The following is a 71,340-nucleotide window of genomic DNA, read 5'->3' as shown; positions in this document are numbered from 1 at the left end:
GCCCCACTACTACCAGTTTACGGTCCTCCCATTCGGCCTGGTGACAGCACTGAGGGTGTTTAGCAAGTGTATGTCGGTGGTAGCGGCTTACCTTAGGCGCCAGGATATCCAAATCTACCCGTAGCTCGATGACTGACTCGTCAAGGGCGGCTCCAGGTCTCAAGTCTGAAGGGATGTCGCGGTGCTTCAGGCCACGTGCCGCTCTCTGGGCCTACTGGTGAACAACAAAAAGTCGACGTTAGTGCCAGTGCAGAGGATAGAGTTCATGGGAGTGGTCCTCGACTTGACCTGCGCCAGTGCATTCCTGATGCTGGAAAGGTTCCACACGATGGCGAACCTCATCGCAGAAGTCTCTGTGTTCCCTCTGACTACAGCCAGGGTCTGTCTGCGCCTGCTGGCCCACATGGCAGCATGCACTTACATGGTCCGCCATGCAACAATGGCTGGCAATGGTCTATTCCCAGTCCCGAGACCCCCTGGAAAAGATCATTACCATTCCCCAGGCGAGACTTACCTTGCTGAGATGGTGGACCGACCGCAGGACTGTCCTGGAAGGGGTTCCATTCGACAACCCTCCTCACTCCATTGAGTTGGTGTCAGACACCTCGGACATCGGCTGGGGGGCACATCTCGGCAACCTCCAGACAGGGGATGTGGTGCGCAGAGGAGGTGCGGTTATACAAACGTCAAAGAGCTCCGAGCAGTCCGGCTGACGTGCAGAGTCTTCTCGCCCCACCTGTCGGACAAAGTGGTGCGAATTCTGACAGACAACACAGGCTTGTTGTTCTACATCAACAGGCAAAGGGGTGCACACTCGTCGGCTCTCTGTCAGGAGGCGCTCTGTCTATGGGACTTCTGCATCAGCCACAAAATCCACCTGGAAGCTTGTCACCTTCCCGGTGTCAGGAATACGCTGGCAGACCAACTTAGCAGGGACTTCTCCTCTCACCATGGGTGATCGCTCCATCCAGAGGTAGCTGGCATGATCTTCCAAAGGTGGGGAACTCCTCAAGTGGACCTGTTCGCTTCCAGACAGAACAGGAAATGCCACCGACATTCTCGCCAGGGTCTGAGCAAGGACTCCCTCTCCGATGCCTTCCTCCTGTCATGGTCAGGGAGCCTGATGTACGCATTCCCTCCAATTCCACTCATCAGCAGGGCCCTGGCAAAAATCAAGAGAGACCAGGTGCAGGTTATCATGATCGCCCCAGTGTGGCCTCGTCAGCACTGGTTCGGCACGCTCATGAGCCTGTCAGCAGCCCCTCCTTGGCCTGTGCCCAAGAAACCAGAGTCAGCTCTTACACCCCAACCTCGGGTCCCCCTCCACCTCTTGGCATGGATGCTGTGTGGCTGAACCCGGAGGAACAGACCTGTTTGAAAGGAGTCCTGACTTACCTGGCCAAGTGGATGAGGTTTCCCACTGGGCATCTGAACGAGGCATCTCTCCCTTGCGTTCCTCCATACAGGCTGTCCTGGACTACCTGCTCCATTTGAGGAACCAGGGCCTGGCACACTCTTCCATCAGAGTGCATCTTGCGGCCATCTCCGCTTTTCACCCACTGATCCAAGGACAGGCAGTGTTTGACCGTCATGTCATGGGAAGATTCTTGAGAGGGCTGGAGAGACTCTTCCCGCAGGTGCGGGCTCCTGTCCTGCAGTGGGATCTTAACTTGGTCCTCTCTAGGCTCACTGGCCGGCCCTTTGAACTGCTGGGGTCCTGCTCCCTTTCCCATCTGTAATGGAAGGTCGCGTTCCTGGTGGCGGTGATGTCGGTGAGAGGGGTCTCGGAAATTAAAGCCTTGACCTCAGAACCACCATACATGGTCTTTTACAAAGATAAGTTTCAGTTGCAGCCCCACCCGGCCTTCCTGCCAAAGGTGGTCTCCGCCTTCCATATGAACCAGGACATCTTCCTTCCAGTGTTCTGTCCCAGACCGCACAAGGCCAGTGAAGAGAGGCGTCTTCATGCCCTGGACATCCAGAGGGCCTTGGCTTTTTACTTAGAACGTACCAAGCCTTTCCGTAGATCAACTCAGCTCTTCATCGCTATAGCGGATAGGATGAAGGGTCATCCGGTGTCCTTGCAGAGGATTTCCAATTGGATTACCTCATGCATAAGGACCGGTTACATCCTGGCGGGGGTTCCGCCGCTGCCGATTGTCAGAGCCCACTCGACGAGAGCTCAGTCATTTTCAGCGGCCTTCCTGGCGCACATCCCTAGTCAGGATGTCTGTAAAGCTTCAACATGGTCCTCTGTTCACACATTTACCACTCGTTATGCCATCATTCAGCAGGCCAGCGATGACGCTGGGTTTGGCAGAGCTGTGTTGCAATCTACACATCTGTGAACTCCTACCCACCTCCAGGATTACTGCTTTGGAGTCACCTAATATGGAATGGGCATGAGCAAGCACTTGAAGAAAAGACAGTTACCTTTTCCATAAACGGTGTTCTTCGAGATGTGTTGCTCATGTCCATTCTATGACTTGCCCTCCTTCCCCGCCTTCGGGGCAGAGGAGGGGTCAAGCACCCAGGGGAAAGAGGGTAAGTCGGCGCCTGTGTGTGCAAGCACAGCTATGGACTAGCTATAGAAACATAAACATCTACCAGCAGATTGCATGGGGAATGCAGGAGAAGGGGTACGACAGGGATCAGCAGCAGTGCTGCCTGAAAGCAAAGGAATTGTAGCAGGAATACCAGAAGGCCAGGGAGCCCAACAGTTGATCTGGTGCCAAACTGCAGACCTGCCCCTTTTATAAAGAGCTTTGCATGCCATACTTGGTGAAGACACCACCACCAGCCCACACACCACCGTGGATACCTCAGAGAAGTCTGAGTCCCAGGCCCCTGGCAGGAAGAGTGAAGATGAGGGGGAGGGGGAGGATGAGGGACATGCAACCAGGGAGTCTGGCTATGCTGTGTGAGCCTGGCCTTATTTGAGGCTCCACCACAATCCAGTCAGTCCCAGCAATCAAGCAAGATGAGCCTGACACAGGGGAAGAAACCACGGATCAGTGTGTAAATTTATTTCCCATTAGTGTGATGGCACCAGGGCCGGCTCTAGGCACCAGCAAAACAAGCTGGTGCTTGGGGCGGCACATTTTTAGGGGCGGCATGGCCGGCGCCAGAATGCCACCCCTAAAAATGTGCCCCGGCCGCCCTAGCTCACCTCCGCTGCTGCTGCTGCTGCTCGCGCGCCGCTACTCGCCCTCCCTCCCAGGCTCTCAAACAGTTGTTTCGCGCGCCGCTGCTCCCCCTCCCTCCCAGGCTTGAGAGCCTGGAAGGGAGGGGGGAAGCGGCGCCCGCGCCGCGGCCACTCGGAGTCTCCCCCCCCCCAGGCTCTCAAACCTGGGAGGGAGGGGGAGACTCCAAGTGGCCGCGGCGCTTCTCCCCCTCCCTCCTAGGCTTGAGAGCCTGGGGGTAGGAGGCAGGGAAGGGGCGGAGTTGAGGCGGGGCCGGGGGTGGGGTAATTAAAAAACGGGGCGGGGGGGTGGCCAAAATTGGTTTTGCCTTGGGTGGCAAAAATCCTAGAGCCGGCCCTGGATGGCACCCCCGACTTAGCAGGACACAGCTATCAACTTTTCACTCATACTAGAAGAGGTAACAGTACAACAAAAGAGAGGCAAAGTTATCATCTGCTTTTCATTCTCCTTTAGGTGGGGCAGAGTGTGTGGATCAGTTTGTGTACACAGGGACGTCCCTTCAATCCTCCTGAGAGATCTCAATGAAACTTTCATGGAGGTACTGTGCAATCCTCTCCCCAAGTTTTCTGGGAATGGCAGCCTTATTTCTTCCTCTGTGGTAGGACACTTCCCTGCACCAATTAGCAATAAGTCACAGTCCTGTGTAGCAGGAGATGATTAACAGCCCTGCGCACTTGCATGACAGTAGCCCCCAAGGTGGATTTTCCAACTCCAAAATGAATTTCCACTGACTGGTAGCAAGCCACTGTTGAAAGTTTCCACAGTTTGATCATTGCTTGCTGCTCCACTGTCAGTGCAGTTCTCATTTTGGTGTCCCTTGGAGGAGGGCTGGGGATGAGCTTGGCACACAGATCCAGGAATGTGGCCTTGTGCATCCAAAAGTTCTGCAGCTACTGCTCGTTATCCCAAACCTGCGTTACAATGCCATCCCTCCAAACAGTGCTCGTTTCTCAGGCCCAGAAGCGGCACTCCACCATTTGTAGCTGCTCCGTGACCACCACCAGCAATCTTCAATTGGTTCTCATTATGTCCCACAGCAATCTGAGTCCTGGAAATTGTCATATTCCCCACAGCTCTTCTTGACTCTGTAAAAACCGGAGGATCATGTGTCTTGCGCTTGCAGTGCTCATGATAACAATGCTGTGCGGTCTCCATGCTTCAGAATCATGCTGCCTATGAATGAAGACAAAAGGCTGTTTCAGTGTAACATAGGGTGGAGAAAGGCACTCTGTATCCATTCACAGAGCAGACATCTTGGGGAGCGGGGATGTTCTCATGAAAAATTGGATCCTGGTTCTTGTGAAGGCAGCCAGCTCTGCAAGAGACTGAACTTTGGTGGGGGGAACCTACTTTATTAGTTAGGAAAGGTAACTGTTAATAAGTGTAGACCCAGGTTTGTGTTTGATTATTTTGTTGTGTATTGTAACCATTTGTTTCCATCACTCTCTCCTGTTTCAAGCTGAATCTTTATTCTTTCTTCAATAAACCTCTGGTTTTACTATAAGCGCTCACAAGTTCTGTGTGATTTTCACATGAATAGTTTAAGGTAAAACTAGTAATCTACATTGCTCCTCTGTGGGGTGAGGATCTGGGATTTCTGTGAGTAGCCAATGTCAGGGGCTGGATATCAGAGGGGAACAATTCAAAGGGATTCGGGGACTGCGCTGCACCTATTGTTAACCTGCAAGGTGAAGACAGGGCTATCATAGTTCCCTGTCAGAGGAGAGTGCTTGAGTGGCTAACAGGCTAGTAGCATTAGGGAGCTGACACCCCGCTAGGCACAAGCAAGACTGTCATGCTGGACGCAGGGGGTAACAAGGCGACTCTCAGTTCTGGGTGCCCCGAGAATCGTCATGCTGAGAAAGGGACATTTTTGCCATTATAACTGTGTCTACAATAGGACTCTAGTATAGATTCATAGATTCTAGGACTGGAAGGGACCTTGAGAGGTCATCGAGTCCAGTCCCCAGGGCCAGCTCCAGGCACCAGCTTGCCAAGCAGGTGCTTGGGGCGGCCACTCTGGAGAGGGGCGGCACGTCCAGCTATTCGGCGGCAATTCGGCGGACGGTCCCTCACTCCAACTTGGAGTGAAGGACCTCCCGCCGAATTGGCACCGCCGGGCGGGGGGGGGGGTGTTTTTTTTTTTTTTTTTTTGCCGCTTGGGGTGGCAAAAACCCTGGAGCCGGCCCTGCCAGTCCCCTGCCCTCATGGCAGGACCAAATACTGTCTAGACCATCCCTGATAGACATTTATCTAACCTACTCTTAAATATTTCCAGAGATGGAGATTCCACAATCTCCCTAGGCAATTTATTCCAGTGTTTAACCATCCTGACAGTTAGGAACTTTTTCCTACTGTCCAACCTAAACCTCCCTTGCTGCAGTTTAAGTCCATTGCTTCTTGTTCTATCCTTACAGGCTAAGATGAACAAGTTTTCTCCCTCCTCCTTATGACACCATTTTGGATACCTGAAAACTGCTATCATGTCCCCTCTCAGTCTTCTCTTTTCCAAACTAAACAAACCCAATTCTTTCAGCCTTCCTTCATAGGTCATGTTCTCTAGACCTTTAATCATTCTTGCTGCTCTTCTCTGGACCCTTTTCAATTTCTCCACATCTTTCTTGAAATGCGGTGCCCAGAACTGGACACAGTACTCCAGTAGAGGCCTAACCAGTGCAGACTAGAGCGGAAGAATGACTTCTCATGTCTTGCTCATAGCACACCTGTTAATGCATCCCAGAATCATGTTTGTTTTTTTTGCAACAGCATCACACTGTTGACTCATATTTAGCTTGTGGTCCACTATAACCCCTAGATCCCTTTCTGCCGTACTCCTTCTTAGACAGTCTCTTCCCATTCTGTATGTGTGAAACTGATTGTTCCTTCCTAAGTGGAGCACTTTGCATTTGTCTTTATTAAACTTCATCCTGTTTACCTCAGACCATTTCTCTAATTTGTCCAGATCATTTTGAATTATGACCCTATCTTCCAAAGCAGTTGCAATCCCTCCCAGTTTGGTATCATCTGCAAACTTAATAAGCATACTTTCTATGCCAATATCTAAGTCATTGATGAAGATATTGAACAGAGCCGGTCCCAAAACAGACCCCTGCGGAACTCTACTTGTTATACCTTTCCAGCAGGATTGGGAACCATTAATAACTACTCTCTGAGTACGGTTATCCAGCCAGTTATGCACCCACCTTATAGTAGCCCCATCTAAGTTGTATTTGCCTAGTTTATTGATAAGAATATCATGCGAGACCGTATCAAATGCCTTACTAAAGTCTAGGTATACCACATCCACCACTTCTCCCTTATCCAAAAGACTCGTCATCCTATCAAAGAAAGCTATCAGATTGGTTTGACATGATTTGTTCTTTACAAATCCATGATGGCTATTCCCTATCACCTTACCACCTTCCAAGTGTTTGCAGATGATTTCCTTAATTACTTGCTCTATTATCTTCCCTGGCACAGAATTAAACTAACTGGTCTGTAGTTTCCTAGGTTGTTTTTATTTCCCTTTTTATAGATGGGCACTATATTTGCCCTTTTCCAGTCTTCTGGAATCTCTCCCATCTCCCATGATTTTCCAAAGATAATAGCTAGAGGCTCAGATACCTCCTCTATTAACTCCTTGTGTATTCTAGGATGCATTTCATCAGGCCCTGGTGACTTGCAGGCATCTAACTTTTCTAAGTGATTTTTAACTTATTCTTTTTTTATTTTATCTGCTAAACCGACCCCCTTCCCATTAGCATTCACTATGTTAGGCATTCCTTCAGACTTCTCGGGGAAGACCGAAAAAAAGAAGTCATTAAGCATCTCTGCCATTTCCAAGTTTCCTGTTACTGTTTCTCCCTCCTCACTGAGCAGTGGGCCTACCCTGTCCTTGGACTTCCTCTTGCTTCTAATGTATTGATAAAAAGTCATCTTGTTTCCCTTTATTCCTATAGCTCGTTTGAGCTCATTTTGTGCCTTTGCCTTTCTAATCTTGCCCCTGCATTCCTGTGTTGTTTGCCTATATTCATCCTTTGTAATTTGTCCTAGTTTCCATTTTTTATATGACTCCTTTTGATTTTTTAGATCATGCAAGATCTCGTGGTTAAGCCAAGGTGGTCTTTTGCCACATTTTCTATCTTTCCTACCCAGCAGAATAGCTTGCTTTTGGGCCCTTAATAGTGTCCCTTTGAAAAACTGCCAACTCTCCTCAGTTGTTTTTTCCCTCAGTCTTGATTCCCATGGGACCTTACCTATCAGCTCTCTGAGCTTACCAAAATCCACCTTCCTGAAATCCATTGACTCTATTTTGCTGTACTCCCTTCTATCCTTCCTTAGAATTGTGAACTCTATGATTTCACGATCACTTTCACCCAACCTGCCTTCCACTTTCAAATTCTCGAGTTCCTCCCTATTTGTTAAAATCAAATCTAGAACAGCTTCCCCCCAGTAGCTTTTTCAACCTTCTGAAATAAAAAGTTGTCTGCAATGCAGTCCAAAAACTTATTGGATAGTCTGTGCCCCGCTGTGTTATTTTCCCAACATATATCTGGATAGTTGAAGTCCCCCATCACCACCAAATCTTGGGCTTTGGATGATTTTAAAAATGTCATAAAGAATCACACCCCTAGTATGCTGGCAAAAGTTTATATTGTAGACCTAGCCTTATCTTTGCATTTTCCTGACTTGTAATACAAGGGTTCATAAATCATTTCATGTACCTGTCCCAGCATTTTAATATTATTTAGCATTTTAATATTTTGAGTATATTGTGTTTATTTTGTTTGCAAATGTTCTTCACACACAGGAGGAAATAGTCTATATTTACCTTATCATTTACAAATTTTTAGTAATGTATTCTGAGAACTCATTAGGGTACATAGCTGGAAAATTCTCATTTTAAGTAGAGTAGTTGTTAAGCAACTTTAAATTTTAATTAGAACTCTTTGCTGCATTTCATTATGAGGTTATTCAGTAATTACTCAGCAGGTCCTGGGTATTTACTAATGCAGAAGTGACAGTACATACTACTGCTAAATTAGAACTGCACAGCTGGAGAAGATACTTAGAAAAATGTAGACCAGATAAATGCATTGTTTAAAAAGCAGCAGGGGAAAACTTAGCATTGAGCATAATCCTTTCTCTTTTTTTCCTAACTACTATTCCCATGCTTAAATAATGCTACAATATTCACCATACAGGGCTCTCTTCTAATGGCTTAAGTAGCCTACATAATGGAACTGGTGGTGTCTGATTCTTTTCATATGAAAACATATTTCTTACAGGGTGAGTATGGCAGTGAGCATGAGGGAACGTGTTCTAATTACTAATGAAGGCAATGGCAGAATTGAGTCCTTCTAATTACTAATGAAGGCAATGGCAGAACTGAGTCCTTACTCACACTAAGTTGAACTCAGTAGGTCTATTGGCAGAGTAATGTACTACTCAACGTATAGGTAGCAGAACTGGGCCCTAAATTACGCTGAGGCATACCCTCTGGTTGGGGGAAGAAACAGACTTACTAAATATTTTCAGGGATTTTAGACTTAGGGATTTTAGACTTAAGTATTCTATTCAACTTTCATTTCTTATAGAACAAATATTTTGTCACTGTACCTACCTTTGTTTAAAAAAGAAATATGAAAATCCAAGCAGATAATACCTTGGGGATGGTAAATCCTATTAATTTAAGTAACCTTTTCCCAGCATATCATATCCTTACTCATATAAAAGTGTATTTTGATTATTTTCTTTTCTTCGTTGTGTGGTTTTTTTTGTTTTGTTTTCCCATTTCTACTGTCTCCTGCACTCAAGTCTGACTCTCTACAGCTATTGACTTTTTTTAGTGTTTCAGTCTAGTTATCACTTGTTTTATATCTTTGATTTTTTTCCCCTTGTTTGTTTCCTTTTCTGCTCTTAACTGGGCTGACAGAAACAGACAAAAAGAGACAAAAAGAAAGGGTTCGACCAGCTGTTTCTCTAGCTATACTCAAACAATTGAATCCATCTCAGCTTTCCTATCTTGCCTTTTTTCTTGACCTTTAACTATATCTTTTTCCTCCTTTCCTCCTGCCAATTCAAAAAGACAACCATTCTGTCATCATCCCAATTCATTAGAAACTGCATTGTGTTCAAAATGATCTACTCCTTGTTCTTTTTCCACTTCTGTCTCAGGCCTCTTTTTACTGACATAGCTATAGTTGGGCTACGATTATGTCACGGAGGTCACGGAACTCACGGCCAGCCACAGGGGTTGGCAGGAGGAGGGCAGGGGGGGACCCCACAGCAGTCCAGCTGCGGCAGGCGGCAGGAACCCCCCCCCCCCCAGCAGCCCCACCCCGGGGGCAGCGGGAGCTCCCTACATCTGCCAAGCCGCCACAGCTGGGATTGGCACCTGCAGCAGCCCAGCTGCTGTGGGTGCTGGACCCTCCTCCCTCCCCATTTTGTCAGGGATATTTTTAGTAAAAATCACCAACAAGTCACGGGCTTCCGTGAATTTCTGTTTATTGCAAAAATCTCTTAATAGGATGAGGCCACAAGTTCGCCAAGAACTTTGACCTTTTTACAGGTCTTTTCCCTGAAGTAGCCATCAAAGCTATTGGTCCCTGTGATATGCTGGACGTGGCACTATTGTCAAGCTCAGCAGTCTACAGTTTTCCTATTGAAAATCTGTAGGCAGTGCAGAAATATTGGAAGGCATTCACTGTGGGTGAAATGCTGACCACATTGAAGTCAACTGAAGTTTTGCCATTGATTTCAGCACGGCTAGGCTTTCACACTGTAAAGGCTAGCAACACAACATAAATACCTAGGGCCAGGGTATGTAAGGGCCATTGTTTCCTTACCTAGTACAGACACCTTAGTTTAAATATATATTTCCACAAAGACAAAACTTTGTTAAAAATTAGTTAAGGAGAATGCTCTCCCACATAATCCCTTAAAAGCAAGGGAATATCCAATTGAAATATCCTTCTTTATAATACCTTAACCTCCATTACACCTTCATTTCACTGACAGACTACACACCTCTATAAATAAAACCTTTATACACCTCTACCCCGATATAATGCGACCCGATATAACATGAATTCGGATATAACGCGGTAAAGCAGTGCTCCGGGGGGGCGGGGCTGCGCACTCCGGTGGATCAAAGCAAGTTCGATATAACGTGGTATAACGCGGTAAGATTTTTTTGGCTCCCGAGGACAGCATTATATCGAGGTAGAGGTTTACCTCTAACACACATAATGACAAAAAAGTATGTCACATACCTCATAATCACAGTAATACAAAACCTTAACTGAGCAACATCAACATGCATGTCTGTTAGACACCTGTTCCTTTAATAGAACATATCTTTCTCTTGGATCCTGAAAGATCAGAAAGAACCCTGATGTCCGTCAGAGATAAATGATAAATACTATACTAGTCCATATTGTTCAGCATTACCTACAGCAGGGGTGGGCAAACTAGGGCTAGCGGGCCAGATCCGGCCCGCGGGATTGCCACCCCCATGGCGCCGTGGGCCCCATGCCACTAACAGAAGCAGCTGGCACCACATCCCTGCAGCCCCTGGGGAAGGATGGGGGGGGGCAAGAGGGCTCCGTGCACTGCCCCTGCCTGCAGGCCCCCCCCCCCGCAGCTCCCATTGGCCGGGGACCGGGAACCGCAACCAATGGGGGCTCCGGGGACGTACCCCCCGGCGGGGGGTTTGCGGGGGGCCCCCTCCCCCCCCCCCCCCCTCCCCATGACCCAGGGGATGCAGGGATGTTGTGCCGGATGCTTCCAGGAACGGCGGGGCGCAGGGCCAGGACAGGCAGGGAGCCTGACTTAGCCCCACTGTGTGCCACTGCCACCCCAGAACCAGAATCGCTTCAGGTAAGCAGCGCCAGGCCGGAGCCTGCACCCTGAACCGCTCCTGCACCCCAACCTCCTTCCCTGAGCCCCCTGCCACACTCCACACCCTCCCACACCCCAACCCCCTGCCCTAAGCCCCCTCATACACCTTGCACCCCTCCTGTACCCCAACCCCTTGCCCTGAACCCCTTCCGCCACCCCGCACTCCCTCCTGCACCCCGCAATCCTTCCCGCACCCCACCCCCCTGCCCTACATTCATGGCCCTGCATGCAGTTTCCCCATCCAGATGTGGCCCTCGGGCCAAAAAGTTTGCCCACCCCGATCTACAGTAAGGACAACAAGGTTATTGAGGACACAGAAGCAGTGTTCTTGTTTTTTCAATTTATTTTATTCATTTAAAGCAGTAGTCGGCAACCTGCGGCCCATAGGATAATCCGCTGGTGGGCCATGAGACAGTTTGTTTACATTGACCGTCCGCAGGCACTGCTGCCGCAGCTCCCAGTGGCCGCGGTTTCCATTCCTGGCCAACGGGAGCTGCAGGAAGCTGTGCAGGCTGCAGGGACATGCTAGCCACTGCTTCCCACAGCTCCCATTGTCCGGGAACGGTGAACCGCGGACACTGGGAGCTGCGGGTGGCCGTGCCTGCGGACGGTCAATGTAAACAAACTATCTCGTGGCCTGCCAGTGGATTAACCTGATGGGCCACATGCGGGCCGCAGGTTGCTCACCACTGATTTAAAGGCATTCATCTTGCAAAATCAAGTGCAATATATCTATTTTACATTGCTGACCTGCGAATATATCAGACTGGTACAGTTATTGTAACAGTATGTAAGAAAGAAAAAATAGAATTCTAAAAATGAAGCTATTTCAGTCTGACTCACATGGGAATATACATGCAAATGAAAAAAATCTTCTTTACACAGAATCATAAACAGACGAGATAACAATATTTCACCTTTGTCTGCAAATCAGACATTTTTTAAAAAATTAGTTCCCTCAGAATATACCATACTAGTGATTTGTGCAGCTGCCAATGGTACAGAAATGACAAAAGGGCATTTGAACAACAGAGCACGTATGTAGACAAATTTCATTAATGAAAACTCACTTGTCTGTGCAGTTTCATGCATGTATTTTTGTACAATTGCTGCAACACCTTATATAAACTGAGTAACTGCACATGCAAATTGATACCTCTTACTTAGCTCTTTGTATGAGCACTTGTAGTAATTGTATAGGCAAAATAGGATTGTAATTGTGCATGCATTTTTGCACATGCAACCACTGATTATTCAGCCCCAAGAGTCAATATTAGAACATCGGTTAGCTTTTCTGGGTGTGGTATGGGGAATGGATCATTTATTCTCTCCAGGAGAAGGACAGAAATTGGATCATGAGGAGAGATGTAATCAGACCAAGAATTTTCTGCAATGCTTTGCAGTTAATCTTCACAACAACCCTGCCAGGTAGGTCAAGGTATTATACCTATTTTAAAGATGGAGAAATTGAGGCTGAGGTTAAAGCAACAATTTTCAAAGGTGTCCATTCATGTTTGAGGCTGTTTTTGGATACCAAACTTTAGTAAATTTGACCCCCACAGCTCCCATGGTGGTTACTCTGCATGTCTAAAAATCATGTCCAGCATGTCTAAAATACCACACCCAAAACTGAGGCACTCAAAATCAGTGGCCCAAATGACTTAGGGCATGTCTACACTACAAACTTTTGATGCAGCACATTATATTGACATAAAGCTGCTGTAGTTAGCATATAGCTTGTGTGCATGCATAATTGGTGCCGTAGATTGGTACTGCGCATGCTCACTAGCAGAGGTGACCGTGACTAGCAGAGGTCACATGGACTGAGCATGCTCAGTAACACTGCTGAAGCCAGCTGCCCTCACTCTGCCACCCCACTGTCAGCAATCACAGGCAAGCTCTGCCCTCTAGGAATGCTCGTGTCAGTGCATGATATAGTGCACCATGGATAGGTGTTCCAGAATGCAACTCGCCACCATACAGCACACTATCTTTTGGGAAGTTATGGACATGCACGGTGGGGCTAAAACAAATTATGCAAGATTGACTGGGAGCAAGGGAGCAAGTTCCCATCATGCAACTTTCTCCACCCCATAATGCCATCTCTGTCCAATAATTTTGTTCCTATTTTGAAAAGCCCACAAACCCATGCAGGACTTGATCTCTGACAGAAGCATGTTGGACATAACGAGAACCAATTGAAGATTGTTGGTGCCATTCGTGGAGCACTGCTTCTGGACCCGATAAATGAGCACTGACTGATGGGATCACAACATAATGCACGTTTAGGATGACGAGCAGTAGCAGCTGAGCTTTTGGATGCACAAGGCCACCACACTCCTGGATCTGTGTGCCAAGCTCATCCCAGCCCTCCAGCGCAGGGACACCAAAATGAGAACTGCACTGACAGTGGAGCAGCAAGCAGCGATCAAACTGTGGAAACTTGCAACACTGGCTTGCTACCAGTCAGTGGAAATTCATTTTGGAGTTAGAAAATCCAGCTTGGGGGCTACTGTCATGTAAGCGTGCAGGGCTGTTAATAGTCTCCTGCTACACAGGACTGTGACTTATTGCTGATTGGTGCAGGAAAGTGTCCTACCGCAGAGGAAGAAATAAGGCTGCCATTCCCAGAAAACTTGGGGAGAGGATTGCACAGTACCTCCATGAAAGTTTCATTGAGATCTCTCAGGAGGATTGAAGGGACATCCCTGTGTACATAAACAAACTGATCAGCACGCTTTGCCCCTCCTAAAGGGGAATGAAAGGCAGATAACAACTGTGCCTCTCTTTGTTGTACAGTTACCTCTTCTAGTATGAGTAAATTAATAAAAAGTCGATAGCTGGATCCTGCTAAATTGGGGGTGTGATCACTGTAATTGGAAATAAATTTACACACTTACCCGAAGTTTATTCCCTGCATCGGGCTCATCTGTGCTCAACTGCTGGAATTTACTGGATTGTGGTAGAGTTTCAAATAAGTCCTGGCTCATGGCATAGCTGCACCCTCTGGTTGCATGTCCCCCATCCTCCTCCTCTTCACTGTTCATGCCAGTAGCCTTTGACTCGGGCTTTTTGGAGGTATTGTTACCAGATTTGCCCATTACTTTGGGGTATGCTCATTTATTCGGGTTACTCTTCTGGGGAAGGGGATTCTGTAATTCTATCAATGTACTGCTTGTGTCACTTGTGTTTTCATATGGAGCTCTACTTCTCCCTTCTGCAAGTCCCCTCCCAATGGAGCTATCCTGCAGGACCTAGGTTCCCTAGGCCTGGGTTTCTCCAGCCCCAGAACCGGATGAACACACACACATTAACAGAGCAAGTCTGAGCAGACCGGGTTAATCAGCACTGTCAAGCTGACCCCTTATATGTCTCTGGACTCACTGGGCTGGATGAAGCAGCACTTTCAAGCTGACTCTCCTTATATGCCCCTGGACTCCATGGACTGGGTCAAACAGCACTTTCAAGCTGTTACCCTTATGCGTCCCAGATTCAGCCCGTCCCTATCCCCACTCTCACAACACAATTGTACTGGCAGTAACCTACTTGATGAGCAAACCCTACAGTATTTTGGGCGCTGCAGGGATCTTTAGCTTAGGTAAAAGAAATGTTGCTGTAGAGTGAAGGGGGGAAGCTAAAAACACAAAAGAGTAAATAAAGTTCAGCAAGAGACAGGGAAGCAACTAACTTAACCATAAAAGTTATTTATTGAATAATAGTGATAACTACACAAGAAGAGCTAAACCAACATAACATACATTATTAAAGGTTAATACCTTAGGTAGAAAGGAAAACAGAGAGAGAGAAAGAGGGGGGGATCTCACCCACTCCATGAGGCTTGAACTGGTCAGGGTTCCCAGGTGATGGTGGTAGCAGAGGGTCCTGAGTGCTGGAGACAGGCAGAGCCCCCAGCACGATCAGTCAGGAGAAGATGGAGTTCCAGTGGAACTGATGCATAGTTTGGATCTAAGCATCAGAACACTGACTGGAGGGTGAGTAGGGATTTGTGTAGAGAAATTACAATGGTTGAAGGGAGAACACTAGATTTGTTTATAGGTAAGCTGATGACTCAAGGGTTTTCTTTAGGCTAGACAATAGGAGCTGATCACTTTTGGCTATGGGTGGTGTTTTCTTCTAGGGAGCTCACAATGCAACTAGGCTGCTTCAGTATTTGGATATCAATTAAGGATTCATTACTAGAATTGGTCTGATAATTGCTGAGCTGGGTGTGTGCAGACATAGGTTTATTAGCATCTGGAGCAGAGATTCCCATGATGCAGTGCTTCCCTGATTTTTCTGGTCCCAGAGTTCGTTGCGGTTCTGTTCTCCATTCTGTATGTAAATTGAGATGTCTTCCTGTCCCAACTTTCGTGCAGATGAGGCTAGGGGAGTTGTCTCTGCTCTCCATTCTGTATGCTAATGGAGATGTCTTAATCTTGTCACCCTTGTCAGGAGGGGTCTAGGTGAGTCTCCCAATGTCCTTCACTGCTCTCTCTCTGCAAGTTTTTTTCCTCTGATGGGTTTTGGTTTAAGCAGAGGCTGGGGGGGACGGGTGTCTTTCATGAGTCAGGCTGGATACTGCACCCTGGTTCCCCAAGAACACAGAGGTGTCTGGTATCAGTATCCACAGTGGCGTGTGGGCTGGTGATGGCTTCTTTGCCAAGTATGGCATTCAAAGCTCTTTATAAAAGGGGTAGGTCTGCAGCTTGGCACCAGATCAACTGTTGGCTTCCCTGGCCTTATGGTATTCCTGCTACAATTCCTTTGGTTTCAGGTGGTACTGCTGTTGCTGATCCCCGTCATACCCCTTCTCCTGCATCTGCCATGCAATCTACTTGTAGATATCGATGTTTCTATAGCTAATCCACAGCTGTGCTTGCACAGTGTCTTCTCTCCACACACCCAAGAGATCCAGTATCTCCTGTCTACTTCAAGCAGGAGCACATCTGGATCATGTAGCTGGCATGGTCAGCTGGGCAGATGTGCACAACAGTCGAGAGATGGTAAGTGTGCTCTCCAAGCTGGACAATCAAGAAAAGGCATTTCAAAAATGTGCAGGGCTTTAAAGGGTGGGGTGGCCTTCCAATCTCTGTGACCATTGGGCAGTAGAGTTCACAATTCTGACAAGAATAGTCAGTGTTGGATAGTGTGGGACAGTCGCTGGAGGACTGTTAGGGTTGATATATATAATGCAGTGTCTACCTTCGTGCTGCATTGTCTTCAATACATTGATCATTGCTCCATAGTGCTTGGGGAGGTGGTATTTATATGCTGGCATCATGGAGAGCTTTCAGTGGAAAACATATTTAAAAGTAGACGCATGCAGCACTAGGTCGATGCAAGTCGTGTTTCATCAACCTAACTTTGTAGTGTAGGCCAGGCCTTACTCAGTGTCACAGAGAGAGTATCAGTGAGGCTTAGACCTCATGAATTCCAGTTTTGTGCTGAATCTAGTACTCAAGCAGAAATAGGGAAGGATTGCAACAGAAGTTCCAAATGCCAATGGGGAAGAAGTAGTAATCCATTTGATATCCCTGTAAATCAAACGGGGTTCTTTCTGCTTCATATTTTACCAGCCATCACCAGTACATAAATTAATTTTATATTTTGGCTCAGATTGTCAATGGCATTTAGGTGCTTAAATATCTTTGATGATTTGGGCCTTAGTGTTTAGTTAGAAATTAGAGTCTTATGCTACATGGGATACAATAGAATTATTATGCAGAGTGCCTCAGAGCCCCCTTCATGGACCTGGACCCCATTGTGCTAGGCACTGTACAAACACAGAAAGAGATGGTACCAACAAGAATAAGACTCCCTCATTTCTGCAGTCATAGACCATGTCTACATAGTGAAAAAAGGTAGGGATTTTTCAATTGAATTAGCCCCATTGAGTTAGTTTGACATAAACTATGTCTACATGGGTTTTCCAATTAACACCTTTACAACTATATTGGCCCAGTGGATCCATGGGTGTTGAGGAGACTTTCTTAGCATGTTAACTCAATTGAGCCAACTTCCCTGAGGAAAAAAACAAAAAAACTCTTTTCACAGTGTAGTTATACCCTTTGTGGTTCTGCAGTGTTTATATTTTCTGGGTGAAATTCATCTCATTGAAGGACCTCTGCACTATTTAAGCCCTGTAAGAAAATCAAGGGTTGCACAAACTGCACAGCCCTCCAAAGGAATCGCTACACACTTGGTGCATTTCAGAGAGGTAGTCTGTGCAAGCCAAATAGGCTGGTGTGTAAGGGACACTTGAGGGTTTGCTCAGAGTGATGCCATTGGTATCAGGCTTGCACAGATCTGGTGGCTCAGAAACGTCATAGGGAGATAAGAGGAATGAGCCACTAGTCCAGCCAATTCTGATATATGCGTGCTCCCAACTTGTACACCCACATCAAGATCTGAGCACATGCAAGTCTGGTGCATACAACAGCTCATGAACACTTATGTGTATTTTTAAAAAAATCTAACCCTATTAGTTTAAATCAGCCTCAGCTATACCTACACTGTATATGTTATGTCAGTCCTGGTTTTTGCAGATTAAGAATATTTTGTGAAGTTCTTGTACCCAAAGAACACAAGAGAAGACCATCTTAATCTGTAAATAAAGGGATCCAGCCAATATCACCAGTGTGCATTCATAAAATGTCTACACATTGAGTAAAAATAAGTGTTTTAAAGTTACAGAAGTTTCCTCCCACATTCTAATACATTTCTTAAATGCACTGTATCCTTCAATTTGTAGCAAATTGCAACTGTATGAGGACTGGTTCTATACTAGTAGCTGGATCAAGGAAGTAAGCGCCCTTCCTTCCTCTGAAGAACATTCTTAAGTACTTGTTTGGGCTGCACATTTCTTCTGTATCACTAAGGCAAGTTTCAGGGTTTAATATTGACAATGCTTTTGCGCATATACATTTGATAAATGTTGACTGCAATGTACTTGTAAATATTAAATTAAACTGTCTTATAGTCAGAAAAGCCAGTCATAAACAACTTTTTAGTTGGTAATTACATTTACTTAAATGTTGTTAGTAGTATAGAATATTACCATTTCATTATCATAAATCAGACTTTCTTTGTACCAGCGATCCTTTGCACATATAAATATTTTCACATTCATCTTTTAAAATCTATTATTCAATTTAGAAATGTGTTATGAATGCTGGTGCTGTCAACTAAAATCAGTTATTCATCTGCCATATTTAATATCATTTTCCCCACAATGCAATTTAATGCAATTTTCCCCACGCTTGTTCTGTGCTTATCCTCAATGTTGCCAAAGAAAGCATTTCCTCCTCAATATAGAAATAATCAGTTCACTTTTCGCACACACAGTCTGTCTAAGGAGTGCAAAAATCAGCCTTTGTGTTAATTTGCCAGAAAACAAAGGGTCATATTTTGCTATTGAGTTCTAAGTAGTACTCCCTAATAAAGGCAACAGGTCTGATTCTACTCTCATCAGCAGTAACTACATTGGTGTCAAAAGAGTTAAACCATTGTTGTTGTTTGTATTATAGTGTGATTGGTGTATGTTTTTACACTGTAATGGTTTAAGACCATTATTTATTGTAGTTTGTATTACAGTGTAAAAACATATAAAGAGAGTCCTTCTTCCAAAGAATTTACAATCTAAATAGACAATATAAAGGTGGAAGAGAAAAAGTACTATCACTTTTTTACAGTAGATTAAAATTTCTACTGTTAAAAAAGGTGCAAGGGAAAAAAACAAACAAAAACAAATGCTTTCAGACCTTCCTCACATATCATAAAGGATCCAAAAAAAAAAAAAAAAAAAAAACCAATTTTTTAAAAGTTACCTTTAAAAATTCTTACAAAAAAAAAATCATTTAGTCATCTGATATTTTAATGTTTATGTATGATCCAGTAATATTAAAAATGTTCATCTCTGGATCCATTCACTCTATCAGAATTTCCAAATTGGACCTTTCTGTGAGTCTTAAGACAGTACAAAGTGAGATTTTAATAAATATAATAACCATATTGACATGAAACATTTCAGTAACATGAAAAACCTTTGACTAAATAGCACAAAGACTAGAAAAGCAACTGTTATTAAGGTAAATAACTAATTTGGAGAGAAGAAATTTATGTTAATGAGGTTCAATCTTGTTGTACTATTATATTGATCACTGGCATTGTCAGGTTAAAATAAACAAATCTGCTTACTTATATGATAGACACCACCCTCTGTTAAATGAAAATTTTTAAAAATACTGAGATTTTCAGAAGTGTAAAGTTATTTATTCCAGTTGGTTAGTCTTTGTTTCTCATACTGGACAATAAGAATAAAATTGTCTGTTTGACTTTTGATCATAAACCATGTCTATTCACTTTCAGGTTCTCATGCACTACATACAAATTTGAGTTACAAATCCTCTGAGGTTTGTCCTGATAGTATGTCATAATATAGGAAACTTCTGTATCTTACAAAGGTTCAGTGCCTTGTGATTAAAGCAAATAATTTGATTATATTTACTTCCGGGACTGGATAGTACTCCCTTGTATAAAACTTCTTAGCAGTGACCCTATTTCTAATGGTAACGCCACTGAAAAAATGTAAGGATCAGCTGATCAGCACTTGATAAACTTTCAGATAGGAAACTGGTATTCCTCAGCTCCCTGATTAGGAGCAAGGTGGCTTTTGTAAAACTAATTAGATACATGAACATTTTATCAAAACAAATTTATTTGTAATTTTTATTCAAATATTTTCCCCTTAAAGAATGGATATTCCCCTCCACCATCCCTCCCTGTCGTTAAGAAAAACAAACACAAACCACTGGACTTCTTAATGGAGTTCTCAACACTTATTTGCTATATCTTGAATTACATATTTCCTGAGACTACTTTCTATAGACTTTTTCCTCTAATTATTTATCTAAACGTTTCTTCAAGTTTTCTAGATCTACTGCATCAACATCTTGTAAAATTAGTACTGTTGCTTTAGATTGAAAGGGGTTAAATTCAATAGTCATCAAACAACAAAGATCTATCAGTTCTCTTTGGCATTTCTGTAAACCATCCTTAAGCTTTTGATGTAGAATGGGATCTTTCCTTAACTGTTTCATTTCAGGCACTGAAAATCCAATTAAGCTTGTTAGAATTTCATCAGCAATGTCTACCTCTAGATAAGCAGTACTGTCAGAGATTTTTGCCATTATACTCCAGAAGCCACTGCTGCTCGTGAGATTTCCAGTAAGGGTTACAATAAAAGCTTTAACTTTCACTGTTGTAACAGTTTCTGGGGTATTTGCGAGTAGAACAGAAATATATGTAAAAGGTGGGGAATCTAACTCAAGACTTTTGCATTTCTCTGTTGTTCTGTAAGAAAAGGTTTGTACACAATAAGTTTGTTTGCTTATCTCTGAATCAGTTTTTTTAACTGGTCTTTTGTTTAACAAGCTGTTGCCAGAAAAACTACAATTTTTTTGACTGCTCTTAACTACATCTATTTTATTACACTTCTGTTCAAGAACATTTTCCAAGGAGAAATCATTGCTAAAGCTCTGGGAGTGTTGTACATTATGGTGTAGTGAAAAATTACTTGTACTACTTTCATCACCAACAGACAGTTCTCTCCCACAGGATTTTTCTTTGCTAACTGAATCCAACTGAACTCTGCCATCTTTTTCAGATGTGTAACTTAGTGAAGATCTAGGCATATGTGAAAATCTTTGTGTAATTATATCTATGGTTTTGTTTACGACCGGTGACTGCACTGTCTGAATTTCTTCTTGGATCTCCTCTTCTAAAAACAAGTCATCTTCCAATGAGAGGTCATCTAAATCTCCATCAACATACTCCACAGCTGGAACACTTCGTTCATTAGGCAAGAGGATCCCAAATCCCTGTTGTGAGTAGTTTTCATTGCTTGAAAGGAGCAAATGAGTGGCTGTATCTGAGTTGTTACTTCTGCTACAATATCCACTTTCTAAAGGAATCGCATGATTTATGGTAAATTCGTCATTTTCATCAAGACTTGCTAGAAGCTCTTCATCTGAAGGTCCTAGAGTTTGTCCTAGTTCATCAACAGCTCCTAAAATTCCTTGTTTATGATCATGCTGCTTGATAGGATTAGGGTTCTCAGCTTCTCCAATTAACCTGGCAAGGACTCTTTCCTGAGCATACTCCTCTAAAAGAGCTTCTACTTCGCCCCCCAACAATTTCACATTTTCTGATTTTAGCAAAAGAACTCCAAGACGATATGCAATGTTACCCTGTATTGTAATTTTTGTACCTGGAGGAAGATTACTATGGAGGACAGGAACGGGTTGGTATTCCATACCCTGAATTTGATGTATTCCATCAGTTAGCTGCAGCATCAGCATTCGAGTAGGCTTTGCTTCCCAGGACTTTTGGGGTGCCTGAGTGTTGGCTGTTACTTCTTCATTTACAGTATTTTTTCCTCTTATCTTTTGCAACTGGGAATACGCAGGCTGGCTAACATCCACCAGTGAATCAATCTGTATGGAATAAAAGCCATTCAGTTCTCCTTTTGGACCATCTAAGATGCAGTTAGGCAAAACAGGATAGTCCAAATCTCTCAGATCTGTAAGAAGCCACTGCTCAAATACCTGTTTGTTAATCTGAGCTTGAGTTAAATTACAACCATTTTCTTGTTGGATCCAGTTAATACAAGCTTCTAGCCACCTCAGAGGAACTTTAACATGCCAGGCAGAAGAAAGCCAGGTTTCCACTTTTCCTGCAACACTAGATGCACTCATTTTCTTTTAAGTTATAGGAAAAAATGTATGAATCCCCTGAAAAGAAACAAAAAAAGTTTATTCTTCGGCCACTTACTAATTTGTATTCTACAGCAGAAATATAGAAACGTAGCTACTCCACATATGTGACTAGAGAGAAATAAGGCAAAATGACCACACAGAAACAATTTAAAAAAAACTTTAAATAAGTTATAAATGCATTGCTGTAGAACTGGAATTCTAAAACAAACATACACATATTTTCAATATTTAAGCGTGGCCTTAATGTAGCCAGCAAATAAACTCCAACTGGCATATATAATCTTAGGGTCTGTCTACACAACCGATGTTAATGCGGCTGTGTAGTCGTGGCTCCAGCACTGGGAGAGAGTGCTTTTTCACACCCCTGAGTGAATAAAGTTTCAATGCTGTAAGTGGCAATGTAGACAAGGCCTAAGTATCCAGCTGGTCACCAGAAAGAACTGAGAAAGTGTTGAGATTTTTACTAGGCTGCTCTCCTTGAACCCATCATGGTGAATCCATCTTTTGTACAGACTTCTGACAAGCCTGCGACTCAAAAACCTTTCTTCTTGCTGGCAGAAAGAACTCTTGCTGTCATCCTCTCATCTCCCCCTCCCACCCTGCCAGACTAAATAGTGGAAGCAGGCTGGGAGGTCCTCCTCAGCCTCAGTTTATGGTTGCTTTCTTCCTCCTGGAATGGCTCTAGTACCTTCTCTACTTTTGAAGGGAACATGGTCCTTATTTTCACTGCTGCCAGTAGACTTATGCATAGAAGTGACAGGACCCATTTATTCTACAAGCAAATCAAGGGATTTGTGTACAATTATGGCACAGAGGGGATCTTAAAAGTACTGTAACTGGATGAAAGCTTTAGAACTAAAGTAGCATCTAGATCATGGGTTGGCAACCTTTCAGAAGTGGTGTGCCGAGTCTTCATTTATTCACTCTGATTTAAGGTTTCGCGTGCCAGTAATACATTTTTAGAAGGTCTCTTTCTGTAAGTCTATAATATATAACTAAACTAGTGTTGTATGTAAAGTAAATAAGGTTTTTAAAATGCTTAAGCTTCATTTAAAATTAAACTAAACTGCAGAACCCCCCAGAGTGGGGGCCAGGACACGGGCAGTGTGAGTGCCGCTGAAAATCAGCTCGCGTGCCACAGGTTGCCTACCCCGATCTAGATACATCCAAGTCTTGAATCCAGTTGCAGAGTACCTTTAAAGATGTGAAATCATACAACCAGGCACCTTGACTAAACTGCAATTCCAGGTAGAGATAGTCCCAAACTGTATCAGTGAGGCCTTGGGGAACACCCATATTACTAATAAAAACTATTTTTGGGGTTATATAGTCTTAAAAACTGATCAACAAAAGAAACAAGAAAAATCAATAAAACATACACAGCTGGGTTGTATTCTTTTTTACTTCATTATTATGTAATCAGAAAGCTTAACGTTTTATTATTTCTGCTTTTTTAAAAGGAGCTATGGAAGAAGCATTATAAGAGCAGAAGCCAAAAAGACCTTTCTCCTCTGTGATATTCGAAATTATATATTAGTCTGTGGCAAAAGCCAACCTGGCCTAAACTTCTGCCTGAATCAGTCACGTTGCAAGGCAAGCAAACTTTCTCCCCTCCCCCAAGTGAAAAGAAAGAGGCGCGTTCACATATTTATGGGCCTGGTCATCTTGTGCAAGCAGGGGCCATTGGCTTCAGTATGATTACAATGGGACGGATTGTTTTGCTGTAAATTGTTTTTGCCATTTGTATTGCCGTGGCTCCTGCAGTGGTGTGGGTGCCCCATAGACAGAAGGCAACGCAGGCCCTGCCCCAAAAGCAGTGGATTTAGCTGCTTTCCAAACAAGAGCAGCCATTGGTGCCGCCCAGACACGCGGCCGAGAGCGGACATAGGAAACCGTCCGTTAACACCTTCACCACATCGCTGCGGCGCTCGAACCGGCTGAGCGCGCAGGCGCCATGCCCCCTAGGCTCTAGGCAGAGCCCGGCTGCAAGGTGCTGTGAGTGTCACGGCCACGGCAGTGGGGCTGGAGAAGTTAGAGGAGCACGCGCTAGGTACCAGCCCCCACGAACCCCGTCTCGCGGGGAGCGGCACCACTTACCCGCTCCCGGGCGGGGCAGCGAGCCAAGCGGCCAGGCATGGGCAACAGAGACCACTCCTCCCGCCTCTCATAACACACGCGCGCACTGTCTGCATGCGCAGGGCTAGGCGTGCTCCGTACTCTCCCCACAGCACGAGCCTAAATCCTAACGATCATTTAGAGCCGGGAACTGCCCTGCCAAGCGCGCGCGACTTTGAACCTCGCGAGAGCTTCGCCCATCTCGGAGACAGACGAGGGAGGCGGAGTTTTCACAAACGCCATTTTCTCTCCACACGACGGAGGTCGCTCTTGCCTCCCTTACACCGCCCGCTGGTTCGTGTTGCTGTCGTAGCCTTTATCGTGACTCCTGCCTGTCAGGTAAAGGGTGTCCGACATGCCGGTGCGATACGGAGCGACCGGAGAATAAAGCCGGGCACCTTTCTTACGGTTTTCAGGCCCAAATAGATTTGCGTAGTTACCACGGAGGGCGGGGCTAAGTGGGAACCGCCTTTAGACGCGATGGGCAGCTCTACTAGCCAATAGAGCCGTGACATGCCATCTTGGGTTGTAGGCTGAGCCAATAGGCTCAAAGTGCTCTGTGTGTGCGCGTTGGTGGTGGGGGCTGCTCCTTCCCACACCCCTTTCTCTCTCACACTCGAGTCGGTGGGGCAGGCGGCTGGTGTGTTGCTGCCGGGGACCAGCGAGCGCGCAGCGCGGTAAGACGTAGCCAGGAGAGGCCTGCCCTAACGGGAGGGGGGAACATCGCAGCGCGTGGGATTCCTCCTCCCGCTATAAATGAAGTCGGGCCCCGTTTGCGCCAATCCGTCTCCGTCTCATGACACAGCGATGCGGGCGGCCTGGTTGTAACCGGGCATTGGCCTACACTGTCACGCTGCCAGCTCCCTTCCCGCACCAGGGCACTGCCTCCTTTGCACGGGGGCAGAACTCTCCCCCTTCGCTGGGGTGGGTTGAGTAGGTCAGTGCCCTGAGGGATTGTAGCCCCCCTCGCTGTGTCCCCGCACACGCTGAGTTTCTCCCTCCTCCCACCGCAGTCGGCCATGGCGGATGGGAGAAGCGCTGATCTCCGCGAGCTAGTTTTGCTAACGGTGTGGGGAACTGGCTGGTGTGGGATCAGGGCGCGCAATCGGGGAGAGGCGTCTAATCTGCGCGGCGGCCTGTGACCCAGGCAGGGCCTGTGTCGATTTCTGTGGGATCCGGGTTGGGTCTCGGTTCCCACAGGGCGATCGTGGCGGCGGGGGGCTCCTTTCTCGCTGGGAGGCCTTTATCCGCCCGAGCAGGACATGATGCGAGGGCTTCCAGGCGCCTCTTTTGTGTCCGCCCGGGCAGCCAGGGGGTAGGCCTCCGTGTGGCCGCGTGGTGGTGGCTTTTCCGCTCCCGGCTCCGCCTAGCAGCGCGTAGGCGCCATTACAGCGGCCGCCATTTCTTCTCCCTTAACTGCCGCCGGGAAAGAGAGAAGATCCGGAGTCATTTCGGGGGGAGAAGAAGAGATTATATAACTCGGCCGGTCGGCCTCTTCTTCCCCTTCTGAGCGCGACGCGGCCCCGGGGTGGATTAGGCTGGGTGGCTCAGCCAGCGGGGGGGTTGGGGGCGGGACAGCTATCTCAGAGCCGACACCGGGACCGGCCGAGTCCTGCGGCGGGCTGCTCGCTTCTCAGACAGCGAGTGTCCCGCTTGTTGGGCGAGTAGGTTGGGGTGACGGCCGACCCTCCCCAGCTTCGCATCGTGCGGTGCGGCTGTTGTGGCCAATCTCCGCTAGCTCCTCCCGTCCCGATGCGCAAAGGGGTTACACCCGCACAGGGCAAGTTGTAGGCACTCTAATCTCCCTTCCGCTGCCTTAATGAATATTGATTCTTGTACAGTGTTTATGACTTGCTGCTTTATTCGTATAATGCTTTTGAATCGCCATTTTCTAGCCTAGCACTATACCAAGGTGAATTAGCCACACACCACTCCCGTTTGGGAGCATTCCAGCCGTCTCTGAGCAGCTCAGTAAATATGGGGCGTATCAATGGCTACGTTTATGGGCTTTCCTAATGGTGTTAGTAGCAATGTAAATAAGGCTCGGAAATGTCACGGTTACATCCCCAGGGGCATATATATTCACAATCCATTTGAACTTTCAGGTGTTCACTATTTTCCTCGATTGTGGCAGAAATACAGAATTGAAAATATGTCTGCACTAGACTTTTTTATCCCCCAGTTAATAGTGGCGTTAATTTCAGATAGTTAATATACATTTACAAAGGTTAGTTTGGACACTCTCCAAATATTTGCTTCTAGAATAATGCAACCTTTTATAATATTACTATGGGTAGTGCCCATTGGTCTGCATAAACATGTTAACTACCCTGAATTAATCAACAATATTAAGTCAAACTTCATTGCGAGAATACCAAGCATTCTAAACCAGCATGGAGTTTTTGTTAGCCTAGGAAACCCATTTTTGACGTGTTTAGTTGAAATGGGGATTTAAAGAATACTGTTCAAATCTGTAGTTCATAGGATTTCAGACAGTGCAATTTTTGAACATTCTTATGCAGACTTACACAAGCAGGCAAATGTATAGTTTACACTTGAATGCATTCAACTGCTTTTAATGTTTGATAGCCGTTGTATATGTATACATGAGGGTAAAATACGCTTATACAATTCAGTGCTTTTAGTAAAGTCATCCTATCTAAGTTTACAGGTAGATTTTTATCATTCTAACGACTCATAGCTGATGTTGCAGTTAAAAGCCCTATTAAAAACAAATTGATGTGGCTAATACATTGTTACTGGCTTTTGTAATTGTACTTGAGTACTCTCCTATTTACAGATAAACTGTGGAAACTCCTCAAAATAAGATTTGCATAAGTCTGAAGTGCAAGTGTTAGTGTACTGTGTGTAATAAAGATTGATTTGGCTCATTTAATTTTAGAATTTGAAGTTCCCATTTGTTGAGTAAAATGTGAATACTGAAATGCTGCTAAACATAATCTGAAAATTATAAACAAATGCAAAACAATATTCCAGTTAAAATGTAGTTATTGAAAGTGGGAAAAATCAGTTGTTGGCCTTTTTATGTTAAGGCCTCATGCTGTCTGAGTTCTAAAGAAAAACTGGATAATAGTGTTAACAGTGAAAGCTCAATGCATCAACTTCGATGTGCTTTCGTTCAAGACTGTGACTATAACTGTAAATGAACAAGACTAAAACTAATGTATGTTGGTTTTCATAGGCTACTGAAGCAATAGGCTGTTGGTTTTGATCCCGCCCAGAACACTTCAGTTTTGCTCTGCAAGGATATATAATCGTAAGTTCTAGAAGCAGTTGTCTCTTTGATTGTTCCTTTTAGCAAGATGCACAGTTTGATTTTTTTTTTTTTCTGTAAAGAGTACTTGTGCTAGCCTTTTTATTCTTTAACAGGTTCCATTTACCAGTCTAAAAATAAAAGGTAGTGATGGAGACTGAACAGCAAGAGGAGACCTTTACCAACACAGAGACAAATGGTAAGTTCTATAAAAGAACTATATATATAAAACCTTAGATGTACTGAATGTTTTCAGGACCGTAGGTAGAGCAGTACCTCTTATGCATTGATTATGACACTTTAGAATTTCTCAATGGACCAATAATGTTACATTTTTAATTTTGATTCAGTGCTGTGTGTTTGGGTTAGCTATCTTGTCAGTGCATTACTGCATGTTTTTGTTTAGCATGTGTGTATGTTTATACACACATGCTAATCAAATAAGTGTCAAAGCTAAGGATTTAAAAATTGTTTCGTTACCCATCCATTATTTAGCTCGTATTTGTATTCAACAGGAGCAAGTACTAGTCACCATCATTGTTGTGCGCTTTTATTTACTTAGTATTTTGCACAAAAGAGCTACACATAGTGCTTACTCAAGATCTTCTAATCAGTGGTAAAATTCAAAACAGCAGCAATAATTCAATTTTCATAGTAATTGATGCCAACTTGTAAAGAGAGTATTTGAATTGTTCCATTGCAAATTATTCCAGTACTACTCAGCAATGGGGTAAACTGTTTTCAACCTTTTGGATATGTTAGTGTTAATCTTTTGAGAATTTTGTAAATTCTAAAACGTTCTCATGATGACACTAGTGCTGTCTTAATAAATCGTGAGTCCTAAATTTCATGAAAGCAACAAACCCCCAACATCTTGGTTTAAACTGTACTTCATAGATTATAAATGATTGCAATATTAAGGTCATCATTCTGTAAGAATCTTAATTACCACAGTTCTTGTATTGGAATTGTAAATTATTTTGTTACAGATATTCAGTATATTCAGCTTATGGATTTGACATTGGTATCCGCTTAATCAGACAGAAAGCTTAATCAAGAACATTGATCCGGGTGGTCGAAGTGTACACGTTTGGAATATGGCATAGAGAAAGCTAAATGAGTGTTTGCATTCCTTCCCTATGAAACTATAGGAAAACGTCCTGCAGAAGATATGGAAGAAGAACAGGCTTTCAAAAGATCTCGCAACACTGATGAAATGGTAGAACTGCGCATCCTGCTTCAGAGCAAAGTAATATACTTGAAATATGTTGCCCCTTTAAAGTGTGTTGTAGTAATTATGTAGACAATCATAGCAAAGCATATAATCTTGGTGCTTGAGTTTCTAGTTGAAGGTTTATAAATAAAAATGTAAAGAAAACCTTTATTTTTCACTCTGCTGAGAGAACTAATGTGTAGTGTTGTAGCAGAAATAGCAACACTGTGTAGTTCATCTTTTAAAATAGTCAAATGAAACTTGACTGGTTTGGAGTATTGAATGTGGTGATGGGATGTTGCAGATAAAGTGATTATTTTTTTTTAATGTAATTTTACAAGGATTAGTCCTTAGTGATTTTAAGGTCTCGCATTTTAAGCCAGTAACCAAGCAGTTAAACAGTAACAGCTAAAGTGCAGGCTATTTCCTGGGCTTGGACTAAAAATTGGTTATTTGAACCCAAATATCATTCAGTAACCTCAGATAATAAGGCTGTACGGGGAGCATTGTTAAATTGGGATCATGAACTTAAATATGGGGGAGGAAATTATGCCTGTGAATTTTGATAATTCTGGTTTTCAGCAGTCCTGTTTTTAAAGTTACCCTCATAGTAAACAAACAGCAGTGTGGAAGAATACAGGGTAGCTCCTCAGTGGATGTACATTTTAATATGTCAGTTGACTCTAGTTTAGGATTTACCCCCACTGTGTCTATCTTTATCTGAGACATTGAGACAGAAGGTGATAATCTTGCTTTGGCTGACTCCTTGGTTCTCTCAGAAATTGCCCTACAGTCATCAAAATTTGGGCACAGCTTGGTTTTGCATTTTGCTCAAGTAAAGTATTCTATTTGGGGTTTTTAGTGTTGGGATTTACGTTTCTTTAACTGTACGTGGTATTCCAAGAACCTGCTGCATAGTAATCAAGAGATTTTAATATACCAGCCAGTGTAACAGCCTAGTTTGATAGATTTATTTGCCAGTTGAACATCTACAATTGTATAGACTGTTGCAAATTTATTCTGCTAATCAAAAACTTGAAATGCAGACTTACTCAGAAAAGTGACCGTCTAAATTGGCATCTGCTTACTCAGCAAATCTCTCTATATGTATTCAATTATACCTACTTTATTGTAGTTGAAGTAAGATTTTTACCGTTAACTTTTCACAACATGGTGGATTCTACATGTGAACTGGGAGTTGCATAGGTGTAATCAAGGGCAACACTTGGACTGTAGACCCTTTATTACAAGTAGTGGTCAAGGAGCATTGTACAATCTAAAAGTCAAATTTTATAGTGCTGGCAATTAAGAGGATAAACCTCTTAAACTGAACAGATTTAATCTGAAAGCCATTGACCTACACAAGAAATGTGGAACCTCATAATGCCTTTTTTCTCCAATGTCATTTTTCAGAGGTGAACTATATCTTGATATTGTAGTGATGCAGACTGAAACACCCAGAAATTTAAAGTTAACATGGAAATTTGATTAGATTGCAAAATTTTGCTTTTTCTCAATTGAGCATTAGCAGCTCTATCAGCCTTTTTTCAGTTTGCATAGCTTGTCTCAGTTTCTTCACCATCATTTAATTTGAACCCTTTTTAAAAAAAAGTCTTTAAAGGCATCCTAAAATCAACCTGGTGCAAAAGTAAATGTCGCTTTTAAACTTAATTCTCTTTGGAAAACATAAAATTCGCATTGGCATTGTGTAATTTTTGAATATTTTTTCAGAATGCTGGAGCAGTGATTGGAAAAGGTGGCAAAAATATTAAGGCACTTCGGACAGACGTGAGTATTTGAGAGTTTGAACTAATTTAACGATTCTTTCAGAACACTGCATTTAAACCTGATTATATGCATTTCTAGAAATTGAGAAAATCAGTTGTAGACCTCAGTAGTCTAGTTACAAGCCATTTGTAATGACTGTTAAACTAGATAACCTCAAGGTTTTTGAGTTTATATTGTAATTAAAACCCAGATTGAGTTATGTTGGAGGAGGTTTGTATTAAATCTCTTTGCGTTTTAACAGGATTCCACTAAATTATACACTTCAAGTGAGTTAACATCTTAATTAGAAATATTGACAGAGCTTAAAACCCTTAATTGCACCATTTCCCATATGTGTGAATCAATTATAGTATTACTGAAAACCATTGCAGGTGGCTGGCTTAACCCAATTGTAGATGAATATTTTTTAAACTTCCTTTTTTAAAACTGTCCATCTGTTCTTACTTTAACAGCTTGCACATGAAGCACAAAGACATTAATGTTAAGAAGATTGCATGATTTAAATATGGGTATAGAACAGCATAGAAACATTTTATTCTGTAACTTGGAAGATTTTAAATGATCATGATTTATCTACTATTCACATTTTATAGTGGGTTGACTCTTGTGATTAGACACATGTTCAATATAAATTCTATAAAATGTTTATAAAACTTGACAACACTTAAAAAGAAATTTCATTAGTTTACACTCTTGTTCTTGACATCAGATATGATTTCAGCAGTTTTTCTTTCTTGAAAGACACTTTGTTAAACACAGTATTTGGTAGTATATCATTTCACAGTTGATATCAGATTGGTCTACTTTTTTCATTAGATTGTTTAAATTTTAAATATGTAAACTGAACTTCTTGAAAAATTGTGCTTGGAAGTTCATAAACACCAACTAGAATTGAAAATGGTCAGGAATCATATGTACATTAACTGACTTCTTTGGCAGCTAGTGTTTTTATTAAAGGAAAAAACAAATCCAGATATTATATATAATTATCTGGAATATTAACGTTCCCAGTTTGCCCAGGATTTCAGTAATCTGAATCTCAACAGGTTTTGTGTCTACCCTCATGAGCCAGCCTACTACTGAAACATCGTATGCTAAAAGTAAAAAGTAGTATAGTTAGATCAAGTAACTCATTTTAAGGTCCATAAATGTTAAGCCACAGTCAATGTAGCAATCCGTTATTGTGTTAGTCTTCAGAACAACTTAATCTTGTTTCATTAATTGAGAGTAATGAGTATAGTTTGTATTAAATTAAAATTTATTGCTTTTCCCCCTTTTCCCTCTCCTTGTTTTTTTGGCCATATATCTCCGTTGCCCATGTACTGGATCGACTTGCCCCTGCGTTGCCCATCATGACGTTGGCCCATCCGCCCCTGAACGCCCATGTGAAAACCCTGGTTGGCTATGCCCAAAAATGTGCTCGTTGCCAAACGGGTGCCATACTTGACAACTTCCGATTGAATGCCCATGCCCAATGCCAACATCCACGAACGCCAATGATCAATGCAGTACAATGCCAGTGTTTCAGTCCCAGACAGCAGTGGCCCCGAGCGGTATGTCCCAACAGTTTATGCCTCACTGCCTGATTAGAAAGAGAGAAATGTATTTTATTACCTGCCTTTTATATAATTAAATAGTATCCCCTTATAGACGGTGTATTGTTTTTTTCAAGTTTTCTGTCTTATTTTCCCCATTAAGTCTTTTTGTCACTGAACTTTTACGTGAGTTGCCCACCCAAACAATCCACTAATTTTATTTCAATGGAAGGAGCACAGCTTCAAGTGTTGCATATTCGCTGCATTGTAAATCAAATTGTTTCAAAATAGTCTCTCGCTCTGTCTTTGTGGCCCACCTTGCTCCCCCAACATTGCCTGTTCATAATTTTTTCTGAATAAATGCTAACTCTCTGGTTCACTTCCCTTCACTTCTCATTTGTGTTGTCTTTTTATTTATTTGTGTTGTCTTTTTATTGTGGGGTGGTTTTGGGTTTTTTTTTTTGTTTTTTTGTTTTTTTTTTTGTCTTGCATTGTATTTGTTTTCTTGCAGAGCCCCATTAGTAATTTCTAACTGGTCTCATAACCTTACTCCGAATATAATGTTCACCACTTGCATATCCCCACTTTTCCTATGAGAAGGTGTGCCAGTTTTACCAATGTAATAGCGAGGATATCCTAAATTAGTGGTGGTGGGGAACACGAATATTCACTTCGACTTTTCAGTTCTGCGTCAGTTTCTTGCCCACTTAATCTGAGCCCTTCCAAAATCCCATTTTCTCTCTTGCTCTGTCTTTTGCTCTGTCTCTTGCTCTCTCTTCCTCTGCAAGACCTAATCTTAAATTTATCATGTGTATATATTGGGCATAAACAAAGATGCATGTGTTGTAAATTCAGTAAACAAGTTTACTTTAAATGGGGAATACTGTAAATTCTACTCTAGTAAGTTTGTTGTTTGAGTTCTATGATTATGAATGCAAAACTTACTTCTACTTTTTTTTTTACCTTCTCTTTATTATCTGGCACTTGTGCCCTTTGACAGCATATTGAGTATAAGTGCAGATATTGAAACAATTGGAGAAATTTTGAAGAAAATTATCCCTACCTTAGAAGAGGTATGCCTTTTTCTTCTACTTGCATCTTCAGAAATATAAAACATCAAATGACAATTCTGTCTGTGCTGTTCTTTATATGTAAATTAAGCTTCTTTTAATTGAGGGAAGTGTTACAAACTCTTAGACAGTAAGTATCAATAATTTAAGAGATCAGTTTTTGGATTCACAAAAAGAACAGGAGTACTTGTGGCACCTTAGAGACTAACAAATTTATTAGAGCATAAGCTTTCGTGGGGTGCCACAAGTACTCCTGTTCTTTTTGCGGATACAGACTAACACGGCTGCTACTCTGAAACCTGTCTTTTTGGATTCAGTTTATCACAAATTGCAGAAAAAATTGTCTTAAGGCTTAACATAAGTCAACTGTGAGCTACAAACATACAAGAATTTGATACTTCACAATTACTAAAATGCTTCCAATAATCAGGCAAAAATGGACATTGAGAACATTCCTTCCTAAACGCTTCATTTTACTTGCTCAGGTTCTGATGTTGCAACATGCTATCTTGACCCCACGCAGTGCTACATAGTTCTTCAGTGGTTATGTAGTCAAAGCATAGCGAATACAGAAACAAATTTCAGTCTTTGTTGGCCAGCTATAGATCTGTTTAGAAGTTTGTAAGATCTGAAAGAATCAAAATAGCCCTATGCTAAATATTTATACAAGAAAGATTTGTGCTATATTTTGCTGATCTTTTTTTGTGTACAAATTTTCTATGAACTTTTACCACAGTACCAGCACTACAAAGGAAGTGACTTTGACTGCGAGCTAAGGCTGTTGATTCACCAAAGTCTGGCAGGAGGAATTATTGGCGTCAAGGGTGCTAAAATCAAAGAACTCCGAGAGGTATCATAATTTTCCCCCCTGTTATCCAGTTTGGTTTTATAAGCTATTTACTACTTTTGTATTTATAGGTGGGTTCCAGCATGGGGGGCGAGGGGGGGGGTGCAGTCAGTGACTGCTGTATCTTTAACACTGGCAATGTGACTTATTCAGAACTGACTTGACATCAGATTTCCATGCTAGCAAAGGGGTCTGCTTGTACATAGCTTATTGTAGGATTGGCTACAGTGAGCCAGGGACAGATGGTGATAAAGCCTAGGACTTTTGGTCCATCCTGTCCACTAAAGTGCACTGTGTTGACATCTAATTGGATCACTCCTTTTTTCTTTTTTTTTCTCCCCCCCCCCCCCAAAAAAAAAACACCTTAGAAACCTGTGAAGAGATCCTTAACTTTTTTGTTTATTTTATAAATATACAGTATTTATAACCATTATATATTGTGTTGCATGGCATGGACACCAATACAAAAAATTTAGGCTATGTCAGGTCAAATAACTTAGTAAATGTTCACCTAGCTTTTGGAAGGATATGAAAAATAGCCTGATACTGATAGAGCTAGTCCTACAAATTTGTAAAATTATAGTTGCTTAGAAGATTCTAATATTTTTCACATACTGCTGTTCGGTAACAAATTTTTACCAATAATACCTAAATCCCTGACTTCTCTTAATTGGTGTAATGGTTTTTATATACAAAAAAATTAAATTTTTTGTGTCCACTGATTTTAAATTTATATACTGATAAAATTGATCTATTATTTAATGTTTAGTCTTTCTTTTTAAACCATTAATAATTGAGATGCATCATTAGCTTTTCAAAACAGATTGGTATAATTTAATTACTTGAGTTTTGTATTGTATAAAATAGTCAAATATTTAATATTTCAACTGTAAAACAAAATAGGCAGTCTAAGAGCTTTATTATTTCTGAACCACATTAGACAATGACCTACATTAAAAGTTAAATCTATCCTATCATTAAAATGAATCTTGGGTTACTATAACTGAAGGATGAGAGGAAAAAAATTTCTCCTTCAGTTCGTGCATTTGACAATGTTGTGCAGAATCGGTTTCAGATGTTTGCTGGGGAGCTCAGGAACCAAATGTACCTGAAAATTACTAAGAATTTTAATTGACTAGGTTAAGTTGATTATCTCTCTTTTGTGTGTGTGTGTGTGTGTGTGTGTGTGTGTGTGTGTGTGTGTGTGTGTGTGTGTATAAAAATACACACACGCACAGAGATATTGTTGGCTTTTTTGTTAGTTTTCTTGATAAGCTATTAAAGTTGTTCTTAAGTACTTCTAGTTGAAATGTTTCTTTTTTTAACAGAACACTCAGACCACCATTAAACTTTTTCAAGAGTGCTGTCCTCATTCCACAGACAGAGTGGTGCTTATTGGTGGAAAGCCTGATAGAGTTGTGGAATGCATCAAGATCATCCTGGATCTTATATCAGAGGTAACATGTTTTTAGATTAACTTATTAAAAGATCAGTATTTTGTTTGAGGGGCCTAGATGTTTTCAAGATAGGTGCATGACACTTCAGTCTTCAGGGTTCCATTTCTATTCTAGCATATGGAAATTATAACCAAAAGTTTACCATTTGGCTACTGATGTCCTGTGTTAAATAAGTTTCAGGCCAATTCTAGAAAACATTATCTTTTTACAATAAAAAAAAAGCAGTATTTCTACAAAAAAGGCATTGGTCCCCTGCTCTTGTATACTGAATGATATAAAGGGAGTCCGGGATGGAATAAAATCAGAAAAGAATGGGCACAGAAACTGAATTACTCTCTGATCCTTGAGTGGTGTCTCCAGCAGAGTTGAACTTCATAGGAAGCATATTAAGGCTGTTGTCTACACCTGACAACTTACAGCAGTGCAGCATTGCAATTCAGCTGCACTGCTGTAAGAGCTCTCATGTAGAGGCTCTGTGCCAACGGAAGAGATCTCTCCTGTTGGCATAATTAATCCACCCTCAATAAGCAGCGGGAGAAGCTCTCCTGCTGACATGATGCTGTGCACACTAGCGCTTATGCCGGCATAATTTGTTTTTCATTGGGGTGGAATATTCACACCTCTGAGCGACATAAAATTTTGCTGACATAAGTGGTAGCATAGACATTGCTTAATAGGGAAGTTCATGCTCGTACTGCCTCTTCTGTTCCTGTTCTGTGGATAAAGTGAGGACATGCCAGGGTTGCTAGATGTACTCTTCACAAACGTGATACTTATCGAAGTGTACAGGGATAATTTTCAAACTCTTTTTAAATTGGTGGTTTAAAGTATTGTTTTATACTTTTGTGTATTATATTGAGGTTTATTAATTTTAACAGTCAAATGCGAACTGTCTTTACTTTTTAATTAGTCTCCAATCAAAGGACGGGCACAGCCGTATGATCCCAATTTCTATGATGAAACATATGACTATGGTGGCTTCACAATGATGTTTGATGATAGAAGGGGACGGCCGGTAGGATTTCCAATGCGTGGAAGGGGAGGCTTTGATCGAATGCCTCCTGGTCGTGGTGGGCGTCCCATGCCACCATCAAGAAGAGATTATGATGACATGAGCCCTCGCAGAGGACCCCCTCCTCCTCCTCCAGGTCGTGGTGGCAGAGGTGGTAGCAGAGCACGTAATCTTCCTCTTCCTCCTCCTCCGCCTCCTCGTGGCGGGTGAGTTGTTGTGCAAAGACCTATAAAATTATTCTAAAGAGTAGAATTTGTTGATTCCTATTTGTGTTTCCTGTGTTCGTTGCAGATTATCAAATTGAGTTAGTAATTTTGAACTAAAATGTGACCTTACATAAGTGAAAATACGTAAGTTACACACCAGTTTTGTTTTGTTTTTCTTCATTGTAGAGATCTTATGTCTTATGACCGGAGGGGCAGACCTGGAGACCGTTACGATGGAATGGTAAGGATTTTAATTTGTATTGTAATTTACCATGTGGTCTCGAAAAAACCTTATTTGTTTTTTCTCTTTCAAGAATTGCCTCTTCAAATACCTGTTTTTGTTTCTCAAAGTTCTAGCAAGCCCATCAGAACAGTGCAAAAGGAACACTTCACAGTTCCCTCATGGAAAGGGACACTTAGGACTGAAGCTACAAGGGGCATACACCACTGCCTCAGCCAGCTTGTTTTCCTGCTATTGTCAGCTGTGGTGCTCTATCAGTTTCAGCCTGTGCCCTGGCTGAAATGCCCAGGCGTCAGTGTGAACAAGGTGTTGCATTACTGCATAATCCCCTGAAGTCGAGTGTTTGTTAGTCTCTAAGGTGCCACAAGTACTCCTGTTCTTTTTGAAGTCGAGTGGCCATTCTTGTCATTGTTTTGCAATCCGCTGCAAGAATGTGGATATGCCCTTTCAAAGCTCCGTTTCTGACAGCCGGCATGCTTATCTGCCCGTGACAAAGCAACCATTACTGTGGAATGCTGCTGCTGTGAGTGTGTGGAAGGGGGGGGTGTCTGCTGTTGTCTGAACTTACAAGACAGCATGTTGACACACTCTCAGCACCCCAAAAAACACTCTTCCCTCCCCCCCCCCCCCCACACACCCCCCCCCCCCCCCCCCCCCCCCCCCCCCCCCCCCCCCCATTTGAAAGGCATGTTGCAGCCACTTGTACGCTGGGATAGCCACCACAATGCACTGCTCTTTGTGGCGATGCAAGAGCTACTAATGTGGCCACACCAATGTGTTTGCAGCTGACAGTGTAAACACGGCAGCTGGCTGCCGTCTCCGAAGGCTGGTTTAACTCCTAGCGCTCTGCATCTGCAAGTGTAGCCATGCCCTCAAGTCTCCACTACCTTGCCTTTTTGTCCTATGACCACATGGGTGCTAATAGGCCACTTCATCTTGAATATGTGCTAACTACCCAAGCTAAACAGTGTGTTGGATCTTGTAGATAGCTGAGACACTGTTAAACCATGTCTACACTGGCAAGCTTACAGCAGTGCAGCTGCATGATCACTCGTGTAGCCACTATGCCAACTTGTCAACATAATAAACCCACCTAAACGAACAGTGGTGGCTATGTCAGCAGGAGAAGTTCTTCTGCCCACATAGTGCTGTGCACATCTTGTCTAAAAGTGCTTTTCATAGAAAAGTATCTAAGATGTTAAGATCTAAAGCTATTGGATCTTTGTGGCTTTGTGTATTCTGAAGCTTCTGGGACTTACCATCATGGCTTCAGAAAAAGTGTTGGAGTGCTACCCTGACTTAAAGTTGGGGCCATCATTTGAGAGATGCCATTGGTCCAAGAATGATTTTGAGTTAAAAGGCAAGCCAAATATGAGCATTCAGATGGTTTGCTGCTTTCTATTTTAGTGTTGTTGGATCCTGCTGCAGGTACTGCACATTTGGCCCCTAGTGCAAGTCTCAGATGTCAGTTTCCACTTTTCTGCATATTGTCACCTGCCCTCAGTTACCTTGAATATCTTATCACTCATGTTCTTCACTTGATTTTTTTTCCTCTAGATTGAGAGTTCAGGTAAATTCCAGAGGTACCTGGATTTCAACTCAATCTGTACTCCAATCAGAATTTATAAATTTGATGTTTCACAATGGCTTTTCTATTCCTTCTGTCTCTAAATGTACCCACAAACATCTAGTTCAGCATTTCTCAAATGCGGCCATCAGCAACGGCCCCTCCCCAGGGCCCTGCCTCCCTCTGGGGAGACACAAGTTGGAGGAGCAGGCAGTTAGTGAGTTCCCCACCTTCCTGGGAGTGGCGGATGGGGTGGGGATGGCAGGCTCCAGCCACGGGGCTTCGGGCTCTGTCCCCAGGCCTTGTCCCCTGTGTGTGGGGCTTTGGGTTCCGTTCCCTGGCTGTGTGGTGGCGGGCTCTGTCACCCCCCTATCACCTCTGGCCCCTGCTGCCTCTGAACCCACCTCCCCATCCAGGGCTTAATTTGGCCCCAGGCTTCCTGGGGCTGAGTAAGTCTGCTGTGAAAAGTGATACTTACAAACATACAAATACCACTTTTCACGGCAGACTTACTTACAGCTAACAAGTTTAAAAAAAACCCAAACCAGCAACCCAAAAAAGCAAAAGAAACAACAAGAAAAAAGACAATGTTCAAAGCACCTTATTTATGTTTCTATTCTGTTTTGGTCCAATAAATAATAGAGATAACTGTACATTATTTGTATTATTGAGTCTGCAACAACAAAAAACCGTGCATAGATAAATTATAATGATTTGGACATGTACATGTGCATATTTATTTATTTTTTCTAAAGTTAATTAAGTATTTTAGGGAAAATTGTCAGAGCGGCCACCAGCAAGAGTTGGTGACCCTGAGGCCACCAAAAAACGAGTTGTGAGAACCCCTCATCTAGATCCTTGTTTACATTAGGAAAAAGTAGACTTGTGATTTTTACCAGTGATTTTGAATTTTGCTAGTAAGTATGTGCTCTCGCAGCTATTTTCCATTAACTTCTCTTGTCCTTCGCAGTTTGTCAGATTCTGTCAATACAGCCAGTTTGTTTCATGGTCACAAGGAGCCTGATGAACTCTAGGGGACAAGAGAAGTCCATAGAGATATTCCTAGTCTGTCTACCCTGACAAAAGTTATTATCTTTTCTATAAGATAATCGTCTCTGTTGTCTAGAGAGTGAGGATTGAAGAGTTCACAGAGAAGCCTGGGGTATTTTCTCTCTCGACTCCTAGAAACTCTGTGATATTGATTCTTTACCTTATTCGATCATTTTTTCTTGTATTAAGGTTAGAATTGACCTGTTCAGGATGTCTGATCACTGGATTAGTGATTATAAGGCAAGGTTGAGCATAAACTGTCAGTCTTTGAGTGTTTCTTTCCATTGCTCCAACATTAGGTGGTGATGACTTGAGGGTAGTTTTAAGGCTTCTTGATCAGGATGTCAAAAAATCTGGAATTGGAAGTGGCTTTAACTCAAGAAAAGACTTAGGCTACGTCTTCACTACCCGCCGATCCGGCGGGTAGCAATCGGTTTATCGGGGGTCGACTTACCGCGTCTCGTGAGGACGCGGTAAAATCGATCCCTGATCGCTCTGCCGTCGACTCCGGAAATCCACCTCGACAAGAGGCGGCAGCGGAGTCGGCGGCAGCGCGGCAGCGGTCGGCTTTCCCCCGTCCTCACCACCAGGTAAGCCGACCTAAAATACGCAACTTCAGCTACGGTATTCACGTAGCTGAAGTTGCGTATCTTAGGTCGGAACACCGCTGTAGTGTAGACCTAGCCTTAAATGTACAGTCTGTTTTGGAATCTTGTCAGAACGATTCTGTCTTAGCAGATTTCAGTAATCTGTCACTAAGAAGCAATGTCTTTGGTTCACCCCTGCATCCATAATGCCTGTGGTGAAGAATCTGAATAATCTGCATCAAATCCTCTATCAAGGCTTTTGCATATTCCTTTTTCTGTCCCATTCCTGGTTCTCTGTTCTCCATATCTGCAGAAAAATCTGGAGCAAAAGAAATTAGGAAGAAAGGCTTAGTTGGCTACTAGGCATTAAGTTTTGCCATTTTTCAGGTCATTCTTTTCTTACAAATTTTCTCCCAGGCATAATTATATCTGTAATATTTTCTGTTTCATATTTAAGAAAGCTAAATATCCTCTTGCAAAATTTCAGTGCATATTCATTGACAGTGTTGAGTGATCATAGCTGCAAAGGCTGTGGTTACCTGCTAAATCTGCATAGACATGCACAAGTGGAGTCCTCAGGGCTCCTAGCTGGTATGAAAATACACCTCTACTTCGATATAACGCTGTCCTTGGGAGCCAAAAATCTTAACGCGTTATAGGTGACACTGTGTTATATCAAACTTGCTTTGATCCGCTGGAGCGCCGCCCCCCTCCCCCCCAGCGCTCATTTATCGTGTTATATCCAAATTTGTGTTCTATTGGGTTGCTTTATATTGGGGTAGATATGTAAGTCCATTGAAGGTTGGACCCCTTCACTAAAACAAAACTACACTAACAGCCTCGCTGTTCAGGCTGTCAGTCTTGATTCAGAAAGAAACATTCACAGTAGTCATCCACTGTCACAACAAATTTCAGGTTTCCTCTTCTTAAGACTTGTTGAGGGCGTGTGGAAAGTGTATATCAAAGCTCATTTTGGGCACCAGGGAGATGAATCACTGAGGTAACACTGATCTAAGGTATTGTTCTCTACTCTGTTGGCTCAGTCTGGAACCTCAGAGAAGGCAGTAATTTTGGTGAGACATGCCTTTTTCTTCTCTCTGTAGCTCTTCCATGTAACATAAAGTTGAGCATACTGATCTGTGATGTTAGAGTTCAAGAAAGCTATTTGATCCAGTTGCACTCCATCCTTATCCAACTCTTCGATACTTCACAACCTGCTATGGCAGGAAGTTACTATCCTTATGTAACAGGGAAGTAGAAATTTCTCAGAAGCATTGAAGGGAAGAGTTTCCTCTTGTAATTGTGAAAGAGTTTTGTACTCCTGCATCTTCAGAAACTGAACTAATCAACAGATGCAAATACCAAATGATATTGCCTTCCATTTGACAACCTCCAATCTCATGTTCTCAAGACTGGTTTTCATATTTTGATCTGTGTCTGAAAAGACTTCTGGAGTGATGTGTTTACTTGGATGACTGATCGAAGCACAATCTCTTCAAAATATTCTCTTCACATAGTAATGTTCTTTATTATGGACTCAAACATGGAATAAACCTAGAAAGTCCACTCTGTCCCATTCAAGCCAACTTTTATTGGATGTCCTTTGATTGTTTGGTGACCTTTGGGTACGTCTTCACTACCCGCTGTATCAGCGGGTAGCAATCGATTTATCCAGGATCGATATATCGTGTCTCGTTAAGACACGATATATCGATCCCCGAACGCGCTCACCGTCGACTCGAACTCCACCAAAGCGAGCGGCGGTAGCACAGTCAATGGGGGAGCCGCGGCCGTCGATCCCGCGCCCTGTGGACCCCAGGTAATTCGATCTTAGATACTTCGACTTCAGCTACACTATTCGCGTAGCTGAAGTTGCGTATCTTAGATCGATTTCCACCCCCCCCCCCACCCCCGGTGTAGATCAGCCCTAAGAGTTGCTCTCAGAACAGAAGTCTCAAGACTTGAGAATGCATCTTCCTATCTTAAAACAGCTACAGAAATCAGTTCACTTTTTTCTATTCCCTCATATTACAAGCTTAATTCACTTTTATGATCATGTATACTCTGCCTAGAACTGCTGCTTCCCCAAAACAGATTGAATCCATTTGCTGTTCTTAGGGCCAGCAAAAATTCTAATGTCCCAGCAACCTCAACGGTACATGGGTGTTTTGGGAAGTATGGTTCTATGTGAAATATAAAGATGCTGCTCCTGATTGGAGACAGAGCACCTGTAGGAGTAGTGATACATAAAGCATAAGATCTTCCCAGCTGCCTTCACTTAACAGGAAAGGACAATTCTCTGGCAGAATGTCTGAATCTCAGCAGAACCAATATGAATATAGTCCCTGAAGGACTCTAGTAAAGGCCATCTTCAGAAAGTAGGATCACGTTTATATAACTCTAATGACTGAAAAGACAGCACAACATTATTCTGATAAGACAGGAAAAGATCCAGCATTCAGCTGCCACATGGCTGGATGGCAGTGAAGCACACAAGAGTGCTTGTTTTTCTCTGCCACTTTTTTCCTGTTACCAGCATGAGTCCTATTATTCTCTTATCCCCAACTTGTGCTCAGCACTTTTGGTGTCAACATTTCCTGCAGTAGTCCCAGCTCTCTTGTCTTAGAACTATTAGATTTTCTATCCAGATTGAAGGTAAATAGATTTGGTAGTTTGAGAATTTTTAAGTTTCGGTTATGAACTTTGTCTGACAGTTAAGAATCATTACAAATCTTCCAGATCCTGAAAAAGGAAAAGTTGTTGCTTTTAATTTTTGGTTCTCCTTACTTAAAATCCGTTAGATTGGAATATTCAAGTCTATTTTCTCAGATAAGAGCTAGAACTATATATTGCTAGACATTGGATTTAATCTAGTCCAGGCTAGATAAATAGTTGCCTTCAAACCAATTTTTTCCCAAAAACTTTTATAGAATGGACATGAATTATGTACAGCTGGGAATTGCAAACCTAAGAAGTCAATCTCCATTTCAAAGTGAAACATGTTTCCAGATTTATAATTTAGCTGCTGTTTCTGTTCTGTTCATTCAGAAGCTGTGTCATGGTATGTCTTAATAGTTTATTAGATTTTAGAAAACGTTAATTATCAACCAGATTGAAGCACATACAGTGAATTTTGATCTTACTTTCTTTTGTAATACTAAATCTTTAAGATCTCATTTCTGATGTTTAAAAATAAAAAGGAAAAACCACTGTTGGCACATAATGTTTCATAAATAAATATTAGCAATATCTGCACAAACGGATGGTTGACATTGAAGGTTATACACAATTAAATTCATTTACTAAAAGAAAAAAAACTTCTAAGGAAATCTGATATAAATACTGAAGCGGTTGTCTTTCTGGACAGTAAATGAGTTTTTCCACTTCCATGTTGCTTCACCTTAAGCTGTAAAAAGTGCAATGTTCTAATTAAAACAGTTATAAACACACTTAATGGGTAGCTTATTAGGAATTATAGGAATTACCTTACTGGATCAAGCTAGTGGTCCATATGGTCTTTCTAGCCTCTTGCCAACAAGGACCAGTACCAGATGATTCAGAGGAAGGTGCTGCAAGAAACTGCAATTAGGGGATAACCTGCCCCAGGGAAAGTTTTAATTTGAGGCTGGTTTTAAGCCCTAAAACATGAGGATTTATGGGGGTGGAGGGACTGGTGCTTTTGGTTTTTTAATGTGTTTACTATTACTCTGGATACTCTTGTTCATAGAAATGTCTAATTCTTTAATCCTGCTAATTTCTTGGCCTTGATGGTGATTTATAGCAGAGAGTTCCACAGAATAATTGTGCATTGTGTTTAAAAAAAAAAATCCTAAAACAATAAGCAGTGTTACTACACCTCTACTTCGATATAACGCTGTCCTCGGGAGCCAAAAAAATCGTACCACGTTATATCGAACTTGCTTTGATCCACCGGAGTGCACAGCAACCCTTCTCTCTCTCTCCCCCCCCCCCCCCCCAGCACTGCTTTACCGCTCCATATCCGAATTCGTGTTATATCGGGTCACGTTATATTGGGGTAGAGGTGTACTTAAGTTAATTTACTGGGATAATTCAAACAAACTGGAGGTACCAATAGATTGGAAACTTGGACAGTAGCTACATGAGAGGAATGGAAAGGGATTGATAAAAAAGACGTTACTTCCTTAACAGCTGGACCTGTAGTAGATAACACGTAGTTGTTTTCTTTATCTTCCTTATTCTTTAAATCTCTCTTAGGAAACGTATCAAAGAAGGGAAAAGAGAAGATTTATTTCCTTATATTTAACATGGTGTAATTTATCTATAAAGAGTGGGAGGGGAGATTCTAAAATGGGCAGTGTGCAAATTTCCACAAATGCAGGTGGCAGGGGAGAGAGAGAACATTTCTAGCATTTTGATAGAAGTATCAGTATCCTAATAACAGGTTTCAGAGTAGCAGCCGTGTTATTCTGTATCCGCAAAAAGAACAGGAGTACTTGTGGCACCTTAGAGACTAACAAATTTGTTAGTCTCTAAGGTGCCACAAGTACTCCTGTTCTTTTTGAGTATCCTAATAGCTGATCTCTAAACACAGATTCAAGTTTTTTCCATAAGTGTATATTTCCAAATTAAAAACTCCATTAAACTGTTGTTAAAGTTGAGTACATACCATTATCATAATGGTGAAAGCATTACAAGGGTGTTGTAATTATCCCAAATCCAGATGTTACAAATCCAGGAAATTCAAATTGTTTAAATCAAAAGAAATCCAAACTTGTTAACCTTAATTGCTTTAAAGGCCAGCTATATTCTACCTTGCAATGATGCCAAGAGAGGAGAGGGGACGCATCCCTGAACACTTAAAAATTCTGTTTAATTTAATCTGGAACTGCAAACACTTACACGCTAATAAATCTATTGTGGTTGAATGGTGTCACGACAGGATGGAATTAATGTTATTTTGGGATGCTTTTGCTGCATAGTATAACATGTTTGGATTTTTTTTTGATGTTATTGGTTCTGTTACATTATTGATTTGTACTCAAACCTTAACTCCACTTTGACAGTTTTATTACCATGTGATATTTCTAATCATTTGAAGATACGATGTCACATTTTTTTTAAAGCAAAATTCACTATCATGATTGGTCTGCTTTGTGTTAGTGTAGATGGACGCAAAGCAGCCTGCGTATATTGTCAAATACCTCAACTCCTGATCTTCACACTTCCCTGTGCATATCCCCTAATTTTCTCCTTCTTCCATACATGCACACCAGTTCCCCCCCCCCGCCAGTACCCCAGATTTTCTTAGAGACCACCCACAAATGTCCACTTGCTATTGCTGATGAGTAGACCTGGTGCAACAGGTAGCTTTTCTCTTTTCTCCCCCCCCCACCCCATTACTGAACGTTTCTCCTTCAGCAGAGCAAATGCTCACTTTCAGAATGGTCATAGCCTTCCGTTGCTCCCAGTGTGGATGACGTCAAGCTGCCCTAGGGGAAGATGGTAGCCCCTGACAGCTACTGTAGGGCGCCACCAATCCCATTGGGAGTAATGGGGAATGGTGGTCATTTTCAAATAAGTCATTTTGTTGATGGCAGCTTCACTTACATTGGGTTTTATCAACACCAGATTTTTTTATTTAACCGTCAGTGAGTTAATTGCCAACTAAGTCAAGTTTAACATGTTAAACATTAGTGTAGCTACTCTCTGGATATTGATTCCATGCTACAGATGCTTAGTCTTTGCCCTAAAACACAGGGTAACAAGCAGTTTCTTGTGGAAAATTATTGGTGAGGCTTTGCTGAAGGAGGAACTTTTCAAGTCGAAAAATAATGGCAAAAATGTATTATTATTCCTTAAAAAAAAAAAAAAATTTTTTTAAATGTAGCCAGTGTATGAGACTTTTGTAACTATTGATGGGTCTGTATGTTCAGTTAAGATCACTTGGGACATATGTGATGTAACTTTTGAGTACTGGACATCTTAAATAACCCATTAACTGAAACGAATTAATGGGTTTATTTCCAGCATTTTAGGAAGTTTATTCTGTGCCCAAAGAGCGCTGTAATTTCAGGAAGGTTGTGCTGTAAGGCTGTAACACAGTGGTATTAGCCCTACTTTGAGTACTCAGACTTAGCTGTGGAGCCACAAGCAGTACTTGTGTGTAAAACACAACTCAGAGATAACTGAATCTTTTGACAATAGATGTTTTATGTGAATCTCAAGGTCAGGAACATAGTCCATAAGTGGAGAGAAGGGAGAGTAGGTTGCACCTTCAGCACAAGTGAAACAATTCTGAATGGGGATATCTTCCATTGTTTGGAGTGTCGTAGCCATGTTGGTCCAGGATAATGGAGAGACAAGGTGGGTGAGATAATACCTTTAACTTGACCACCTTTGGTGAAAGAGCAGGTCCTGAAGAACTCTCTGTAAGATCTAAAGCGTGTCTCTTTCACCAACAGAAGCTGGCCCAATAAAACATTACCTCACCTATCTTGTCTGCATGAGTAGGGATACTAAAGTAAGGAGGAACTACAATTCCCGCTCTGCAAAAAGGAGAGAGCGCCTTAGCTTCCCACTCTTCATTATTCTTCACTCACTATTGAAATGAGGGTTCATCAGGCAGAAGAATCTGAAGTAAAAGCATGAGGGTTTGGTGCTTGGGGGTAACTTCTGCCAATAAGTGGTAAAGCTAACTCCGAGTACCCTATTTGTCTTTTGCATCCTTAACGGGAAAATCTGTCCCATCCAAAGGGCAGAGAATGAGTGATGATGAGCCATTTCAAGCTCCCCCCTCCAAAAATAAAAGGGAGGAAGCCCTGCCACTGGCCAGAATCTAGAGGAAACAGAATGGCCCCTTTTGGTTCCTTCTCCCTTTTCAGTACTCTGTACTGGGGCAGGTGGTTGGGAGCACAAGGGTATTCCCCTACACATCTCCACCGTGTGTGTTTTGTACACGCACACCTTCGCTTGGTTAGCTATAGGTCTGCTTGAGGACATGGACTCAGATACATTTCTCTTTTTCCCCATTCTCTCCCTTTACCATGTCCCGTCTCACAAGATGATGCAATGTCATGTGGACGCCTGTGATGACATACAGCCACCAGAATTGGTGAGTGAGCTCTCCTTCTTTCCTTTTTATTTTGGTCTGCTATTAACACTGCTTCTGACGGAGTGCCTTTTTAGCCGGTTAAGGATGTCCTCCTCAGACAATGAGAAGGACATTGGGCAATTCTTCAGTTTAGGTGTAGCCCATGACAGGCTTGTGTAGTACTATGAAGTTATAGAAACCTGCCATTTAGTGCTTTGGCTACAGATTCATCAGGTATATTCTTCATTTGGGATTCCCGTTTCTTGAGAGCAAGTGCTGCGATTACTAGGCTTTCTCCTGGGGATTGTACTACCAGTTAATATCCCAGAGTACAAATGTGCAGAAGCTTTGTCAAAGGAGATAATGGTAAAGAGACTCTATTGTTATTTCAATATCTTGCCTCTTTAGATCCACTCTCCCCTTTTGCCCCTTTTTTTAGTCCTAACATTTGATCCATGAGATGCTATTACTCTACCACCACATCACTTGCTGCTTTGCAGAAATTTCCATTACAACAGCACTGTTTGTGCTTGTATCCCACTGTGTATCTGCTGAGGCAATGTACTCTAACGAGTTATTGGTAAGAAGCTAAATATTTTATTGGGTTTATCATGCTAAATTTTAATTATGAAACTGTTAAAATTGGGTTATTACATACATTTATGGATAAGCATCTTATCAGGTATGCATTGTTTGGTCTATAGCCTTTGTACTATTTGAGCGTACAGATAAAATAGAAAATCATAGTTTTGAATGAAGCCCTGTACAGTGGCTTTCATTCTCCTCTTTTTGTGTTCCACTGTAAGTTCTATTATACTGCATTGATAACTCTATTGCTAAGTAACATGATTACACCATATTCGTTGCTTAGGAACAGATGATTAACTGAACACTTGGTTCTAAATAGCTTCCTTTTTGGCATAGTTTTCAAAAAGGACCAGAGGTAGCAGGTAAATGCGAGATTATTTTAAGGAGCAACTCAATTAGAAATTCTGCAAACCAATAACAATTCTGCATGTTCCCATATTTCTGACTAATTTGCTGAATTATAATTTGAATTTTAATAAGTATCCAAATCTAGTTAGTTTTACACATTTAAAAAGGGGTTAAGAGGTTACACGTGATTAATTAGAGGAATCGGTTAAAATATGTTTTATCAGGAAGATTGGATAATTAAGTGCATAAAGTGAAGAAGCACTGTAGACATCAAGTAAAGTTCCATGGGAGTAGTGACAGTTTTCTGCACTGATCATGTGCTCTGATTCTTTTTAACACTTTTCTACCCTGGATTGGGGAGGGTGGGGGCGGCTATGGCTATTGGGGGGCACATTATATTGGGGCTAACCTTCTTAAAGCACTGCCTTACAATTGCCACTTGATTTTGCCTAGACCAGTGGTTCTCATATGCAGTTCTCTATGGGTTATGTGGGCTGCATGGAGTCACATGGGTTACAGGTATGTGCCAATTGGGCTGCAGGCTGAGAACCGTTGGCCTAGACCTAGGCAGAGTGAGAAGAGGGCTGATATGATCTGCAGATTCAATAAAAGTCACATATTTGGGCTCAAAAGAAAGTTTTAGAGCACTTGAGCTGTTATCTCACACCAAGTTGTTTAGGTGGCTTTGAAATGGTGAGCTTTTCATTTCTGAGTCATAAGTTCGGATCTTGGATCAGTAGGTCACTACTGTGAGATGTCCACTTGGTGGCATATCTAAATACCATTATTCACATTCTTTTGTTAACTTAGCAGTGATACCTAGGATCTGAATATGTATCTCACTCCTAGATGTTTCTTCCAGAGTAGGGCTGAGGTACATGGGCTGGGAAGATTGTGCAGAGCAATTGTTTTCTTTCTGTATATGCTTCTATGGCACTGTGATGGGTTTTTTTGCACAAAATGGGGTTAGTCTTCAGATGGTATGTCTACACAGCAAAGAAAAAAAATCACGGCTGGCCCAGGCCAGCTGACTTGAGCTTGTGCTGTGGGGCTATTTCATTGTTCTTTAGACTTCCAGGCTCCAGCTCAAGCCTGGAAATCTACAGAACAATGAAACAGCCGCACAGCCTGAGTCCAAGTCGGCTGGCATGGGCCAGCCATAGGTTTTTCTTTGCTATGTAGATATACCCAGAGTTAACAATTCAGCACCTTTAATGAGTGCTAAGTATATTTGCTACAAAAGTTTCTCATCTAAATGTTTGTTTCGTTAAATAAGAACACTAAGCTTTTTTCTTTTTTCCTATAGTTTGAGGGTGGGTCTGGATATGGTAAGTTCATATTTATAGATTTTACGCATGATTTATTGTTTAGTATTATAAGGACTTGATGCATACGTTTAAATAGACTATTCTTACGCAGGGGGTCGTGGATCATATGGTGATCTCGGTGGACCCATCATCACAACACAAGTAACGATTCCCAAAGATGTAAGTATTTTATTCTTTTTGTAATTTTGTAATAGCTCTCTAAAACATCTTCCCCAGATTGTACAAATGAACCAAAAATATTTCAGATGCTTACCTTTTTCTTTCTATACTGTACACATTTTTCCAAACTGCCACTGTTCGCTTATTGGATGTTCATTTTGTCCATTTTACAAAAATAATTAATAGTAAAACTTAGTATTTTACTGATCTTGAGCAATGAAAATAGCCTAGTCAGCTTGATTTTTTGCTTAGTCAATTTGACTATTTCTCACAAATGCTGCGAACAAATCGTGGCCACAAGGGAGCAATTTCCATTGGTACTCTTAAAAATCATAGAAACTACTGAGAGTAATACCTTGAATTTTGTAACTGCTTTTACAGAGAAATTTTATATTAAAATGTAAATGAATGACTTTTTTTTCTAGTTGGCTGGATCTATTATTGGGAAAGGAGGTCAGAGGATCAAACAAATACGTCATGAATCAGGGGCTTCGATCAAAATTGATGAACCTTTAGAAGGCTCAGAAGACCGGATAATAACTATTACAGGCACACAGGATCAGATACAGAATGCACAGTATTTACTGCAGAACAGGCAAGTTGAAGTTTTAATGTTGCACTCCCACTAAATTCTAAAGCTCTTCTTCTCTATTTATATGATGTAACTTTTAGAAGGCAAGGTTTTAAAAATATCTATATTAGGACCTGACTTCTACACTTGGTAGTTTTGCCTTTATTCTCTTTTGTTCTCCATTCTTACTAAAATGAAGACGCCCTCAAAACTAATCTTGCTGGAAGACGCCTTAACCAAGCAGTCCTCTCATTTCTCTGGTGAAAACTGCTGCAAAAACTACTTCTAATAAATTATATAGAGCCTGTAGAAAATATAGAAGATTTCAGTGGATGTTGGTCTAGTTCTGTGTGGAAGACTAGTGATTTTGTTGTTTTTAGATAACTAAATCGACAACAAATCGCAGTCTGCCATATGGCACAGGCCATGCCTCTACAGGACAAGTTGAAAACGATTGGTGCTGTTAATGCAGCATTTCACACCTTACTGGCATTACCTTGTCTTTTCTGACAAATATTAACAGCTTTAGATTTAATTTGCTTAATTTTTCTGTATTAACATGTTGGCTAACTAGTAAATATTTTGTGATAATTGACTTGAATGTTGGACTTCAGAGTACTAATGCTTAAATGTGAATTAAATCTTTAGTCTTTAAAAATATGCAAGTGTTTTGAGAACTTGTAATTTTGATTTTTTTTTAAAAATGTGTGTAAATATTGATGCAAAATGTATGTTCAACCATTCTAATACATGCTTTTTTTTTCTTTTTCTTTTATAGTGTGAAGCAGTATGCAGATGTTGAAGGATTCTAATGCAAGATATTTTTTCTTTTTTATAGTGTGAAGCAGTATTCTGGAAAGTTTTTCTAAGACTAGTGAAGAACTGAAGGAGTCCTGCATCTTTTTTTTTTATCTGCTTCTGTTTAAAAAGCCAACATTCCTCTGCTTCATAGGTGTTCTGCATTTGAGGTGTAGTGAAAGCTTTGCTGTCCACCAGATGTAATGTTTTAGTTCCTTACAAATATTTGGGGGGGGAATCAGGGTGGCGCGCGAGACTAACATTGGAATTTTGAAACAGCAGCAGAGAGAGTGGTTTTTATTTTTGTTAGTTGGTGGTAATCTGTAATGTTTTTCTGTAACTATTGTGAACACCCTGCTTTATGTACACTGTATTTTTTTTTGAAGGGAGAAAATATTAGTAGTCCACATGTTCCTGGCATCCATTCAGAGCAGTGTGCAGAATGTAATACTCTTTTGTAAGAAATGTTTTATGATTTTTAAAATAAATTTAGTGAATCTATACTTGGTTGTCATTTTTTTTAGATATTCATGAAGGTAATATCTAAAATTGATGCTCTTTTTTGCCGCCCCCCCCCCCCTCCTCCCGCAAGAAATTGTAATTGAAAATTGCTGTTAAGTTCTGCTTCTGATATAGACTTGTGTTTTGGCAAATTAAAGTGTATTGGTGAAAATACCATGGTTCAAAGCTTTGCTGCTTGGGAATAAATTGCAACATATGCAAAAGTTGGGTTGGGTTTGGGTTTGTTGCAAGTGTTTGCCCCCTATTTACCTGATTTGTAGCACATTTGTCTATATTACTAACTGTATGTGAATAAAATCTTTAAAACTTTGTGATATCTGAGTTACAATGGTAGATTCCACCTGAAGTCTGGTCATTGACAGCCTTGCTGTATCAAATAACACTGTTATAGAGATGAAAGATGGTGTACCTCTAATAAATACATTTTGATTTTTTTCACATCTTTCAATTGTATGAGGTAGACATTTTTAAAGAATTGGCAATTTGATAGATACTCTGTAACCTGTAAAAATATCCTGGTTTTTCATTGTATACAGGCTTACATGAAACACTTGTATTGTTTCCCTGTTGAATGTTGGATTATGTAGGAAACATTTGTGAGAAATTCCAAAAATGATAAAAGTACCTCTGGATCTCTCATGTACCTTGGCATTTGTATTGATAGTTTACAAGTTTTAATTTCACTTCCTAAATAAAAATAAATGGAAAAAAAAAACCACCTACCTTACACACAGCTAGATCTGATAAATCCAGTTTGTGTGGATGCTTGTTTTGATTACTGGGGCATTTCACTTCAGCCACCCTCCCAATCAGCTATCGACAACACTCATGCAGGAAAGGTGTAGATGTTCTTACACATTGCTCTAGCTTAAGTAAGATCTAGTAAAGCTATTTTTATAGAGGAAATGAAATTGTCAGCTTCCTCATTCAAATCTATATTAAAGCATTAGTAGTTTAGAAAGTTGTGGGTATGTAAGTTAAAATAGCTGCTTCTTAAAACTAATACATTACAGTTGAAAAGTTGCATATGAAAGGTTAAAATGCACATAAGACTATTTGAACGCTAGCAGAAGTAAGTTGGCTGTACTATACGGTCAATTTCAACAGTTGTAAGAATAACAAATTGCAACCTTTTCCTGCTTCGAAACCTAGGGTTGTTTGCTTTCACTGGGAGTTTCTTATGGCATGCTGATGGTATCCATGTATCTTCCACCATTTGTATGTGAAAGTTAGTTTAAATACAAAGTACCACACTGAAGGTATTTGGAGCCTCTTCTCATTTTTCCTGTAACCTTTTGTTCTGATGTTGAGCTGCCTATACTCTTTGTGCTGAAGAGGTAAAAGTATTTTAATTAGCTAGGGGGGGAAAATGGAAGTTCCAAGTTGTCAGTGGTCCACTTACCTTTGTCCCACTTAAGAATCAGTGTTTAGGCCATACTGAGCCAATATAAATATGTTAAACCATGTGGAATGTCAAGTCCATTACAAAACTGCTATATTTGAAATTCTACAGTTAGCCTGCTCTCTATAGGACAATGTTTAGTGGCACACGTTTTTCCATATAAACTGAATTAAATCTAGACTTCTAGCAATGGTACAAAGAAAGCCAGTTGGCTAATCTAGCCCTTTGAATTATTATGCTGTCTCCATTTCATTTATTTTCATTTGAGTGAGTTCTCAGTGTCTGGGGAAAAGAACACTGCAAAAATGAATCCCTTCATATGTGAACTGTGCTGCTTCTATTGCTGTTGTGTTCTTGCAGGAGAAATACCTATGGATGTAAGGTATATGTATCCAACTCAATGCTTTGGGTCTGTCTTAATGCTGCAAGTAAGTAGTGTTCCACTGAAAAGAATATATGGGGTTGCTGGTACTTATTGTGCATGGAATGGCAGTAGTGTCCAATTGTATTTTATAAAATGGGGACTATTTTAGCATGACTGTAAAGACCATTTCACAATACAGTGTAAATAAGCCTGAAACCGGTGTTACAATCATTAGCTTTTGAGGGCAGATGGGACCATTTTCAGCTAGACCAGTGATTCTCAAACTGGGTTGGGACCCCATTTTACTGGGGTTGCCAGGGCCAGCATTAGACTTGCTGGGACCCAAGGCTGAAGCTAAACCCTGTACTCTACCCTCTCTTCTTTTCTCTCTCCCCCCCCCCCCCCCCCCCCCCCATGTAGTGACTTTATTGTCTGAAAGGGGTCAGGATGCAATGAACTTTGAGAACTGGGCTAGAGTGACTTGCATGTTGCAGGTTACAGAATCTCACCCATCTTTTCCTGTAATAGACACAGAACATCCTCAAAGCATGATTTAAAGGCTTTGAGTTATAGAGCATAGTGTCTTGTGTCTTTCTGACTACCAGAGGCTAACAAACGGCTTCTATGGGGGAACGTGACCTGGTATTTTGTTCACTTTCCTTAAGCCTGTTGTAGGTGTGTAACACTTCAAAATAAAGCATGGTGCGTTCTGTGTTCAAATCACTGCAAGCAACTCATTATCCGCGCTGCAATATAATTCCATCGGAACTGCCTTTTTCCGCCTTCCCTGCATTCTCCCTTACCCCCAAATCAGCAGCTGGCCTCTCTCCTCATTGGACCAGGAGTCACCGAGAGGGAAAGAATTTGGCAGAAGCGCCATAAAGAGTCTAAGGCGGAGTTAGCGCCTCACCACCCTCTGATCGAATCTGCTGAGCCCCCACTCCGGTAAACGGCTCTTTCGTGCAGTCCGTGGCTTAGCTCGGAAGCTGGCGCTCACCGTCTTCCTGGCGTCTCGCCGCTATTATGCAAATGAGGCAAGTTCTCATTGGCGGCTGAAGATGTGACGGCTGGAAGAAGGGCGGAAGGGGCGGGCTATGCGCTGCTACTGCTTCTCGTTCCGCCTGGTATCCTCACCGTTCTGACGCTTGCTGTGCCGAGCCCTCCTTGCGAAGCGCCCGCGCACCTGCCCAGGTAAGCAGAGAGCCGGGGACGCTTGTCCCCGCTGCAGCAGCGCCCGCCCGGTGGGGGCGTTACTTTTTCTCTTTTCCCGGCACGTTCTGCGGAGAGAAGTGCTGTGGTGGCGGCCTGTAGCTAACCATGTGCAAGGGGCGGGGCGACCTACCGCGAGACCTGGGTGATGTATGGATCTAATGATGGCCCTGTTCGTGCTGGGCCCTGTCAGTCCCCTGGGTCACCTCGTGCTCTCTGAGTACCGCAGAGGATGGCTCTGAATGTTTTTCTTTCCCTCACTAGAAGGAGAGCTATGGAAGCGTTCCTGTCCCCTAAAGACTCTGCCAAGTTCATAGCCGAGAACAGCCAAGACGTGCTCGTTGAAGAAGAGGGAGTGAGGAAAGTTGCAGAGGCTCTGTTTGACAAAGTCTCAGCAAAAGAGTTCAGTTTGGCTGGCTGGAAATCTCTTCACGAGCTGAACCCTCAAGCAGTTAGTGATGATGCAGTGAATTGGGTATTTCTTGCAGATACCCTTAACTTTTCCTTTTGGTCTGAACACAAAGACCGTAAGTGTCTGGTGAAGTACAGAGGCAAGATGTACAGTGGTTACTGGTCTCTTTGTGCTGCAATCAACAGAGCACTTGATGATGGTTAGTACATAATTACTCTGAATTGTAGTGGAACTGCATGGCTGCTATATGGTTGAGTTGCTTATTAAACTAAAAATCTACATACCCCGTTATCATTATGATGGGGGAAGGAGGAAATTCAAAACTGTCTCAGAGTCAGTTTCAAATTTACCCCCTGACCCTGCAAATACATGGAGGTGAGCAGCTTAGTATACCTGGGTAGTCCTATTAAGTTCACATGAGATGAACTAGAAGGGCTCTAATGATACCCATTCTTATAGAAAATAAAGTAAACTACTTAATCATATATATATATATATATGCAAAACAATTTCTGTCTCGGGTTATATTTTTTTCTGATAAACTATACTTTTGACAATTCTGTAGTTATATGCATACATGACTCCTGTTATTTCAGGTACATACTTTTTAAAATTAATTTATATTTTTGTGATTAACAAATAAACCTTGTCTTCACTGAGAATTTTAGGGAATTTTCTCCTTTTAATCTAACACCAATGCAGCTCCAGCAAGTCTAGAAACCACAGTAATAGAAACACCTGTACCTGGTGTAGGCTGGTGCTTCCACAGTTGCTATCACTGAAGGAGCGCTAGACCAATGGTGAAGGTGTGGCCAAAAATTCTCAGTGTGGGTCTAGTTAAATGTCTTTATGAAGAAACCACAATGAGTGCATACAAATAAGGGGAAAGCTATAAGGATATTTTATGTGGATTCAGAATGACTGGCAATTAAAGTAAAAATAGGAGTAAGAATTGGGTGCTGATATTTGCATGGGATATTATTTGAACATCAAATTAAGTATTGAAGACGTAGAAATGGGGAAAGATACAGAAAAAAGAGAAGAAATGTACAATGATGACTTGCTATTGGGAGCTGTTATCTATAGGAGTCTACAGACATAATAAAGCATTGTCTCAAGTTTGGTTTTAAATGAACAGTTGACTGAATACTTGCTTCATCTTAATTTGTGAACATAACTTTCTAGTGTACAGCTGTAATATAACTGTTCCAATCCTAAGTGTATTATTTCGCAAATGCCTATATAACATGACATTCTAAAAGGTTTTGTTTTTATTTTTCTGAAGGAATACCTATTACCAGTGCTGCATATTACGCCACTATGACACTTGAGCAGGTTAGACATGTATTTCGCTCTGACACAGATGTCCCCATGCCTTTGATTGAAGAGAGACATCGTATTCTGAATGAAACGGGGACAATTCTGCTTGAGAAGTTTGGAGGCTCTTTCGTCACCTGTGTTAAAATGAGTGAGAAAAGTGCTCAGAAACTACTGCGTATAGTAGTAGAGAATTTTCCTTCTTACAGAGATGAGGCTACATTTAAGGTAAGTTAGTTCTGCTGGGGAATTTTGAACTTAAAAAGAGCTCACTTATTACTGAGTGTACCCCAAAACTATTGTTAGGCTGTCCATGAAAACTTTTTTTTTTTAAATGACAACAGGTCAGATTTTTGCCCAGAATTGAGATTTTTGTGAAAATAAGCTTCTATAAAATCAAAGGCTAACAGAAATATTGCCATGAAATCTTTTTATTTTTGAATTTCAATGGTAACAATTCTTCTGCTATGTTTGCTATCCAAACATTATATTAGGGTGTTAGTGCTTGAGAACCTGAAAGTGAAATTGACTATTCAATTTTTACTGATGTTTCTCTGGGGTAAAAAGCAAACAGCATTTGCTTTTCACTAAATCTGATATTTTTAATGGGTTTTTAATAATATGTAATCATTAGTAATATAGGGAACTTTGTTTTTAAAAAATAATTTAATTTTTAAGATGTGGTAAAATTGTATTTTGTTTATAAAGCTAACAATAGATAACAAAATTACAAGAATTACTTAAAAATCACTTGCTTAACTAAAGCTTTCGTGCTCCTTAAAACCCAGTAGGGACTTCCATAATTACTTGCACTGATAAATAATTCCTGTACTAGTCAGTGATGCATTCCTTGTGGATGATATACACTTCTGAGTAAAAGTGCACAGTTGTTGGTTTTTTTTTTTTCTTTTTTCTTTTTTCCCTTGTTTGTTTCCTCTTCACCACTCTTGTTGTTTTGTTTTTTTGTATCATAGGAGTGACAGGGTTCCCAGTCAAATCAGGGCCCCATTGTACCAGGATCTATATAAACACACAGGAAGAGATGATTCCAGTAGCTGAAAGTTCATATTCTGCTCCCACTAACTTTATTTTTCCTTTTATCTGTCTCCAGATTTTTTTTTCTTCCCTTCTCCCCATTTTTTAAGGGTTTCAGCAGCCACTGAAGAAACTTTTACTTTTAATGGAGTATAACAATTTACACCAATTGGGGATCTGCCCCATGACTCCTGTTGATTTCAGTGGGTGTTACATAGATGAATATAAAATAGAATGAACCCATAATGTTATACTTCTGCTCGTACATAATCTCTACAGGGCTGCCTTTCAGGAAATTGGGTCTAGTCAGTTTTTGCTTCATTTGTTGGCATCTCCTGTCTATACTGGAGCTTGGTCTGTACTAGCATATTCTGTCCCGGGTGTCAGAGCAAGTGAGCTTCACTGTGTTTAGTCCTGTCTATACTAGCACTCCACTTTCACACCACACATGAAGAAGACCTGCACGAGCATTAGTGATAATAGGTGGTCTTTTCAAGATACCTTTTTTGAACATCTTAACTTGAACCTAAAGCATACTGACAACATGCAAAGAGGAAGCAAGCCAATAAAGTGCAGAATGGTATTTATAATTGATTGTTAATTTTTCCCTAGCTGGTCTTCAGTAGGCGAGGTTATTTTATTTCTTTGTGTGGCTTCCTACTGAGAAATAAGATGTCTTCTGTATGGGAAACAGTTCAGATGAGTTTGAATTATTATTATTTATGCAGGGTATTACCATGATATTAATTTAATCATAAATTCCTTTATTAAATCAACCAAATATTTAGAATCAACTGTATAAATATCATGTCTAAAAAGCCTAAATAATAAGTAATTTACTACTTCCAAACAGTAACAAAACATTTTATAAGCATTTGATCAAGATACTTACAAATGGCCTAAACCGAACGGTGCTTAGTTCCATATTGGTTAGCTCCAGCATGGTCAGGCAGGTATTAGCAATGAACCCTTTAAGAGTTTCCTTTATTATACCTTTTAACAAATAAGTGATGTAATAGCTAAGGTCCAATAATTGGCAAAGGCCAGATGGAGTTTCTTTTATAACTGATTATTTACTGCACCTGGTACCCAATTAACCGTGTTTTATTTCTGTTATTTCGCCTGAATCTTAAATAAGATAGCACTAGTATTTGAAGAGTCACTATTTCTTCTTCATATGGCTGATGTAAATGTAGAGCAACATCTTTACATTTAGATTGCTAAGCCAGATTGTTGCATCTGGTGTAGCAGAGTGTATTGCTACGATGCCTCCTTCATATTTGTGAATCGGGCATTGAGTTGTTATATGTTCCATGGTCTGTTCTGGGTGACCCCAGTCGCACACTGGAGAGTCTTTAATTTTCCATTTGTACAGCAAGTATCCACATCTTCCATGGTTTCTGCAGATGTGGTTTTGGTTGCCCATGAATTTTGTGGGAGATCAAACCAGGGATCTTCTGCATTGGGTCTTTCACAAGGCATTTATTTGTGACATCTTATGAATTCCATTCTGCTTTCCAAGCTTCATCAGGGTTGAAATCACACTATTGAAGCTTAAATGCCTGGGTCCAAAAGTGCTTATGCAACCTCAAGCGCTGGTGAGAAATGGTGTTAAGGTCCTGGGGGATGGGAAGACTTCATTTTCCATGGTCCTCTGGAATTCCTGAAGGGTTGTGGCATTGGAGCAAATTGATGGGGGAGCAATGTGCAACAGCATTGGCAGCTAAGATGTTGGGGTCAACTTGCGGGTTCCAGTGATGCACCGCATTGCAGTGTTCAATTGGACAGCAACAAGTTGAGTATCACTACTTCTGGTCTATACCAGTGCACAGTACTCAGCTACAGAGTACACAAGGACTTATGTGTCTAGCACTGATGGTGATGCTCGCCAGCTTGTGCTTGCCAGTTTCTGGACCCGGTTGACCCTTGTCTTCGTCTTGGCAATTACCTTCTTCAGATGGTTATGGAAGGTTAGCGTGCGATCCAGCTTCACTCCGAGATAGGCCAGAATAGGATCATGTCACAGTGTTGCCGCAGAAGGGTCACTACACGTTTAACACAACAACTCTTCTTTCTCACGGTCTTATTCTTTTTGGTCATTTGTGTTGGATCTGTTGCTCATGCTAATATCCCAACTCAATTTAAAATCATAGTTCATCCAAATCTAAGGTGGGCCTATATTCTACAATAAATCCACCCTAACTAATTTCTGAACTTACTATGCTGTTCACGTTAAACAGTTCAAAGCATATTTTTCCTCCTTCCAGCAAATACATGTTTGATTAAAAGATAAACACTTTACTGGAAAGTGATAAGCAGAATATGCTTCTTATCTGCGGAATGGCAAAATGTGTTTATGTAACCTTCTCAAGAGCCTGAATGCTTAATGAGTCTTGCATTATAAATAGCAGCTGCAAACAAACTGCAGAATGAAAATCAGTCACAAATGCTGATGTTGCACCATAAACATTTATATGATCAAAGTTTATTGCACTAGTGCATGGCCTATCTTCCTGTTTTTTGCCAGACAGCTATATGTTCTGAAGATGGATGAAACACTGCTGGCCAAATTTATACCCTAGTTGTAACAAAATCAGTGCTAGCAGTTGAGAGACAGTCCCAGTTTGCACGTTCTCAACAGTGCTTCCATGGTAGAAGACTGAGGTGTCACAAGGCAGGACCATGACATGATACAGGATCAGGAAGTAGCAGAAACTGAAGTTGGGTAGAGGAGGAATCTGAAAACAAATCAAATTTCCCTAATAACACTTAGGAACAAAAATGTAATGTGTATTAGTGTCACACATTCGTATTAAAAAGTATAAGCAAAATAGGCTTCAGCTTTTCTCAGTCATGCTCTGATTTTTCAAGGGGAATTTTTACAACTAAAACAAGATGTCCCCAACTCTGTGAGGATAAGTTTCACAAAAGGTACTACATACGAGACGCTTTGTTACTAAAATTACAGAAATCAGAGTCCCTGTTGGCCTTATGATCTTAAAGGCAAATTACAAACCAAAAAAGTCTTTTTGTTTTGTTTGTACCCTTAACAATATTAATAGACTGCCCTCCCTCTCTTCCCCCCCCCCCCCGTGTGCTCCCCCCTCCCCTCCCCAAAAAACAAAAAAAAAATTAGTTGCTGTTCTTGGCCACAATTAAGCAAGCGCTGAAGTGGGGACCAGAGACATATTACTTGTGAATCACTGTTGTACTCAAAATCACTGCTGTACTTGAAATGTGTCCCAGAATTTTGAGATTCACACTGCAGGAGTCTTATGCCTGCCAGTTAAACCATGGAATCCTTTCCAAGCAGTGACCCATGAATGATATATATCCCTTGCGTACAACATTCTGGAACTATAAAATCCTCACTCCCTAACAATCCACCTTTTCTCTGATTTGATACTAGAAGCATTATCATACCTTACATGCTCAATACACTGCTTTGTTAGCAGCAACTAGCATTGGTAACATGGTACTTAGGCCTCTGTCTGACTCTCAAGATGAGATCTATTGGTCGGTCAGAATTAGTAAGGGTTCTGATGGTTCCAGCTGTTTTTTCCTCTTTTCATTGGGGAGGAGGGATCACCATCCAATCCTTCAATGGAGTCCCACTGCCAAAACTGATAGTTGGCCCAACTTCCCTCCGAAACAATCTGAGAAAGCAGTTCAAATGGTAACACTATTTCCCTGAAGATATATGCTTCTTCCTGGAAACTGCCACCAACAACCCTAGCTAATTCCACTCTGTCCAACAGACAAGTTATGGAGGCTTAGAGGGAGATGGGGTCACTCTGGTAGCGTTTTGGGAAGGATAAAAGTGCATGCATGCCAGGGCATGAAAACTACAGTGGAGTCGCATCTTACGTGGGGATTAGGTTCTAAAGTAAGGCGAAAATCACGTATAGTCAAAATTACCCTTGAAAATCCCTTAAATCGCCCATAAAGTACAGCATACTGTACATGATTTTGTGTATACAACCCTGTACAATAATATGTATATCTACAGTAATATACAATATATAGTACATATGCACAATATAATTTTACAGTACGGTATTTTTAATTACAGGGGGGGGGTCATCAGGGTTTGATGTCGATCCAGGAGACAGAGGTGTCGGAGAGCTTTGGTGACGGAGAGCGAGTTGCAGACGAAGTGGTTGGTTCTGGTTCCGCTCAAGAAGTTGATTGCGTAGGTTCATCTGCTGCTGGTTGTTTTTCCTTGAAAAACATGGTGATCGGCAACTGTCGCTGTTGTCTCTTGAGCTGCTCAAGAGATACGGTCTCAAATCATCCGTAATACTATGTGTGATTTTGAGGCTTCGTTCTATAGAGGGATCGTATTCAGAAATTAAATCATTCAAGTGTTTCGCTGCTTGGAACACTTCAGCAAATTTATGAAGATTCCAACTTGCTGGCTCTTCCTGTTCGTTGTCATCATCTTCGTCTTCTGTAGACCATTTTATCAGTTCCTCTAACTCTTTGTTAGTCAATGTTTCTCTATGGCGCTCAATTAATTGTTCAATTTCTTCCTCAAGGATCTCGATGAAGCCATCACCACCCACTTGCCTTGGCCACCTGAACAATGCGTTTCACTTCTTTGTCAATGGTGGGGAAACCCTTAAAATCATTCACACATTCTTTCCATAGGTTTCGCCAACATGCATTGACTGTTTCAGGCTTGATTGCATCCATTGCCTGTTTAATATAAGTGATGCAATCAGCAATGTTGAAGGACTTCCAACACTCCATCACATTAAGACTGGGATCAGCATCCATAGCGCTACGTATCCATGAGAACGTAAGCCTCGTGTACGTAGCCTTGAAACAGCTAATCACGCCTTGGTCGAGAGGATGGAGGTGGTATTGCGGGGGAGAAAGACGACTTCAACGTTATGTGCAAACCGGAGTGCCGCAGGGTTGCCAGGAGCATTGTCTACAATCAGCAACACTTTAAAGTCAAGTCCTTTCTCTTCGAGGTACAACTTGACCTCCGGAATGAAACACTTGTGGAACTAATCCAGAAATAATGCTGCCGTCACCCAAGCCTTTTTATTTGATTGCCAGCACACAATAGAGCAAGCCTGGTTTTATTAAATGCCCAGCTGCATTGCCACAAAACAACAGTCACACGGTCTTCAGCTGCTTTGAAGCCAGGGGCTTGTCTTTCTGATTTCAAAATGTAAGTGCGGTTGGGCATTTTTTTCCAGAAGAGCCCAGTCTCATCAGCATTAAAAACTTGTTCTGGAAGATAGCCCTTTTCTTCTATGATTTTCTTTAATTGTTCGGGGTAGGCTTTTGCTGCTTCTTCATTGGCAGATGCAGCTTCACCAGTAGTCTGCATGTTTTTGAGGTTGAAGCGGTTCCTAAAACCGTTAAGCCAACCTTGACTGGCTTTGAATTCCTTCTCATCAGAAGGCTGTCCCTCTTCAGCAGGAGGTTTGAACAGTGCGTAGAGGCTAAGAGCCTTTTCTCGCAACGTATTGCCATCGATAGGCACACGTTTACAGTTCATGTCTTCCAGCCATAAGTTTAATGCCTTTTCAGTCTTCACTAAAGTCTTATCACGCACCTGGCTCGTCACCTTAGCAGTTATTGGAGCACTTGATGCCACAGCTTGATGGCACGGATGCTAGATTCGTTGTGGCCATATTTACGCGCCACGTTGGAGACCGACATACCGTCTCTCAGTAAGTCCAACACAGCCAGTTTTTCCTCCAGCTTTGGAACAGATCACTGTTTCTTCGGTTGAGCACCAGATGAAGTAGTTGGCGTTTAGGGGCCATGTTGTACAAAAAATACGTATCTTTAAACACTAGAATCACACTCAGCGCGGTGAGATGCTCACACTATGAGAGGCACGCAGGAACTGAGACTGACCTGAGGGAACAGCAGATTCACGTCTCCCATCTCACGCTCACTCTGGGGCATACGCTCATTGGGTGGAATCGCCCGCACTATGTACAGGTATCTTGTTGTTGTTCGTTTTTTTTTGCCGAGCGCGTATACTTGAATTCGCGTAAGTTAAATGCGCGTATGCTGTGACTCGGCTGTACTATCACAGTCCAGCTTTGCTTTAATTTCTTTCTTTTGAAAAGTTAAGTGCTGGAAATTGTTGCTATAAATACAAAGTATTACTTCCTTACATGGAACAGGCTATACTTTGAGTTGCATTTGAATGAAACATAAGATTCTAAGATTAGTATTTCTTTAAACATAGAGGGGGGCAGCCATCCTTAGTTGAGTAAGCATAATGATTGTTTCCTTTAACAAAATGAAGTCTCTGAATACTTGCATCTCTCAGATGCCTAAACAGTTGTTTTCTTGTCTGTCAGGGTAAAAAGGTGTCTTTTTATAAACGAGCACAAATACTAGTGGCTGATACCTGGAGCGCATTGGAAGGGAAAGGAGATGGCTGCTTCGGTGACATTTCTAGTCTGACTATATTTGCTGACTATAGGATCCCTCAAGTCCTTGTTCACCTGGGAGCAATGAGATATTCTGATGAACTGATGAGGAAACTCCATGAAGGTTTGCAACTCCTTTATTGCATCAAGTGTGTTTGTGGTGTTTATCAGCATTTATGAATATTTTGTAGCGTAGAGATTATTTAGCCTCTATGAAAGAGGTATGAGAGGTTTTTTTTTCCTTTTGATATGCAGAGTTATCATCCAATGATGGGGAGAGGGTGGGAAAGTACATGCTCTAAAGATTGGGGATGAGAAGACCGCCCCGTCATCCTTTTCATCATATATAAATATTAAACTGTACATTTATTTGGATTAAACACTACTAAGGCTGGATTTAAAAGGATGTATACCAGTTGAACTGGTATACTGAGCTTCTGTTGGGCTGGTGTCATTTTCAACAAGGTTATAGCTGCCAGTTTGTGGCTTAGGGTATGTCTATGTTGCAGTTAGACACCTGCAGCTGGCCCATGCCAGCTGACTCTGGCTCACATGGCTTGGGCTAAGGAGCTGTTTAATTGCGGTGTAGACATTCAAACTCAGGTTGGAGCTCCAGCCCAAGCTTGAATGTCTATACTGTAATTAAACAGCCCCTTAGCCCAAGCTCCGTGAGTCTGAGTCAGCTGGCATGGGCCAGCCACAGGTTTTTAATTGTAGTGTAAACATACTCTTAGTGAGTTCCTAATAGTTGTACCTACCTTCTTCCTGAACTTGAAAAAACAAAAGGGTGTGGACAGTTGTGGAAGCATATTATTCTCCAACACAATCATTTACCTCGAACTGCTAACAGCTACTGTGTGTGTGAAAAGAACAGTAATATAGAAACATAAAGTTATTTTGTTAGTTATTTATGTAAACCTATCCACATGAAGTGAAATTCTGAAGACCATGTAAGCAAATTCTCTCTGGAGTCATAGTAAAGGCCTAGCTATTGTAGCCATTAGAATAAATGGCTCCCTTTACATCTGGCAGTCCTTTATTCATGTCCAACTACCTCTATTCTAATCAGTGATGTGTTTTGTCAATACATGATAGCACACTTATATCCAACAAATACAGCTTCCATATTGTGTTTTTATTTATTGATGTTTGTTTCCATTTTCCTGTGCATGTTAACAGTAAAACAACTAATAGTAGAAATGGGATTTGTCTCTAGATTTTTTTCATTTGTTTATTTTACTTTTCTCATTAAAACCTGTAGCCTATCTTTGGCTTAACCACTTTACTCTGTACTTAATTTTGGGTAATTTTTGGCTGTTCGTTCATCTCTCTGATGAAACAATACTGCCTGGCAGTAGGGTAAATCCAATATCAAGACATTATAAACAATAGTTCATTTATTAAATCTACACTTCCCTGTCTTCTTAATTATACCAATCACTTACTTCAAAGAAAGCAGCTCCCAGTCTTCCAAATTTGTGTTTTCTTCCCTTTAGCAAGTCTTTCAGAGCAAACAATCCTCCTCATTGAAAATCTGAATACAGTGCATTGCACTTTATTCATGTACCCAATGTTGCTCTCCTGTGATGTCCTGGTTTCAGTGTTCACAAATTTTTCATTATTGACTGGCAGCATCAAATACAAACTAAAGGCTACAGTTCCATTTTTGCGGGCACTGCGGAGAGGTAAAGGACATCAAAATAATGGGATGAACTACAGTCCCACCGCATAATGTTTCAGGACAAAACCTTTATTTTCTGGATTATTCTGTTTTAGCTGTTAAATCCTTTTTAGATTAAAATAGCCTTCTGTTCAGTTAATGAGCTGTTCAAAAGGAGTAGATTAACTCTTCTAAAATATAAATGTTACTTTGTTTAAAAAAGAAAAAGTTAACGGAGAAAATGAGAAACTGCAATATCATCTACATGCAAAACAGTGTGCCTGTCTTATATCTTCCCCAATGACAAAAAAAGATGAGGAATTATATGACACAGTGGATTTGTTCACTAGTTTTTTGGAAAACAGATTTGAATTCTGTTTTAAACCACAGGAGCTTAAGAGTCTTGTGGTCTTCTAGTGCTAGGGTGATATAATCAGATTCTGTTGCCATACAATGGTGGATATGTAATTATCTTTTTCTGACAAGAGACTGACAAGGACTGGAATTGCAAGAACAGGAGTAAGGTGTATTCATAAATGTGTGCAGCTTTCCTGACTTTGAATAGTGCTGTAGTATCTGGATTTGCCCATATATCAACCCTTCCCTCATCTGCGGCCACCTACTGCTGTATTTTAGAAATAACTAAAATATATAGGACATACTTCTCAGTAGATGGGAGTTTAACAATGCAGCAACTCATAAATATACACAGAAAAACAAAATGAAAACTCTAGAAAATGCACAGGCTGATTTTTTTTATTATTATTTATAGTGCAGTATATTAAATCTGTAACTCTGGTTTATATTTAACTATATGTAGCTTAAAGAGAAAGTGTATAACATCTGTGACTCCTGTCTTCTGTTCCACTGAACATTAATTGGAGTGCTCTCTACTCTGTTCTATAGGAATAATGTTCCAGTCTGGAGATAAACAAGAAGTGGAGATCCGAGGTGGTTCTATTTGGTGTTGTGGATTGATTTGTGATCACCTGCTGGAACTTTATAAGAAGAAGGGACAAAACATGAGTGAAAGAATCAATGCAGTTCTTCTTGATTATTATCTATGGGACTATGCCCGGGATCACAGGGAAGATATGAAAGAAATTCCAATTCATCGTGTACGTTGCATATACTACTAACACCAATTTTATAGATCTCTCACTGATGCATCATGCAGATTTGTTACTTAATTTGCAGCTTTTTATATACTGACTTGGTGCATTCAGCAGTAAGTTAAATACCTATTCTCTGATATATTAACACTTTATCCATCACTGCAGTTGTGTATTAGTACTCCATAGAATTCACATTCAGGGAAAGCCTATTTTTTGTATTCAATAAATAATTAGTTTTATTTCAAGCATAAGACATCTGGATTTATATAATCAAACTTTAATAAAGTTGGATCACTTGATTCAGTAAATATTCAATTAATTGATCTAATTTGCGTTGTGAATCTTAAACAACATAACTGCATTTTCATAGACAAACAGGGCTGGAAGAGATGTTGAGTTGAGAGGTCATCAGGTCCGGTCCCCTGCACTCAGGCAGGACCAGGTAAACCTAGACCAGTCCTGACAGGAGTTTGTCCAACCTTTTCTTAAAAAGCTCCAATGATGGGAATTCTGCAACCTCCCTTGGAAGTCTATTCCAGAGCTTAATTATCCTTATACATAGAAAGCTATCCTTAAATCTCCCTTGCTTCAGATTTAGACCATAGCTTCTTATCTGACCTTCAGCTCACATTGAAAACAATTGATCACCGTCCTCTTTATAACAGCCCTTAACATATTTGAAGACTTTATCTGGTTCCCCCTCAGTCGTCTTTTCTCAAGAATAAATATGCCCAGTTTTTTTTAACCTTCCTCATAGGGCATACTCCCCTGTATTTACACCCTGCACACTATTGTAATAATATTTCTACAAAGTATGCCTTGTAAGGTATCATTTGAAAACTCATAATTTGCTGGTTAGTATTGGCCTGGTAAAATGTGTGGCAACATTGATGTGAAGTTTATAAGATTCCCCTCTGTGGTGTTATTAACGCAGCCCTGCCCAAACAGAAGTTGGCAAACTTTCTTGATTTATTCAATTGTGATACACTATAACCACTGGATTCTTTTCAGCAGTACTACTGCTTAGCCAATTATTTCCCATTTTGTAGTTGTGCATTTGATTTTTTTTTTTCCCCCACCCCGCCTTCCTAAGGGTAGTATTTTGCACTTTGTCTTTATTGAATTACATCTTGTTGATTTCAGACCAACTCTTTAAATTGTCAAGGTCATTTTGAATTCTAATCCTGCCCTCCAAGGTGCTTGTAACCCCTCCAAGCTTGTCATCTGCAGATTTTGTAAGCATACTATCCACCCCATTATCCAAGTTTATTTATGAAAATACTGAATAGTACAGGAGCCCTGCAATATCCCACTACATATGCCTTCCCAGCTCAACAGTGAACCATTGATAACTATGCTTTGAGTAGAGTCTTTCAAGCACTGGTGCAGCCACTTTATAGTAATTTAATCTAGATCATATTTTCATAGGTGGCTTGCTTATGAGAATGTCATGTGTGACTGCAAGCCACCTATGAAAATATGATCACTTGATTACTTAAATCAAGATACATCAGGTCGTCATCTTCTTCCCCTCCCCCCCCCCCCCCCCCGCCTGCCCGCCACATGCACTAGGCCAGTAACTGTGTCAATTTTAATTAAGGATTTGCAAAGCATAAGAGACTTTCTAATCCATAATTTAGCCCTTAAATCATGATTTCTCATGTACAGCCCTCTGCTAGAAGAGATGTGCTGTGATCATTCCTTCTAAGGGGATAAAATACTTCATTTTGTGGCATGCTTGTAGCTAATTCCCCATAAATTATTTTACCAGCAGAATAAAATTTACAATGTAGTGTTGTCCAAGTATTGTGGTTTAGGAGGCATTATTGTGATAAAGCTATGTCTAGATCAATAAACCTATTTATAGAGACGAGGTGGGTGAGGTAATATCTTTTATTGACCAACTTTGGTGAGAGACAAGCTTTTGAGCTACACAGAGAGCTTCCTCAGGTCTGGGAAAGGTATTCAATGTCACAGCTAAATACAAGATTGAACAGATAGTTTAGTGTAAGTACTTAACCTTGAATAGGTTTCAGAGTAGCAGCCGTGTTAGTCTGTATCCGCAAAAAGAACAGGAGTACTTGTGGCACCTTAGAGACTAACAAATTTATTAGAGCATAAGCTTTCGTGGGCTACAACCCACTTCTTCGGATGCATATAGAGTGAAACATATATTGAGGATATATATACACACATACAGAGAGCATGAACAGGTGGGAGTTGTCTTAGCAACTCTGAGAGGCCAATTAAGTAAGAAGAAAAAAAAACTTTTGAAGTGATAATCAAGATAGCTCAGTACAGACAGTTTGATAAGAAGCAAGTGTGAAAATACTTACAACCTTGAATAGTTCCTTAGAATATGTGCTAAGTGTCCCTTAGCACCCCTGTAGTCATAGGACAAAAAAGGGAGGGGGGATTAGTGAGTTACAGATTGTTGTAATAAACTATAAATCCAGTGATTTTATTAAGACCATGATTTTTAGTGTCTAGCAAAGTTATGAATTTAAGCTCCCAGGCTCGTCTTTTGAAAATATTATGCAGGTTATTTCTGAAGACGAGGGACTGATAAGTCAGATACAGAATGATTGCTTTTTGAAAAGTGTTCACCCACAGATGATAGTGTTTTTATCTTATTGCCCTGTGAGAGTTAATTCAAGAGCATAGTGATTGTCTGATTTCACCCATATAGTTAGGGCATTTAGTGCAGTGGATGAGGTATACCACATGTTGTGAAAGGCTTGTGTAGGACCCGTGGGTCCTGAAAGGTGTGTCGTGGGGGATGCTGATCATTGTAGCAGTGGAGATATGCCTGCAGGTTTTGCATCTGCAGCTTGCTTCTGATGATGTGGTTGGGGACGTTTGTTTGAAGGCCAGAAGTGGGGGTTCAGGAAAGATTTCTTGATGGCGTCCCCCTGGAGTATGCATTGGAGTTTGATACCCTGTATGGGTTCTAGTCTGGGATGGTACTGGTAGGTGACACCTAGGGGTGTGCAGCTGGAGGTGGGAGGACATTATTTCTGTATTGAAGCAGGTTCTCTCAGGGTGTTGGGGGGGGGGGGGGGGGCTGTTCCATGATGTGATCTACTTCTCTGGTGGAGTGTCCTTGTTCAGTAAAGGTAGTTCTGAGTGTGTTAAGGTTTATATCCCAGACTTCTTCCTAGGAGCATATTCTGTAGTACCTAAGTGCCTGGATGTAACAGATTTTGGGGTGTGTTTGGGGTGATTATTGGATCTATGAAGGTAGGTGTGGTGATCTGGGGGTTTATTTTATATAGTTATCTATGGGGTTCTATTGTTAAAGCTGATTGTGGTATCCAGGAAGTTGATTCTAATGTGGGAGAGTTCCAAAGAGAATTTAATTGACTGGTTGTGTTTGTTGAGGTTTTGGTGGTAATCTATGAGGGAGTTTCTGTCCAGAGGGTGAAAATACCATTGATGTATCTCAGGTATATCATTGGTTTTTTGATGCATTTGTCCAGCAATTCTTCTTCAGAGTGGCCCGTGAAGAGGCAGGCATATTTGGGAGCCATTTTAGTACCCATTGCTGTTCCCATAGTTTGGACAATATGGCTGTTCGAATGTAAAATTATTTGTGAGGATGAAATGGATGAGTCTGGCAATGTATTTGGGGTAGATATCTGAGGTTTGTCCATTGTCTTATAAATATTTGAGGCAGGCAGCTATGCCATCATTGTGAGGGATGTTGGTGGACAGATGACTTAAATTACCTCACCACCTTGTCTCATCACTTAAATTACCTCATCATCTTGGGACCTACTCAGGCTTATGCAGTGTTGTTGAAGCTATCTACAGGCTTTTTTTTTTTTTTTTTTAATTAGAAGTTTGGCTTTACATTTTTTGGACTGTTTTGGGGTAATTAGAGTGTGGGGAAGGGTCACATGGTTGACATTTTTCAAATGCTCTTTTTAGTATTTGGATAACTAAAACGGCCTGAGGTTCCTGTGAACCTCCAGCGACCTTCTACAGAAACAAGGCTTAAAATAGGTATAGATTTATTATTTACTGAAGGGCTGAGGACCTTTGTTTCATTGTTTGCAGAATGCCCCATATGACCTGAGATTGCCAGCCTGGGAGGTGGCTTGGATAAAGAAAGAAAGGGGGTGTTACTGCCTTTTCCTTTTGAATTATGTTATTGCTTGTTTAAATCAAAGCGGAGGAATTTTGTCACTACTAAAAGACTGTACAATAAGCTAAATATAGTACTCTGTCATTGGGTCATAATTAGATTTGATATTTGGGTTACTGTGCATGTGAACAGATTTGACATTTTGAACTGACATGCCATTTTAACAAGCAGCACCAAAGAGCATGCATAGGTGATAGAACCAGGACAGCATACCCTATAACTCACCCTCCATATCTAGTAGTTGCCTTTATTGATGCCATGAGTGTGGTTTTAGTTATTTTTTTATTATGAACACCTCTATCTCTTTTTCAGACCTCTTAATAAAGCACTGATAGGGCCCTCTGTCTAATTACTTCTGCTGTCTTAGTGGTAAACTTCAATAGACTTAGCCCAGTGCACGTAGGGGCAAGTACACTGTAGGAAATAATCATTTTGCTGTGGGTAGGAACAGCAAAACTGTGTGTTCAAATTTCAGATGAACAATACGCACTTTAATACTCCCCTTCCTTTAAGATATTTTGCTTTGGAGTGGAGGTGAATGCTGCCTTGATAAAACTTTCTACTCAACTTTTCTTCATATCCCTACCATTCTATGTATGGAATTCTCTCTTAATTCCAGTCTGCTAAACCCTTTTTATCCAAATTTCATCATAAACCTCAGTTTTGCAAGGCCCACAAGTAGTGTACCAATACTAACTATAGCGTAGGGTGGTTTGGTTTTTTGTTTGTTTGTTAAAAACAGTAAACAGTGGTCACTCAGTGCTTTAGGATTCAGTGTACCCTGCTTGCTCTGTCTTCTCTTCATGTGCCAATATATTTATGCCTGTATCTGTAATTTTCACTCCATGCCTCTGAAGAAGTGGTTTTTTTTACCCACACAAGCTTATGCCCAAATAAATCTGTTGGTCTTTAAGGTGCCCGCAGATTCCTTGTTGTTTTTGTGGATACAAACTAACATGGCCACCCCTCTGATACTCTGTGTCTGTTTTGGTCATAATGTGTGTGTCTTTTACAGCACTGAGAATGTTGTCAGCACTTCAATTA

General features: G+C 41.4%; 3 protein-coding genes across 6 annotated transcripts; 2 read left to right on the top strand and 1 right to left on the bottom strand.

The window, feature by feature from the left end:
• Positions 1-19,889: 19,889 nt before the first annotated feature.
• Positions 19,890-24,117, bottom strand: RMI1 (RecQ mediated genome instability 1). The gene is made up of 2 exons (XM_024196070.2): positions 23,978-24,117; positions 19,890-21,895 (listed from the first exon to the last, which is right to left on the bottom strand). Exon 2 carries the CDS (start codon positions 21,857-21,859, stop codon positions 20,006-20,008), a length of 1,854 nt encoding a protein of 617 aa, XP_024051838.2. The 5' UTR covers positions 21,860-21,895; positions 23,978-24,117; the 3' UTR covers positions 19,890-20,005.
• Positions 24,118-24,241: 124 nt separating this feature from the next.
• On the top strand, positions 24,242-51,663 carry HNRNPK (heterogeneous nuclear ribonucleoprotein K). 3 transcript variants are annotated; one of them, XM_026652376.2, is made up of 16 exons: positions 24,242-24,334; positions 27,198-27,272; positions 27,386-27,468; positions 28,421-28,518; positions 30,214-30,270; positions 31,780-31,823; positions 32,806-32,878; positions 33,612-33,725; positions 35,051-35,179; positions 36,090-36,397; positions 36,584-36,638; positions 46,885-46,935; positions 49,157-49,178; positions 49,255-49,337; positions 49,763-49,932; positions 50,747-51,542. In XM_026652376.2, the coding sequence occupies exons 3-16, from the start codon at positions 27,420-27,422 to the stop codon at positions 50,775-50,777; spliced, it is 1,284 nt and encodes a 427-aa protein (XP_026508161.1). In that variant the 5' UTR covers positions 24,242-24,334; positions 27,198-27,272; positions 27,386-27,419; the 3' UTR covers positions 50,778-51,542. The 3 variants fall into 3 exon arrangements, with proteins under 3 accessions (XP_026508161.1, XP_026508159.1, XP_026508160.1); XM_026652374.2 differs by having other exon boundaries at positions 24,243-24,334; positions 50,687-51,542; XM_026652375.1 differs by lacking the exon at positions 24,242-24,334 and adding an exon at positions 24,568-24,672 and having other exon boundaries at positions 50,687-51,663.
• Positions 51,664-54,055: 2,392 nt separating this feature from the next.
• CUNH9orf64 (chromosome unknown C9orf64 homolog) lies at positions 54,056-66,464 on the top strand. 2 transcript variants are annotated; one of them, XM_029911724.1, is made up of 5 exons: positions 54,056-54,185; positions 54,471-54,814; positions 55,901-56,160; positions 63,303-63,498; positions 65,941-66,464. In XM_029911724.1, the coding sequence occupies exons 2-5, from the start codon at positions 54,478-54,480 to the stop codon at positions 66,171-66,173; spliced, it is 1,026 nt and encodes a 341-aa protein (XP_029767584.1). In that variant the 5' UTR covers positions 54,056-54,185; positions 54,471-54,477; the 3' UTR covers positions 66,174-66,464. The 2 variants fall into 2 exon arrangements, with proteins under 2 accessions (XP_029767584.1, XP_024051837.2); XM_024196069.3 differs by having other exon boundaries at positions 54,057-54,185; positions 54,468-54,814.
• Positions 66,465-71,340: the final 4,876 nt, after the last annotated feature.

This window comes from Terrapene carolina, unplaced genomic scaffold (assembly GCF_002925995.2).
Source record: "Terrapene carolina triunguis isolate 2854851 unplaced genomic scaffold, T_m_triunguis-2.0 Scaffold113, whole genome shotgun sequence".
Classification (NCBI taxonomy): Eukaryota; Metazoa; Chordata; order Testudines; family Emydidae; genus Terrapene; species Terrapene triunguis.
The sequence above is the reverse complement of the archived record's forward strand: the minus strand, read 5'-3'. Positions and strand labels throughout refer to the sequence as shown.

Coding starts and splice junctions, on each gene's coding strand:
- CUNH9orf64 (XM_029911724.1), top strand. CDS start 54,478: ATGGAAGCGTTCCTGTCCCCTAAAGACTCTGCCAAGTTCATAGCCGAG. Junction 54,815..55,900: donor CAACAGAGCACTTGATGATG/GTTAGTACATAA, acceptor ATTTTTCTGAAG/GAATACCTATTACCAGTGCT. Junction 56,161..63,302: donor GAGATGAGGCTACATTTAAG/GTAAGTTAGTTC, acceptor CTTGTCTGTCAG/GGTAAAAAGGTGTCTTTTTA.
- RMI1 (XM_024196070.2), bottom strand. CDS start 21,859: ATGAGTGCATCTAGTGTTGCAGGAAAAGTGGAAACCTGGCTTTCTTCT.
- HNRNPK (XM_026652375.1), top strand. CDS start 27,420: ATGGAGACTGAACAGCAAGAGGAGACCTTTACCAACACAGAGACAAAT. Junction 27,469..28,420: donor TACCAACACAGAGACAAATG/GTAAGTTCTATA, acceptor ATGAAACTATAG/GAAAACGTCCTGCAGAAGAT. Junction 36,398..36,583: donor CCTCCGCCTCCTCGTGGCGG/GTGAGTTGTTGT, acceptor TCTTCATTGTAG/AGATCTTATGTCTTATGACC.